Source organism: Myripristis murdjan, chromosome 22, assembly GCF_902150065.1.
Source record: "Myripristis murdjan chromosome 22, fMyrMur1.1, whole genome shotgun sequence".
In the NCBI taxonomy this organism is placed as follows: domain Eukaryota; kingdom Metazoa; phylum Chordata; class Actinopteri; order Holocentriformes; family Holocentridae; genus Myripristis; species Myripristis murdjan.
In genome coordinates this window covers 15,401,401-15,463,547 of record NC_044001.1, presented here as the reverse complement: position 1 = coordinate 15,463,547, position 62,147 = coordinate 15,401,401, and the positions used below count along the sequence as shown (strand labels likewise).

At 40.5% G+C, this 62,147-nt stretch overlaps 6 protein-coding genes across 7 annotated transcripts; 3 read left to right on the top strand and 3 right to left on the bottom strand.

Moving 5' to 3' along the window:
• Positions 1–1,857: 1,857 nt before the first annotated feature.
• On the bottom strand, positions 1,858–10,240 carry LOC115354142 (heterogeneous nuclear ribonucleoprotein Q-like). Of its 2 annotated transcripts, XM_030044337.1 has the most exons (12): positions 8,669–8,825; positions 8,158–8,317; positions 6,976–7,094; positions 6,549–6,656; positions 6,277–6,390; positions 5,725–5,901; positions 5,381–5,516; positions 3,732–3,937; positions 3,189–3,338; positions 2,954–3,075; positions 2,530–2,855; positions 1,858–2,016 (listed from the first exon to the last, which is right to left on the bottom strand). In XM_030044337.1, exons 1-12 carry the CDS (start codon positions 8,690–8,692, stop codon positions 1,988–1,990), a joined length of 1,671 nt encoding a protein of 556 aa, XP_029900197.1. In that variant the 5' UTR covers positions 8,693–8,825; the 3' UTR covers positions 1,858–1,987. The 2 variants fall into 2 exon arrangements, with proteins under 2 accessions (XP_029900197.1, XP_029900198.1); XM_030044338.1 differs by lacking the exons at positions 8,158–8,317; positions 8,669–8,825 and adding an exon at positions 10,078–10,240.
• A 12,740-nt stretch (positions 10,241–22,980) lies between these two features.
• Positions 22,981–24,741, top strand: cga (glycoprotein hormones, alpha polypeptide). Its single transcript, XM_030044903.1, has 4 exons — positions 22,981–23,077; positions 23,207–23,318; positions 23,459–23,643; positions 24,667–24,741. Exons 1-4 carry the CDS (start codon positions 23,012–23,014, stop codon positions 24,739–24,741), a joined length of 438 nt encoding a protein of 145 aa, XP_029900763.1. The 5' UTR covers positions 22,981–23,011.
• A 1,969-nt stretch (positions 24,742–26,710) lies between these two features.
• On the top strand, positions 26,711–39,214 carry znf292a (zinc finger protein 292a). Its single transcript, XM_030044418.1, has 8 exons — positions 26,711–26,860; positions 29,036–29,190; positions 30,578–30,656; positions 31,086–31,221; positions 31,351–31,553; positions 31,878–32,014; positions 32,251–32,392; positions 32,587–39,214. Exons 1-8 carry the CDS (start codon positions 26,711–26,713, stop codon positions 38,776–38,778), a joined length of 7,194 nt encoding a protein of 2,397 aa, XP_029900278.1. The 3' UTR covers positions 38,779–39,214.
• A 1,103-nt stretch (positions 39,215–40,317) lies between these two features.
• Positions 40,318–50,167, top strand: orc3 (origin recognition complex, subunit 3). Its single transcript, XM_030044525.1, has 20 exons — positions 40,318–40,630; positions 40,767–40,821; positions 40,927–41,024; positions 41,281–41,425; positions 42,320–42,424; positions 42,586–42,758; positions 42,964–43,103; positions 44,144–44,303; positions 45,094–45,207; positions 45,322–45,455; positions 45,916–45,979; positions 46,111–46,227; positions 46,343–46,422; positions 47,565–47,698; positions 47,835–47,926; positions 48,032–48,129; positions 48,266–48,407; positions 48,582–48,698; positions 49,344–49,423; positions 49,852–50,167. Exons 1-20 carry the CDS (start codon positions 40,607–40,609, stop codon positions 49,955–49,957), a joined length of 2,178 nt encoding a protein of 725 aa, XP_029900385.1. The 5' UTR covers positions 40,318–40,606; the 3' UTR covers positions 49,958–50,167.
• A 779-nt stretch (positions 50,168–50,946) lies between these two features.
• LOC115354666 (akirin-2-like) lies at positions 50,947–53,394 on the bottom strand. The gene is made up of 6 exons (XM_030045120.1): positions 53,211–53,394; positions 52,702–52,884; positions 52,344–52,484; positions 52,051–52,200; positions 51,716–51,787; positions 50,947–51,574 (listed from the first exon to the last, which is right to left on the bottom strand). Exons 2-6 carry the CDS (start codon positions 52,880–52,882, stop codon positions 51,564–51,566), a joined length of 555 nt encoding a protein of 184 aa, XP_029900980.1. The 5' UTR covers positions 52,883–52,884; positions 53,211–53,394; the 3' UTR covers positions 50,947–51,563.
• A 1,188-nt stretch (positions 53,395–54,582) lies between these two features.
• On the bottom strand, positions 54,583–58,422 carry LOC115354480 (cannabinoid receptor type 1B-like). The gene is made up of 2 exons (XM_030044876.1): positions 58,313–58,422; positions 54,583–56,096 (listed from the first exon to the last, which is right to left on the bottom strand). Exon 2 carries the CDS (start codon positions 56,026–56,028, stop codon positions 54,583–54,585), a length of 1,446 nt encoding a protein of 481 aa, XP_029900736.1. The 5' UTR covers positions 56,029–56,096; positions 58,313–58,422.
• Between the last annotated feature and the right edge of the window lie 3,725 nt (positions 58,423–62,147).

The window sequence follows — 62,147 nt, the reverse complement described above, 5'->3', positions numbered from 1 at the left end:
GGAGAGTGAGACCAGTCAAGCTCATGTATTTTGGGCTGACCTGTAATGCATGGACTATTGCCAAAATATTGTGGACCCCCTCTTAAAGGCCTCGTGGGAGTCCCTGGTTCCCACTGTCACAACACACCATAGACTGTATTATGTAGACATTCATTGCTTATGTGGTTGCAAGAGATTTTTGCCTTTTTGTGGTTTTCCTCCTTAAGACAAATTTCATTTTGGATTTCTTTTTTTTTCTGCACTTGCAGATGTACTTGTTTACCAGTTAGTCAACATCGGAAAAATAGTATCTGTTCTATCACATCTATCAGCATACGTTAAGATGATTCAAAACAAAAGCACATGTAGACTCCAAAATATTCCCTTGCCAGTTTACAAACCTCAGGACAGCTGCCAAATCTGAACCTTCACAGGTATCAAACATCAGCCAGTTAATAGCTCAGTGTTGGCTCCTCAGTAAGATGTCATCCAAACAGTAAGACACAGATAGAAATCAAAAACTTTATTACAAAAATAAGTTACACTCACCTCCATTTTACAGTATAAAACAATTTATTTGCAGGAATGCAAAAAACGTTGTTGGCCACCAACAATAGTTTAAAACTGCTAACATCTTTTTTTCAAAAGGTGGTTGTAATGATTTTATTGAGAGGGAGTTAACTGTATACAAAACCGGGATTGAATAGCACAGTTTTCTTTTTGCTATACCTGGAAATAGAAATCATTCACTGCAGTATCCCTTCTACCACTAAGTTACTATGATCCCTCACCAAATCATAGCAGCTACCAAGAGGCACACATGCTCGCTGGCTGGGCAATATGGCAATTCAGTCATCAATCAAGATACACTTGAAAGATCTACTACACAGTTGCTGTCAAGGGAGCTGGGAAGGGATCATTCGAGATTTTACATAATTAGGAGCATTTAATGGATTGTGATGGATGTTTACATTATTCTGACATTATTCAAAAATGTTCATTGGTATTAATATAAAACATCCACTGGAATACAGTGGCACAAAAGGGACACTGCAGGGCTTTTTTTATTCAAAGGCAGTTGGATGCCCCTGTGATGTTGAAGCCTTTACAAAAGTAACATTTTATCCGAAAAAAACTATACAACCAGTAACTACATACTCTGAAGAAGCAAGGTGGCTAATTCAGTTCAAAATAAGATAAAAGCAGGGCTTGTTCAGACTCATCATATGAGATTGTTTTGCATGCCCAGTTTGACTGTTTGCAGTGTCAGAGCCGCAGCTAAAATGACTATATTACATTAAGTACATCGTTTTTTGCGCTGCTGCTCTTGTGCATATTTTGTATGGAAACAAGCCCTGCTTTCATCAATATAGTTTCCCTATTTACAGTACAGGCCGGGTAGTTTAGTCCTCTGTACTGAGGTAGTCAACCAACCCTTTAAAGACAAGTTCTGAAAAGAACCACTTTCCTGGAATGCCTGACTTATCCATGCCAGGTGGGTACACCCTAAAAACCTGCAAATGTTCTCTTTCAAACATCCAAATCAAACGATTAAGATTAACATGGATATTCCGACAATAAAAATTGCGATTAGCACAAAAATATACAATAGCATCAAGCTCCTTTGAGCCACTTCAAACCTAAGAAACTTAAAAAGTGCAAATTCTTCAATAATTATTTAAAAAATGGCATATTCGGGGACAGGGAAGGGGTAGATTGTTAGGGCAATTCATGTAGCCTGGTATGCAGGGGCGGGGTACAGGGGCTCGGGTCAAGGAGAGGCGGTGGCAAGTATTCAAAATCCTCCGGTCATCTTTTTAAGGTGGCAGCTTGAGTCAAAGAAAATAAAAAAGAAAAAAGAAATAGGGGGTGGGGGTAGGGGAGATGCTTCTTCTGTAAGGCTGGAATATCATTGGACCTTTTTGTCGTGTTTTTTTTTTTTTTTTCTGTCATCCATTGCAGCTTACGGTGTAACCCCACACAGCAAGTCAGTCTCCACTGTGACAGGTCAGGACCGCCCTCGGCCACGTTTCCCTGCTGGACCGATGACAAGACAGATAAAATTAGAACAGAATTTTAAAACTCAGACACTCTTCTCCCACACGTTACCCATCAGTCAAAAGACATACTACTGACAGTTTAATTAAATTGTCTAATATTTAGACTGACACTGGTGCTTCTGTCACTGGGACTCAGCAGAGCTTCTTGAAATGTTTATGTGATCTTTGCTGGCAAATGGAGAAGGTTGACTGGTTGCTCTGAAAGATGACACCCATGAGGGATTAGTCATGAGGCCAATAAGCAGGTGTACCTTTCCACATTTAAAGCAAGGAGTGAATATGTTTGTACGTTGTTGGTTATCATTAGCACGTTATTTTCACTGTATGGTAGGAAATCATCCACAACTTTTAGTTCCCCCAGGCCAAGCTTTTTGCTTGCCAATCACAACATCTACCTAAATGCCTTCTGTCTATGTACTCCCTTAAACTTTAAGATTTATACCTTTTCTGCAAGATGACAGCTGACAAATTCTCCTTTCACTCCATTTACCTCTGCTCGTTCCAGGGCCTCCTCGCTGGGAGAAGCCCGCTCGGCCCCTGGGTGTGACAGCACCGCGGCCTCTGGTCTGGCTGGCGCCACCACGGACTCCTCCCCTGGCTCCTCGTACTCTCCCAGACCCCTGGAAGTCCTCATAGCCATAGTATGGGTCATCGTAGCCGCCCCGGTAGTTGTGGTAATCGTATCCATAGTAATCGTAATAGTCTTCATAGCCGTAATAGTCAGGAGGGTAGGAATAGCCTCCTCGACCGCCCCGTCCTCTGACTCGTGTGGGTGGAGGCATGTGGGGAGGCCCGTAGTAATAGTAATCGTCATACCTGAGAGATGATACAGAAGTGTTACCTCCATCTGTCAACACAGCATCATACTGAATATTAATTAGGACTTAAAGCTTTCAGCTGTGTTTTCCCCCTACATTTGTGTTTTAGCGGCTTGTCTCTGGGCTTTGCGTTCTTTCCGTTTCTGGTCAGGGGGCTTGGCGAAGACAATTTCAATGTGCTCTCCCTCAAGGTCTTTCCCGTTTAGATCAGCCAGCGCCTGTAAAGATGATCAGATAACATTAAGGAATATCACTCAAACTGTCAGAGAAAAGATGTCAGAGGAAGACAAAGTGTCGGGCCAGTGACATGAAAAATAAATGTCCTCCATACCTTCACAGCACCATCTCTTTCCTCAAAGTGAATGAAGGCATAGTCTTTCAATTTCTTCACCCGCTCCAGCTTGCCAAACTGACTAAAGGCCTTTTCAAGTATCTCCTCTGTAACAGTGCTTGCTAGATTCCTCACAAACAGCACCTTCACCTGAAAATGGAAACGCTGCATTAACGATGTTGCATCAAAGGAACTTCAGTCAAAGACAAATGCCAACGACAACTGGCCAAATTCCAAAGTTCCCATCAAGTGAAGTCAGTTTTATTTGTATAGCCCAATATCTCAACCATCACTACTGGTGTTTGTGTATATTTTGTTTTTGTAGATGTGGGAGTAGTCGTAGTTGTGAAACCCAGGCTCACTCTTAGTGTTATCTCAGCATCAGCTTCATTAGGTGTTGCAGTCAAGGAATGAACCTTATTTTGATATTTACATAAAAACATGTAATATGGTGCTGGCAGTGACAACAAAAATCAATGTCAAAAAAAAAAAAACTGACTCTACCAGATAACACACCAGTAGTGACCTCTGGCCATATCTTACCTTGGCCATGACCTCTGGGTCAGGGTCCTCTATGGGATCCGCCCACTCCACGGTGACCACATTTCCCCACACCTTCACCTTGCCGCTCATCAGCCGGCGACGGGCTTGAGCTGCCGTCTTATGGTCTTCATACTCCAAGAAGCAGAAGCCCCTATTCTTCTTCTTGTCATCTGGCTGGTGGTACAATATGACATCAGTTAGGCCCTCTGTGGAAACAGGAAAACGTAGGGGAAAGGGAGAAAAGGCAGCAGGTGGTTAAGTGGATTAATTCTGGATGAATGAATGACAGTTCAGAGGGCCACCTACCATCAACAACAAGTGACATCAAGTGGCTCTGATCCCAGGCAGGGATGCAGCAAAACAGAATCAAAGGTTCTTCCAATTTTCTTAGGCACTTAAAACAGGGATGCTCTGATTTAGCAGTGGTACATTGGAATTAGCCGATATTGGCCTTGTTGACTCCATTTAGCCTATTGGCCAATTAAATGACATTCACCGGTGGCAGAGGCCAATATTTATGCATCTGCAATTTTTGTGGACTTTATTATTAAGCCTGTCAGTTAGAATATGACAAACTGGATCGAATGCACACCTACAATCAGTGTGTTCCACTACTGGGTGCTGACTACAACTGAGCGTCTTCTCTTGCTTTTACTGTTAGTCAACTAAGGGGACAGGCAGTGATTACTGAGGCATGAGACCAGTGAAAAATATGATTCTGAAATGATCCTACAGTACCAACCATTCCCCCAGTCAAGTGAGAAAAACATGCTTCACTATTTAGAGAACAAATAGAGGCACTGTTGCAGATTAAAGTTACACACAAACTGACCACCAACACCAAAAAATTGCATCTTGAGATGCGAGTCAGGCTACAAGTCAGAAATTAGGCTCAACAGAGTTGGAGATGGAACAGGGTCACAATTTCCCAAGACCCAGGTCTCACTGAGCTGTGCCCTTATCCACACTGCTGTGGGCTCCTCATTATCAGAGGTTGCATCGAGTTACATTTTTGTGCTTTATTCAGTAAAAATGAGTGTTGGGCTAAAATAAATAACTATGTTATCGTGATGTGTTCAAACATAAATTTGGCTTGGCTTTTGATTGAATGTATGCACATTCAAAGACAGAATAATGAAGGCCTAAAGACATTAAAGCAGATCAGTTAAAAAAAAAATTGGTTAAAAAAAAAAAAGGACCCTGCCAAACTATTATTTCTTAAACACTGGTATCAGCCCAGAGTTGGTGAATCCCTAACTAGAAAGTTTGATTTTATTTTTAAGAATGTTGATGAAGGGAATGGTAAATTTCTGTAAGTCTAGCAAAATTATATCAAAGTGCAGACTTAAAAGTGAAGTATGTTAAATGTCCAGTCAGATCTTAGCGGTAAGCCATCACTGTGACAAGAAGTCACTCCAGGACAGTCATGCTGTCATCATTTGGACACAGACACAAAGTGTGTCAACACACCTCATTTCACAGTTAATTATTACATGATCATCAAAGCTTCAAAAACTGCACCTTGATATAAGATAAGCAGTTGAGAATTTCTGATCTTGGGTGTAGGATAAATGCAATTCAATCGGGGTGAATTCTAAATTATTTTAAAATACATGATTGAATCTTTAGAAAGGATAAAGGTGACTCACCTGTGACTTTTGCAAATTCTTCAACAATCTGCTCTTTTGTTTTACTCTTAGGGATGGAGCCAACAAACAGTCTATTATTGGCCACAGAGATGCAAACACCAATGTGTTTGCCCGGTCGAATTTCATTGTTGTTGCACTGCGGAAAGGAGGATAGTGTGAGCAAGAAGGAGGGAGTCAAGTAAAAGCAATTAAATATATGCTATCTTGTTGTATGCTTAACTGCAAGCATCTTAAGCACAAGCTATGCTTAATTTGTTCTTTTAGATATCTCTTACTGCTTGCATTTTGTTTTACAATTCAAACAGCCATGTCTCTTTGTGGTCTTTGCTACTGAGCTGACATACCAATTTGACAGCCTCCTGCGCAGCTTCTTTAGTGCAGAAAGTTACAAAGGCATAGCCTCTGTTCAGGCCACTGAGAGGATCCATCATCAGGCGTAGGTCCCAGATGGGACCCGCTTTCTCAAACAGCGGAACCAGCTCATCTTCAAAAAGATCTCTAGGGATTTTGCCTACAAATATCTGCGGGGTTGAGAGGAGAGATTATGGTGGGCGAGCACAAGTCTTGTGATTCAAATGAGAGTGTCTGAGGTAAAGTGGGGATAAGATGCCATTTATATGAGAGGTATCCAGTCAGATCTTAGCGGTAAGCTATCAGTGTAACCAGAGTTACTACAGAATATTAAAAAAGTCATCATTTGGACACCATTTCAAAGCTAAATGCAGTTGGTCCTAGAGTTGCTCATCTCAAGTTGTCTGACTAAGTTAGTAAGTTAAGATTCATTTTAATGCAGATACCAAAGCCCTATACTTTAAAAAAATTTTTTAAAAAAGGACATTGTTGTCTCTCCACAACACTCAATAAATGGTAAGATAAAACAAAGTTAAGCACTGTACCTCTGTACCAATGGTGGGCTGTGCCCCCGAGTGGGCAGACTCTGGCGGGGGACCTCCATACTTCCTCTGGCCTGTTGTCACATCAAGTGTGTAGCCAGTCCTCTCCAGCAGAGCCTGATGATCAGAAAATGTGGTGTTAAAAAGCTACATGGCAGATAATAACATTCACTGATGAGATTATGATCAGTATTTACACTTGAAAGCATTGCGCCATTTTATATTAGCCTACATTCACATTCTGTCATATCTGTAACCACAGCATCAATTCTTACTTTGATTTTGGCCTCATCTGGTCCTTTACTGGAGTCTGACACTTTGGTCCCTTGTTTCTCTCGCTGTCTGTATGTCTTCATAACGCCACAAAGAAAGGCACTTTTGTTCTGGAAAACAAAACAAAATCAACTGAGTACTACTTGAAAAATATTCACACAATGACAACTTCATTAAGACAACTGGGCATTTTTGATTCTATAATAATAAAAAAAAAAATCTGGTCTGTTACATACACACTTGCTACATACTTGTAGATAAAGATCAGTGATTGCCAGGAACCATTATTGCGCAATCACAATCCTGTCACATGTTGCTACAGTACTTTTTTTCCTGGACTGCTTGGACAGCCATGCACATAGTATGAAGACACCAGAAATTTAAGTGCAGAGTTAAACAAGCAATACACTAAACCTGACACATGCACACCTGAACATGTGAGAGGTCGCTGTCCTTGAACTGCAAAAGGACTTGCAGAGCACCTTCCTCGTTGAACTCCTTCAGAGCCTCAATCGCTCGATCATCTAAGTCACTGTGTGACACCAAACCTGGAGGAGGGGGAAGAACACAAAAAATAGAAAAGATGAGCTGCTGACAAAATGAGAAAAACTGCATTTCTCCTTGTGTCATTTAAGCACAGGAGTGTCTATACAATATACAGGATTCAAAGAGAAGACTTGCATGCAAGTCAGCTTGCATAGCAAATTTTTGAAACTGGTGTAATGTGTCACTATAAGCTACAATTAAGAGTGAGGAGATGGATATGCCTTCTCTAATGGAGCTGTATTCAGTAGTCAGGCTTCATTTTATTCTCCAACCAACACGTTTTTGCAGAACTAATCACAACAGATGTGACAGCGTAACTTGATATGCCAGTACCCCTCTATACTGTGGCTGGGAGTTTCTAATGAGCTTGTCTGCATTCTGCTCTATGGAGGGGCCGTCACCTGTCCCAGGCAGCCACACACCAGACAGCTGCTGCCATTGTTTCTGGTTCAGCCCCATCTGGCTGAAAAGGCCAGGCCAGTACTTTTCTAGACCGACCAAACAAGTCCCAAAATGACCCCCAAATTAGCCACCCTAGCTCAGTCCTGTGGACACTTGCAGAGATCTGACCAAAGTGAGTGAGGAGTGTAGGCCTGAGCAAAATGGGGCAGAAATCCACCTGCCATTTTAGCGAGCTGGAGTTAAGCTGGAGCTGATGTTACCGGCACCATGCTTACACCTATCCATCCCGTAGTAATAAGTGAGTGAGATAAGAGGGAAAAAAGTTTTATAGTGATAGGGTGAGTGGACAGACTCATCAAGAGACTCCCTAGAAGATGCTGTACAGCAAAATTTATAAAGATAAAACACTCGCCCTGACACCAGTGTTCGTGCAAGATAATTAGCAATGCAGGCAGCAGTCATTCACTCATGTTCACACCAGTGATGTGTGATTTACTATTCTGTAGCACTGCAGTACCCATTTTGGTAGGAAACCACAAAAAGTTGCTTCAGGATCCCAATTCCCACATTCAAAAAAGTGATATAAATGACAGCACATGCAAAACTTTGGTTAACATAAAAATTTGTGTATATGAATATGCTAGGATATTCACTGTGCCTTACCTGCTATGTAAATTTCATCTAGTTTTTCAGCAACTTTCTGTGGTAAACCAGCTTCTAATAAAGTCTGGAAGTGCTCAGAATGGGTAACTGCAGCGGAGGTGTCCATTGGTTCTTCTGGACCATTTCCATTAATATGTTCTGTGGCCATGTCTCCAGAAATCTGTGTAAATGCAATGAGCCAAATTAATCCTGGGTCAAGGGCAAGACTTGGTGTGTCTTCAGGAGAGTGCAAAGTCTCAGACTGAATGGTTTGATTAATCATACCATGAATGCACAGTTAGGTCAAGGTCACATTATTTAGCACACATGATCAAAGTATAGTCAATGCTACCATATGCAAAAATAAAAAGTTAGATGTTTGAGTGGTCCTTTGCAGTCAGGAGACTTTTCACTGTCCTGACTTCAGACTTGCAGCTCTCAGCTTGCATCAGGCAATCGCTGAGACCTGTCAAATATATGAGCAGTTGACACAAATGTTTGTATATTTTGCAGAAAACCAACACAGACATACCCAACTTGGCACAGAGATCGCCATACAGTGTTACCATAGACAAGTAATTTAACTACACAAATCTGATGTTCATGTGGCGTTATTTTCCAATTCTGGTTTGTTTTGGGGTAAGAAGTTAGCGCACACGGAGCCAAGTTCACTTGCTAGCGTTAGAAGTCAGCCCTCAGCCTGTCCGCCGCTGCAGCAGACGACTGGTCTGCTCCCTAAATTACATGTTAGCTTACCTTCTCACTGCTGACTTCAGCACTGGCTAGATAGCTGATACACGTGTTCCTTCAGCGACTGAGCCCCAGTTTCCGGTGGCTGACCAGTGAGCAAGCATGTATCCTTTAGCACACTAACACTGTGACAGCAAATACTGTAACACCGGCGTAAAATCTCCGCTCTCTGGTACTCATGCCAATTTGCTCAAACAGCTACATTTTGATATATTTGTTAATGGCGATAGGGAAACCGATCCATTGTGCTGAGCAGGATTCCGACTGGTCTCCATTCACATCAATGTATCTGGCACCGCTGGCCTCACCAAAACGTGGAGTTACCTTCTGTTTTGGCCTAACTTAGCTGCACTTAGCTACTATTGGCTAACAAACGACATTTTATCAACAGTTTGCTGATCAAACTGATTTTCTTGCACAGCACATGCTTCGTCTGACGGCTTGGGGCATTTATGCAACGTTTTGAAAGTGAATTAAAAACAACGTGTACATAGCCACGTTAAAATTACTTGATTTTTTCAAATTTCCGGTAGATAAACGGCCGTGATGTTAACGTTGGATTTGGCGAAAGGGGACTGACCCGCACACGTTAAAGCTAGCTGGCTGGCTAGTTTGCACAGCTAACGTTACAGCAAACAAGCAAACTAGTGACTTACATCGGGGCAATAACATGCCTCACTTGTTTGCGTTTTCTGTGAATGCACCTGCTTTTAATATTCCTGAGAGCGATGGATCATGTGCTACAGTAAGTTAGTAAGTTTGGATCGCAAATTCTAGACAAGCTAACTGTCTTTAGCTAGCTAATGTTAGCATACAATGACAATGAGCATGTCAATTCCTTGATCTGTCAAAATAGGCTAGCGCAGGCTAGCATGCTAATTTGAACGGAATTTAAGTGAGGCCATTGTTATAACGTCATTTGTCGGTGTTGACTTAAACAAATGCCAAAGTAGGACTCATAAATTTGATCGAATCTAAAGAGGCCTTGAGAGCTAGAGGTCTAGCTAGCTAGATGCGTGGTTTGTCAACGTGCCGCCACATAGGAAGAGTCCATTTTCAAAAAGCCGGTCTGGAGAACTCGTTCCCAACCACCACCAGTTTCCACATTGTTTGAAACACCACCACACGATTCAGACTTTTAGCAATCAATTAAGCAACAATCACGTGACCAATTAGTAGCATTCGCCATACCTGCCGATGGATCACCAACTTGTATGGTGTTGATTATTTCGGAAGATAAATGTGATAATTAAAAGAGAGAAAAAGTGTAAAACTCCCGGCACTGGTCCGGCTTCAGTCATTCACTCTTGAGGATGTAAAATGGCTGCCACGTTCACGCCGCGAGTTTTGTCTCGTCGATGGGGTTTCTTGGACAGCCCTGCACGGGCTTGCCTTGTATGCATTTTACAGTAGAGCAGCACATCATCCACAGCGCTGCTCCTGCACGGCGCACACACACACACACACACACACACACACACACACACACACACACACACACACACACACACACACACACACACAGAGACACACACAGAGACACACACACATACACAGTGTCAGCTGAGACACCGGGGCGGACAAAGACTCACATGTGTGCAAGTGATGCAAAACTGGGCAAAACTACCTCAACTTGTGTGAGAAGGACTTTAGAGTCTGACATAATTATCCATGGCATAAATTCATAGTAAAAAATTAAAATTGTTAGGGTCTGTAAAAAACAGAATATGCCCTCATTCCTAGGGCATAGTGTATCTGTGAGTTTAGTTTAGTTTTAGTTTAATGTATTCTTATTGCACATAATAATAATTATAAAAAATGCATAATACAAAATGATACAAATTACACATCAAGTAAAGAGATTGGTAAGAAAAAGCAATAAGAAGAAAGAGCCCTTATGATTTTTTTTTTTTTTTTTTCAAAAAAATCATAAGGGCCAGTCCAGTGACCCTCCAAAAATGGAACATACTAAGATAAAAGTTATTCCGAACAAATACATGAAAAATCTAAGGAAAAAACATAATAACTAAGATGTTACAAGTGTCCAGGAAAGGTGACTATATTACAAGTGCAGTGAATATATTAAGACAGGGAGAGTAGTTAGGATTTTGCATTGCTTAATTCCCCCAGAAATAAAAGTATAGTTCGTTTCTTAAATGAATCCAGGCTGGTGGAATGTGATAAGCGGTTCCTTATAACTTTGTCGTACTTAATGCTATTTTTTAGAACACCCATCCCAAAAAATCTCATTGGATAGAGCTCTACATCCTAAAAATGAGGCCTAGTACCTTAGGATTACTATAGCTCTAACTCCTAAGACTTGGAGCACAATTCAGCAGTGACTTTCACACAGGATGTATTGGAAAACATTGCACATATTCATCATCTACTGTACCTTATAGACGCAGTAGGCCTATATTTTCATCAGTCCAGCTGGATAAATGTCTGGGATCATGTATGGGATATTTGGGGGAGAATTATTCCAACTCCAGTCCAGCTTTTTGCACAGGCATCAGGACAGCAGAGCCTACTTTTGGGTAGTTTTAATATTAAAATTTTACAAGTTTTCTGATTATGGAGTGGTCATATCAATATGATTTCATCTGAATTCAGAACAGTGTAAGAAAGTTACAGAATGAGTGTTTTTAAGTAAACTTTTGTCCAGTTTTGTGCCAAATTCTCTGAGAGGTCAAACAAAGTCTTAAATACATGTTAATATCCAAATGTATAGCTGTGTGAGGCCTTGAGAGGAAAATGTTTGGGAGTCCCTATCTGTTCTAACAAAAATGTTTGCAGTGAGCTTGACAGTAAGGTAGGAAGGACAATGCCGCTTTTGACCACACTGTGTCACTCTCCTCTTGGATTTAAGACCAGTCTGCACCATGAACAAAGGAGCTCTGACTGTGTGTAAGAATGTGAATACACGGAGTATTGCAGCTCTGTTTTGATATGATACAGCGGATACAATTTCATCATCCATCAGCAAACAAGAGCAGATTTCATTCACACCTGAATCTCTCGGCTGAACTATCAGTGACCCCCTGCACACTTAATTAGCTTCAACAACTTTGTGCTTTTAACCATCGCGCATTCAAGTCTTTATCTAAAAGTTGGACATCAGAAGTGTTTCCACACAGATTTGGTGCAGGCCCATTTGAGGGATCAGATCCTCAGGGCCAGAATAGAGTCAGTTTCCAAATCAGAGCAGCTTGAGTTGCTCTCAGGGCGACTATGCTACTAGAGGTTTATATATTTGTACTCAGCAAATAAAAGTGCATCACATATTTCATTGACATGCATGGAGTTGTTTGTAAGCAGACAAGATTCCTAACAATAAGATGAGAATGAAAAATATCCTGCTGTTAATTTAAATTTCATGAGCCTACATTTCGCTGCAGTGCATTTCAGAGGGAAATGCTGGACTTTTTACCCATGGTGGCTGTACGTACTAGTTACAGTGATAACCTCTGAAGCAGAATGCATTGTTAGAGTCTGAACAACCTAACAGTATATTGAGTAGTAAGACCTAGTGCCACCTGGAGCACCAAAATACTGCCTACATGTTAATGCATCAATAATTGAAGTCTCTGAAAGGTACAGTTCTTCAAAATGAGTGCTTTGATTTGTGTTTCCCCAATGTGGGCTGGCTGTAGCCTGTGTGTTTACCTTTACTGCTGGCTGTTCCTCTGTCATTTCATATTAATGTTTTCAAGCGAGGCATTGGCTGACTTCATAGAAAAATGTGTTATCTGTTATCTAACTGGAAATAGGAAATGGATAGAATCAGGCTTACTTCATAAGTAGGGATGAACAATGGAATTCTTTCAGTTTCGTTAGATATGGTTTAATAAATATTTCACGGACTTAACAGAAATTCATTATTTTAAATAGACTCTGATCTAATCTAAAGTCAGATTGAAATTCAGAAAAAATATATTAATTGTTTCATTGTTAATCCGAGGTATGTTACCTTTGACATAGACTTTAATTTGGGTTCTTATATTCTAGTTCCCCATATCATTTGTGTCTTGCTCAGAGTATCATAATACATGCTTAAAGTGGGGATATCTTTTATTGGGCTTGTTCAACTCCTGATACTGTTTAAAAATATATAAGTAATTCTCACTGAACTAAACTACATCTTGAGAATAATTTACCTAGACTGTAGCCTGAGACACAGTGAACTTGCACAGGGCAAATTGCAGAATGAATGTGAGCCACTGAGAGCAGAGTATGTTAAACGGTAGAGAGTCACCACATCATACAACACCTCTGTGTCTTCCAGTCTGTCTCTGGCTGTGGTGTCAGTGGGTGTTACTTGTGTCCCTTCCCAGACACTGTAGTTCCTGCCTGCCTCCCACATCCACACACCTGTGTGTGTGTGTGTGTCCATCTGCAGCCTGCTGCTTGTACAAAACATGCCCCACTGTACAACACACACCCATGCCAGTGCAAGAGCAGCCCGCCCCACTGAGGTTAAGGTTAGGGCAGCTGGTGATGGGCGTGTGTCTTGTGTAAGCACTGCAGGCTGCAGCTGGACCCTTCTCCCTGTTTGTCACCTGACCTGCCAGTCACTCTCGTGTCTGTTCCCGCCTCTACCTGCCTGCTGTCCACCTATCAGCTTCTGCCTTTCTCCCGCCCTCCCAGCTGGTCATAAACCTGCATGGCAGTTTGGCATAGAAGCCTGTATTTATATATCGTGTTACTGTCTGCTATTCTTTATAATCATGTCTGGTGTTTTGAATGAGGTTGTTTATGGAATATATATACATTTAGGTCTCTCCTCATGTTTGACAGACAGATCATGGATATTTGTACCAATATCAAGACATGTCCACAGAATAAGATGTAAACTGGTTATGTACTTTTAGCAGGAAAAATATATCGCCAGATTGCATTACTGTATATTGTTAAATAGTGCAAATTGGCATGTGGCAGCAAACAGATTATGGTAGTGTTACAGTATGTGAGGTTACACTTTTGAAATCAAGTTATTGTTTCCCTGCAGTGGCTATTCTTTATTCAGTATCTGCATAGCAGGTTTTGTACACAGTCTTGCTTGTTCTTGGGACCCACAATTCAAATTATGATTGCAGGGAGTGTGAGGCATCCTTAATAATAATACAATAATTAAATATGAAAAATCAGCTTTTTTTTCTCCATAAAATCCTAGAATTTGAACCAGCAACATTCCATTGACTTTCAGGTAAGCAGGTGACTACAGCCACTGCAAGGTAAAGGTGAAGTAGAAATGATGTCTTAAAGTTAAAATGTCATATCCTTAACCTAGATAAAAACCGCCACCACTGCAGAGCGCAGCATCGATCCAAAAATATGCACAAGAGGAAGGGAGGCAGAGAGAAAGACAAGACCTTACATTTTTCCCACAGAGGACATGTGAATTTGTGCAGTGACAGTGTCAGCTGCGACATCACTTCTGAGAAAGCCTCTGGAACAAAGTTGGCATCAGCTTTTTGACAGTTTCATACTTTTTTATCCCTGCTGATGTTCAGGCTTACCTGTCCCATGACCTTCACATCCTCTGATAAAGGGCCTGAGTGGTAAAGCTCCTTGTTCAGTCCGTGATGAATTTCAATAATGGCCATCCATCCTGCCATACCTTTCAGGCCCTGCTGGTAGATCACAAATTAGTCATGATTTCATCAAAATATTAGGCATTTTGCTGATGTGCACACAGTATGACACGCTAAAAGCTTGAAGAGCCTCTGTAATGAAATAAGATCTTGATGCTTTAAGCAAATGTTGCATTCATGAAATGACAGTGATGTACACTTAGTCTTTATTGCATTTGTCTGGATCGGAGGAATTCTCATGCCGGTACAGTACTGCACAATAATGTCATTATGTGCCATAACAAATCAACATTACTTGCTGTTTTTTAACATAAAAATCCAGTCATTCCCTTTGGATTGTTTTAAAAAATGTTATGTCTTTTAGTGAAGTTTATGTGCTGTCAGTGTACATGCAGTATATCTTCCTGTGTAATTAAATTAGTTTTTCTGCTGTGTATGTTACAGGATGTGCCAACAATAGTGCATGAGATCAGATGTTCCTAAAAATCTCAGAATGGGTGACATCCACGTTAAAAACGCTGATCAAGGTGATGGCAAAATTATCAGCGCTGTAGAAAACACCTCATTCTTTGCTTACTGACTGATTGTTAATAGTGAGGCTTAAAGGTCTCTGATTGCCCTTAAACAGTCTATGATACATGTTTAACAAAAAAAAAAAAAAGTAATTTTAATAGTAACTTTATTGATGGCTAAAATTCTTACCTTCCAATAGGATTGTCAGTCTTGTAAAATACAACATTAAGTCTCATCAAGTTTTCTTGTTACCCAAAAACCTGCAGAGCATTTCGGCACTGCTAATTTTATTGGACAGCCCAATGAATTCACAATAAAGTCTCCTGTTTAACTCCATAAAGATCTTAAAAGATTGTTGCAAAATGCAGTTGATTTGATTTGTCACTTCTCATAATAATCTTGCTTGTCTATTTAAAAAATGGTTATGTTTTATTAATTACTATGAAACATAGCTTGATTTAAAAGGGTTTTTGGTTCACCTGTAAGGTAAATGTAGTTGTAGGGTAACATGTATATAGTGCTTCAGGGATTAAACAGAACCATGTTATTGGTATTTCTTCTACAGTTGCATGCATGCACATACAACGACAGAAGCAGAGACAGATACACACATGTTGCCTAGATGTCTAGCAATCATGCATCTCATCCATAATGTGAAATATGTGAGATATTTCTCTTTGAAAATGAATAGAAAGCCTTTAACCATGTGGATTGCAGCTCAGATGACCTGGACAGACACAGATCATGAGAATAAGGATATTATTATCCCTCCTTGCTCATGGGGCCCTGAGGATACACTGATTAATCTGCACAATGATATAGAAGCATGCTGTTCAGACCCATTGGGGGACAGCTCACATCTCACTGCAAGTGACTATATTCAACTCTGCAGAAGGATATTTACTGAGGTGACTCCAATTAAGTTCATCAGGTGCCATCTGGGACTGGACCTTTCTAACAACCCCTTTAATCAGTGACTCAAGAGGAATGTGTTTTTTTTTTTTTTTTTTTTTAAATAACTCTCATTATTGTGGCAAAAAGGACTCAAGTCCATCATAGTGATATTACCAGCAGGAAAAATCCAACAGGAGCAACTGGCAAAGAGAGCACATCCTTTATTCTTTCTTTTGTGAGATCCCAAGAGTCTCCAGTCCAAAAGACTTACAAGTCTTTGGAGCACATTTTTAGTGCTTACACGTTGTTGGCACTTTTCCCAATATAAGAAAACACAAAGAGCAGAGATATTTCCGGTAATAACAATGAGGAGATGTCGTGAATGATGAAAGAAAGCCTGCAACATGACTCAAGCTACTGCCGCAGGAAAGAACTTGTCCAATACAGTGCAAATATGATTTGTGACTGTTCATGTAGATACTGAACTGGATGAAGTGTCCTCAAAATATTCCATGGTTGTCTATAGTTCTCCCTCACTGCACTTGACTTAGGCTGGATTTGGATACAACTAAGCACTTGCCTTTCTCAGCCTTCACTCTCTCTCTCTCTCTCGCTCTCTCTCTGTCTCTCTTGCTTGCTCGCTCAACCCAATACATACAGACATGCCTATGATCTGAAACTAATAACTTGGGGATTACAGAGGTGGAGCTGATGCACAGACTCAAACCTGGCACGATCATTTAACACACAGAGATGCTTGATTAATTGGAGGGATCCATTACAGCATCCAGGTATGTTTTACTTTATATGCTTGTAAATTTTAGATGTAAATTTAAATGGAAGCACCATTCAGTTCACACATTCATATCAGGTACAGTCTATATACATTTCTTTGGTTGTGGCTTTGGGAAAGAGAAAGTTTATGTTCTTTCTTTGGATTGCCCTAAATCAAAATGACTACTGTTCCCCATCAATCTGCCAGTTACTGTTTCATAGTAACATTTTTCTTTATTGTACTGTCATGATATTTTCTCATAATATAAACTGGGCAATGGTAATGTTTCATTTGTTTGTTATATCAAATCTTGTCCACTTTCGTATAAAGTAGCAACATAACTGCTTTCAGATTTGATAGTATTATTATGACATATTTATACATATGTAGAACCATAAATGCCACAACATGGTTTTGATAATAGCTCTGCAATTAATTAGTCAATAATTCTGTGAAAGTTGTTACATTTAAAGAGGAGTGGGAGGTACATTGTTTTCATTAGTTTATCAGGTAGATTAACATACACAGGGGCGTGAGAGAAGATAAGACCTACTGTATGTACGTGTGAAAGGTGGCCTGACCGGAAGAATGCAGGGTTAATTCTGCCTGTGTTAGATGATGATTTAATCAGTCCAGCATGCACGTAAACTCAAAAAAGGCACTGGTCTGTTGATGCTTTCATGTAGCCAGAATGCAGGATAGAGCCACACATTCAGGCTCAGAGCATGACCTTTTGGACAGGAGTTTTGAGCCTGGCTTGGGGCTGAAAAAGCATAACATTAATTTTGAATTGACACCAGCAAATCCCCAACCTTTACAGATACAGGGCATTTAAATCGTTGCGACAATTGGTGGGAAATTTTTAGGAAAAGATTATCCAGAATTTTAGGAATATTTCCAGCACATGTTGGCAAATTTGAAAGGGATCTTTTCTGATTCAATCAATCAATCAGCGAACCAATTTATTAGTCTATCAGTTCATTTCTGTTAATCAAATGTGTTTGTTTTGGACACTGAGACCACAAGCAGATTACTGTTCATTTATCTGACGGCTCTGCAGGGAACATACCTGAAACTCAGATATTCAAGTTAAAAACCATGAATTGGTTTTAAAATGGATTATATGATCAGTTTAAAGGTCAAGATTTTAAAGCACATATTCTATAAACTTTCAGGACTTAGCTGGAACTAGCTGCATAATTTGTGATTCTGAATTGTTGCTACCATAAACAAACCCTCTTTCACCATTAACACTCTAATGATAATTGTCTTTGCCTCTGGAGCAAGTCAGCTTCCACAGACTAAAATAATTGCAAAAGGGGAATCTATGGTTGCTTTTGTCCGTAAGAACAAAATAGACAGTGGTCCAGGAGGCCTTTGGCAAAATCATATTTGCATAGATAAAGATCACCAAGCCTTTCAGAGACACCCAGGGTTTTTATTTACATTAATTGTCATAATTGCTCTAGAATTATGATTATAAGGCCAGGCAGAGGAGTTGAGAGTATAGTTGAATATGGGATCATCTTGGATCCTGGCTATCTAACCTGACAGTGTGTTCAAAACTGTGTCCATGCTCAAGTAAAGTAAGTGCAGTGTTGTTAAATGACTTCCACAACCCATATGAAATACAAGAAATATCATAGCTTTATATTTACCCCGTTTTAGGTTTGTGTCTGACACGCCCCTCCTCTTCATTTGTGATTGTACACCATGTTGTGAAACCACAACCCCAACTGCGGCCTCTGATGACCAGCAGAGGTGTAAACTCATTCAGCCTGTAGCACGAAGCCATGAATACGCCCACTGAGCCAAAGGCTGTGAACTCCATTGACTTGTCCCTAAATCATAGACCTCTTATGCCACCGTGTGGAGAGACTGACTCTGTATGCTCTCATCAGTGGTAGCAAAATGCTTTGGCTGCTTAAAATCCATGCATAGCTTTTGTTTTCACTTTCACTTAATATTTTCCTCATCATTCAATTTTATTCCCTGTCTGATATGTCTAATATAACGGTGGTGGCAGAATTGTACCGGCAAAATATTAGCTCAATGAAATGGTTACAGTTGTTTCTGTCCAAATAAATTTGTACTTTAATTTTGAGAAACTAAGAAACAACTAAACTAAAAATGTCTTTTAACAGGCGCTGCAAAAAGGATTTTGTAACATGAGACCATAAATGAAGTTCACTGGACCTGGACTAAAACTGTGGAGGAGGAGTGGAGGAGTACTGGTGTTGATTTAAACCATAAAAAAGTCAAAAGAAGACCTCAATGTGGGGAGAGATATTGTTATTTTCCTCAGCATTATCACTCTCTTCCCTGCTAGTGTTCCTCACCATAATAAAACTTGGTGATGCCACTCTGACAGACTCACCACAGAGCAGTGGCTTCTGAGTTTTATATGGTGTAGACATGACCTGCTGCACCTGTTCCATTCTGCGTCTGTGTGCCATCTCCCTGGAAAGGCACTGGGCCATCACCAGTGCCGTGGTATATTCACACAACAGGACAGTACAGTGGAGAGTCATCATTATTACAGTCATCTGGACAATCCCCGTCCTGGAAGCTTGTCCTCTGCACTGAAAGTGACAGTGTTGACGCTCTAGTTCCTGAAAATATATCCTACCAGTGTTTCATCAGGGAAGACCATGCAGGCTACATCCCTATGGCCCTCATCCTAATCCTCTACTACAGAACGTTTATAGCAGCCAGAGCGATGTACCATAAAAGAAGAGAGCCTGAAGCATTATGGAATAAGAAAACACCGCACAGAAGCAATAAATGCAGAACAAATTCCACTAAGCATGAGTCTGAGCTTGCTGCTTTGCCATCTAACACAGAACTTAAACTCAGCACTCCTGGTTTTGTAGACCAGAAGGAGAAAGGAACAGAGAGTTCAGATCTGTGCATCAGACAGAGGAAACCTGCACGTGTCCTAGGACTAATCCTGGGTGATTTCATCATCTGCTTGTTGCCTTTTTTTGTCCATGAACTACTGCTGGGCTTTAACATGCTGCAGCCCTCCTCTCAGGTGTCAGTTTGCTCAGAGATCCTCACCTGGCCGGGATATGCCAACTCACTCATCAGTCGGCTTCTTTACACTGTTTTTAATGAAGGTTTCAAGAAGTGTTGCTCATTGCTCAGCTGCAGAAACTGCAATTAAGCGTGAGCTCATCTCAGAGGCCCAGAGGGGAAAAAATAGTATATAATATAGTATATAACAATAAATATATATATATCTTTCATTTGACATGAGCAGACATAAATTTACTCAAAATATTACTTGTACATATTCCTTATTTCAGTTGATCTCATAAGAAGTTTTGATGCTTAAAATTATTCCCTAATAAAGATGAATTTGCAGTCAAATAACATTACTGTGTGTACATTATAGAGGATTGACAAGTGAGTTCTGAATTTCAGTAAAAGTATATTTGTAGTATGAATACAACCATATCTCTTCTCTTCACAGCTTTCATTCAGAATGATTATTATTAACAAATAGAAACTGTAACAACTGTAACATTATTCTAAAATTTGATATTTAATTTACCAAATAGTCTAAAGCCCTATGCTGAACTGTGAAAAGAAAATGGCACAAATATTATCGTGCAAGCCAGAGAGCTTTTAAATCTCAGAGGTTTAATATCTCATCCTCCATGCTTATTGACTTAGAGTCTTGTGCCATGGCTTAATCACCAACACAACCAAGGACACAAGACAGGGGCACTTCAGTAAACAGAAAGATGAAATAGAAAAGAAATTCATATTCATCCCTGACATTTTGAATGTTGGAGGTGGACAGATGGAGACACTTGGACAATGATCAAATATCTGTCCATTTATTCATAAATTCATCCATCTGTCCATCCAGCAAGTTTTTAGGAGCAATGCCACTGAAAGAATATGAGTTTTGTGTCAGATTTTGAGTGTATTTGTTGCTTAATTTAATAAATTCTTTACTTTTAAAATTAACATGCCAAACAAGTAAAGGGATGCTGTTATGAAGCTCAAAACACAGCAACAATGATAATTTTGCTCATTAAGCTAATAATGTAATTGCATGAATATGTAGCATGTTTAGATGAAATTTCTAGACTGATGAAAAATTATTGAAATTTATTCTTTCATTTTGTCCTTGGTGACACAGTGAATATCTATTCATTAACTCAAGGTAGGACTGCATCAGAAGCCGATGGTGTCTCAGGAATTCCAGGCATCCCTTTCTTTTGAAGATTAGTTAAAATCATAAATGACTTTTTCCATCAGACTGATAGTAAAAGGTCAAATTTGCAACCAAATTACATTTGTAGTATTTGCTTCACACTGACGTAAAGAGCATCTAATTTGTGGTGAATGTACGTAATTGACTGGGGTGGATCAAAAAGGGCTACAGGATTCTGCAAGATTCAGCACTTCATATCTGTGAGGCAGTGTGTAAGAAAGATTAGGCTGTTATATATAACTGTGTGTCATTGACATATCAGTGAAAACTCTTTTGTTGCACAAGTGGAAGTATGTAATAGGCATAGGGCATGCATTATGATATCGGCACATCATCGGTATCGATCAATATTGGCTTTAAAATTTAAGAATTGTATTGGTCTGAAATTAAAAATTTTGCCAATATGACATGCCCATATGTGAAATGGGACAAATTTGTCCTGGTTGTGGCTGTTGTCAGGATTGTCTCCAGGAGAGCATCATCCAACCCTGTTTAAGTAAGATGAATCTTAAAGTTTTGTTTGAAAGAACATGTTATATAAAAATAAATATGGCATGTTGTACGTAACCTAAGTTGAACTAGTGTGCTTATTTTGCCCCGTGAATGTGCACACATGTGTAAAGCATTATATTTCATGTCTGTGTCTGCCAGTGGGCCATCATGATAAGAGTAGGCATAAGAGTTGGAAAATATTGGCCTGTCAGATACCTGCAAAAAATCCAACATCATGCATCCCTAAAATGGCAAATAAGATAGGGCCCGAAAGTGAACCCTGCGGGACTCCACAAAGAATAACTTCTGAGGATAAGTTTCCCGTGGTGCCTGAAAACACTGTACTGGAACCAGTGAAGTGGCATGTCCCTGAGACCAATCCAGTTTCTCAAATGAGCAAATACATTTTATGGTAGTGGCACCCAACTATGGAGGACCAAGAGTAAGCAGGTTTTCTTTTAAGTCAGTCGCTCCAGCTCTGTTTGAAGATGTGTTAAAGAATGAAATCTGCTGATATAGTGTTGATTGGAAGAAAAAATCAGAAAAAAGCAATGGCAGAAAGTCTTGCAACATTTCACAGCATCTGCCACTAAAGCAATTTCAGGTGAGGTGCTCCAAAAACATTTTCAAATATAGAATTTTGAGTCATGGAACACATGAGGTTTGATTTATAACAGCTTTCTGTAAAACATTTAATCAAAAGGGCAGTTTGAAGTTGGACGAGCAGTAAGCTGTACAGAAGGAAAGGATCTGTGTATGTTTGAAAATGGAAAGAAAATACTAGTGGCCGAAGAGCTGATAAAAATAAAATGCTTGCACTGACTAAGCTGAATACCTTTTGAAGATGGGGACAACATCAAGGGGACATGTGGTGTGAGAAACAGTTTTTTTTTTTTTTTAGTTTACCTTTTGAAAGTGAATGTCAAACAGTCTCTTCTTAACCATTTGCAACAGCAGAGTTTCCATCACTGACCCTGGGCAACATGTTAAATCTTACATCCTCTGCTTATTGAATATTAAAGAGCATTAAGACCATTAAAAAAAATCATCACAATTTTCTGGAGAGGCCTCACTACAGACATTAAAGAACTGCTCACAACTGAGTCAACAAGACTGAAAAGGACAGTACAATTATGACAATTCTTTGAAATATGGTCAAAGAAATAAGCCTTTGACCATATTTCTCTTGTATTCCTCTGCTATTTCAGTCAGGTATTTAATAATCTTGGTAATTTTCATAATTCAGAATTATGATTATAACACATCATTGCAAGCACACATGATCTGACTTCATGGAAACAAAAGATCACCACCTAGTGACCGTCCTACAATCCCGGCACCCACTGTCCCCTTGCCATGACGTGGTAAATAATAATAACAGTCCTCAGTTACCAAGTAACAACAACCCAGGGATTAAAAGCAGCATTCATAGTCAGGGAGGAAGGATGATGGGAGTGTGTTTTGACTTTCCATGTGCATCTTTTTTTCTCTCTCTCCCTCTTTCTCTCAAATGATTATGAGAGAGGTAGCTAAGTGGCCAATGAGTCAGTGAGATTACTGATAAGGTTGATGGGTTTTTATCTAATCCAGGCAGCATGTATTGACTGAGGGACACTGGTATAAAATGGCATGGATTCAAGCAGTTGGGTCTTCAATAAAAAGGCTTCCTGCACAGCACAGAGGCACAAAGACGGGGTAACTATCTTTCAGCATGGTATGAACTGTATCTATGTTTTGTTCCTGTACAAAGTTATGATTGCAGATTTTTTTTTCATGTTAGTAACCATTTTGATCACTTGTTTTCTTCTCTCTTTATATTGTTAGGTAATCCCTACAACCATGACGGGCTCAGTAAAATCAACTGTTCTGCCTCTTCTTCTGTTGTCCTTTCTTCTTTACATTGCTGATTCTTACCCCAACAGCGATATGTCAAACAGTAAGATATGTTTCTACATCAGATTTTAGTGTGGTTGATTCGCAAATATTTACTGCTAGCACTGTTGCACTAAATGTCCATGTTCTTGAGGAGTTCCAGATTCTGTTTTTTTAAACTTCTGCCCTTAATTTGCTCTCCAGTGGGCTGTGAGGAATGCACACTGAGAAAGAACAGCCTTTTCTCAATGGAGCGTCCAGTCTACCAGTGCATGGGCTGCTGCTTCTCCAGAGCCTACCCTACACCTCTCAAGTCCAAGAAGACAATGACAATCCCAAAGAACATCACCTCAGAGGCCACGTGCTGTGTTGCAAAGCACAGCTATGAGGTACAGTCACACTCAAACACACAGCAGCGCTCTCTTTACATATTGTGTCTATATAGGTTACATGGAGATTAAAATAAGCCTTCAAAATATCTTGGGGAAAATGGCATTTGAAGCTATGGGCTTTATTGTGAGGCTAAAGCCTTTCCCGTTTCCCTTCATTCAAGGCAGACAAAGAAAGGTACATTAGTCTGAAACAAAATACTCTAGCTGGTTAATAGTGCGGGACAGGGTTGCTATCTTGTGGCATTTTCATTAGTTTTTATTTTTGTATTTCCAAGTTATATTTCAAATTCCCACAAGAAGAAACAAGAATCAAGCAACAGGTGTTGTTCAATGTAAAAAAAAAAAAAATCACGACTTAATTTTCAGTTTACGAACATTTTTCAATTTCCAATCAGTGAAAATAGTCAAAACTTTTAATTTCATTTCTTATCCTGTACATAAAAAGGTTAAAAAAATGTTCCTCATATATTTTAGTTTACGTAAGTTACTTTTGCAGACAATTAAGATAGTTATATTTCAGTTTTGGCTTTTACGCAGTCTCATTTTCATTGGTTTATGAAAGTGTGTTTTTTTTTTAATTATTTGATCTTTTTTTAATTTTTATTTCACCATCTTGTTTCATCTTAGTTTCCGATAACCTTGATAGGGAAAAAAGAGATAATTTTGCAGGGTACTGTAGTGCAATAGCCTACAAAAATAAAGTTTTTAGTTACAAGAAAAAATATTTTGCAGCGTAATAATGTGATTTTGTAATGTAATGATGCTACCTGATGAAAAAATGTAAACCATAACGCCACATTTTCTTAGTTTTTTGCTTTTTTGTTGTTATTCAGTAGCACTATAGAGATGATACCATATCTTTTCTTTTCTCGTACTATTGGATATGTCAATTGTTTTGTTTTGTTTTTTTTGTTTGTTTTTTTGCTTTTGGCCTTTTTAAACCATATTTTTTTTTTGTTTGTTTGTTCATTTTTTTTAACCTTCACTTTTTTCCCTCCTCTCCATCCTTTCCTCTTTCAGATGGAAGTTGCGGGCATAAAGGTCAGGAACCACACAGACTGCCACTGCAGCACCTGTTACTTTCACAAGCAATAAACGCTGGGAACTGAAGAGCCATCCTGTGACACTCTCCTAGAAGAAAGCTTGGCAACAAATAGTGTTTGTTACACTGTGCACAAGCTCTTGTCTGTTTTACATATTTATCTCCTCGTGCTGCCAAAACTTCCTGAAATATGTATTTTATTTTATTTTTTTTTGGTAGTGGCCATATGTTTGTAAAGATGTGTAACTGCTGTGTTGATAGATGCATGGGCTCCTTTGTAGATTGAAAACACATTAAAACGTGCACACACATTCTGCGTTTTCATTTGTCTTACATCAGCGTGTGTGTGTGTGTGTGTGTGTGTCTTTTGTTTGGTGCTAGTGCGTGGGTGTGTGAGGGTGTTTGTGTGGGTGTTTTATAACATGAAGCAAGAATTACCAAGATTTTACCAGGTCACAAGGTTGTACAGGCTTACATCATCATTTATTTCCCAGTCATAATTACCAGCCTGTATCTGTTTCAAGTAGCCTAGGCTACTAGAAATGAATCCGTCAGTGAATATGGACATGTCATATTGCAGAGATAAGATGCATAAGATTTCCCATCTCACAAAAAGTCAACAAACATATATAATATATTCTATGAAAGAAGGAAAATTACTCCCAAAACTTTGCAGGACAACATTTTTATAGGTACTGATTTGCAGAGCGTATGGCCATTACCATATGAATTCTATATTTCCAATAAAATTATAGAAGTACACATAAAAAATGTTACACAATATATATATATATATATATATATATATATATATATATCCAACAAATCTATATTTCTCCATTTGTTTTTTTTAGATATTGAAAATATATGTAATTTCTGCAATGATGAACCAGAATTTTTAATTATTTTACTACTGAAATACTACAATATATATTGTGCACAACTGGTCATAACATTAAAGTTTTGTTTATAAGTGTCATTACTAATTTTGACCACGATAAATGTAACACTTAATTCATTGGAAACTTATTGATCTTACACGGTGAATGTCATGTACATACTGTAAATGCTCAGTAACAAAAAGTTACACCCAATTTCACTGTTTTTAATGTGAATTAAAGAAGAGTTAAAAAATATATAAAGACTATCGAACTTAAAATAAATACTAAAAAGAACTAATAAAGCTGTCGAACTGTACAATGCAGTCTTTAAAGGGGAATAACTGATGTGTTTTTTTCTTCAGGATTTGATTTCAATATAGTCTTCTCATCATAATATGTGTTTATTTATTTTAATGAATCCTCATGTCTCTTTGCATACCATTATGTTGAGCACATGTCTGCACTCTGTGTATTTGTTTTTCAGTAAAGTTTCCTCGGCCAGGTATAACTTGTTAAGTTAGATGTGAGTAGTGTTGCAGAGCAGCAGTTTCGTCTAGTGGTTAAATGTTTGCCTGTCTCAGGTCCAAGCCCTGTCAGCACACATCTGCACTGCTTAAGTGTCCTTGAGCAAGAACTAAAGCAGGGGTGTTGTCCTGTTGCTGAGCCTGCACAGGTATCACCTGCCTGAAGGAGGGCAAGGAAAACAGAGTTTCCCCACAGATACACCATATGGAGCTCCTGTGAAAAATATTATTTGTTTTGTTTATACTTTGTTGTTTATACTGGTTGTTGTTTTTTTCTCCTCTACAGACTAGAGGTCGTTGCCCACCTTTTCAGCCACCACAGGGCTGCATAACCAGGCCTGTGTCTTGACCTGCCTGATTCTCCAGCCACAACCATAAGAGTTTGTTGAGGTGATGCTCCTACAGGACAGCAGCCTGACTCTGGATGCTGATTAGCAGGGCACGTCTCGCCTGTGCAGAGTGTGATCTTGTGTCATTGTAAGGTCATGGATGCTTTGTTGACATCAGGGTATGTGGAGCACACAGTGTGCTCTCCCCTCCCCCCCTCCTGCGTGTCCGTGCGTGTGCGAGTCTGGCAGCGTAACATCTGTGCGTACGCGGTCGTGATTGTTGTGAAGATGGCGGAGGGGGAGACAGAGAGGGAATATGACACACGGAAAGCTATCGAGGTGCTCCGGGAGCGGTTTCAGGGTTTGACCACAGCGCTGAAAGAGAGCTCGCTATCTCCGTCGGAAGCCTCTCTGCATTTCTGCCAGGAGTTTTGCCAGGTTAGCCTGTTCGCCTGCTGCTCATCCCGGGCAGCCTGCAGCCCCTCTGGCTTCCTGGCCGAGGATGCGCGTCTACGTTTGCTACAACAATGTAGCTAAGGAGCTAGCAGGCTAACTAGCTGCCTAGCCTTTCAAGATGGGGAAAAAACCTCCCCCGTGATTTTCAGCCATTCTCTCATTGATGTGTGTCAGCGATGTGTGTTTATTTGCAAACTCTGGCTATTGTTGGTGGCAGAAGTCACCCCGATGTGTGCGCGCCGTGCATGTATTACTCGTATTTTCCAGGCCAGATAGCTAGTATCTGATGAATGCTGCTAGCTGGTATGCAGGGTCCCCCTGTCCTGTGCAGTGGTCATGCTGTGCAAAAAAAGGATAGCTAGCGAGATTTTAGTGGATGATTGCATTGATATGCATTGATTTATAGTGGGGGATTTGCATTAGAAAATGTCATTCAAACATTATAACGTTGCACCTCGACTCTTGTTGAGATTTTTGCTTGGTGAATAAAAGGGGTTACTTTTGTTGAGCTGCTTTATTGTACGGCAAGATCAATGATCTTTTCAAGGTGCTAGCCAAGGCCTTATGCACTAATTAATCCAGCTAACCACATCACCGGAAATATTGCAGTTGGTCATATAGCCTGCAAAAAATGTTAATCGGGCACCAATCTGGCCGATGTGTCTGCAGCTCGCTGAGAGAGAGAGGTTGGAGAGGGAAAGTGTAGCATATTGGTCACTGACTCCATTACACATTCTTTTCATTTATTTGCCCTGACCACGTATATATTATGCAAGGTCTATACTCCGCACAAGTTACCCCCGTGATACCGTAAAGACCGCTAGGATTTGACCAGATTTGTCGGAGATTATATCACATTTCCCGCAGTTTGCATTGGCATTAATTGTCAACTTAACTTGGAACTAATTCCAGGAAAAAGCCGACCATTTTTTTTTTCATACATCGGACTTGATGCTATAGCTAGTTTGGTGCTGTGTTGCCGTGGTGGAGAGTTGTTTTATGCGAATGCAAATGCAGTAATTATAAGGTCATTCATCACGAACTGGATCAGTACGAAATAAGTGGCCGAGGAAGAGCCGGGAGACTTTTATTGAATGGAGGTCAGGGCTGACTTTAGATCAGTGATTGAAAAATTAGAGAGGAGGGAACGGAGAGGGGTTTTTTTTCTCTCTCCCTCAGTACCACATATAAGCGTTTGGTTCCTGCTGATTTGCTGTTTTCAGTATTTAGTAAAATATTCTAATGCACAGTCATGTTCAAGATCACAGACATCACTTCTGCACAAACAGAATTTAATCTGCAGTTTTTATAAACTGGAAAGGATTGTTGGTGATAGCATGGTGTGATTTCAGATGATCCAAGTTCCAATACCCCAAATTCCACTGCAGCTCTAAAAATGCATTTTTTAAAATAAGTGTGTTGTGGAATTAAAGCACATCTGAGGACGTGAAGAAAGACTGATTTTTTTCCCCGAAGAATCAAATCAGTTGGCTCCCTCCAAACTTCCAACAAAAAGTGTACTACTTAAGCTAGTATTTGAGTTTTTGCTTGTTTGTCTCTTTGTTTTAATTAATGTTTGATGCCTTAAAATTGTCATCCATACTATTCTTTGTTAGTGTCAGTTGCCCTTTACAAAAATCCTACTTTTTATGTTGTCTCTAGTTGTGGGACTGTGCAAAGCGTGATATGTTTGATGTGTAATTACATTATACAACTGCTTTGGTACAGTGAGCAATATTTAGTAGAAATAGGCTGCATACAGGAAAGGACAAAACATTGCTAAACTGCAAACTTTTTCATCTCCAGTGGTAACTTTCCTATACACCATATTGTAAAAGGGTTTTGTGACTCAGGATTTTTTTTTTTTTTTTTTTTTTTTTTTTTTTGTGACTCAGGATTTCAGCACATTGTGTTTATTTTAACAGAATTATTTTTATTTCTTCTTAGCAGTTTCAGCCATCCAAAGCTTAATAATATGTGCAGAATCAGCAGCTGGCGTCGGCTACACTTTTTCTGTCGCTGTTAGTAAGGACTAAGTGTGATTAACAATTACACACATTTCTGGGTGGATTTTTATTGGCGCGGTGCAGCTAATGATATAAACGATCACTGATGGGCTTGGCTTAAGTCTGCTATTTTAATGTTTGTTTTTCTTAGGTCCTTGTGGAACATGCTGGACGTTGGAAAACGGATGAGGATCCACTGCCTTTGCTGGAGGTGTACACTGTGGCCATACTCAGCTTTGCTAAGGCCGCCTCCTGTCTCTCCTCCGAATGTGAAAACGTGCCACTCCTACTTGAAAAGTTAGCACTGTGAGTAGAAGCTATAAGATGGTTGGAGCGAGTCAGTGGAAATAAAGTTTCCGACAGGCCTATTAAATTTGGCCTTGTGTATGAGAAAACCATATAGGATATATTACACTCACATACAGCTGGGGAAGCTGGGAATTTGAACATGGGCTGCTTTGAGTTTGTCATATCACATGTTCTTAGCTGGAATGTTTCCATGTGTATTTAGGCATGATCCATAACATCATGGTGACTGATTTCCATATAAACTTTGCAAACAGAGCCCTTTTTATCAATAATAGAAGTTGTGGACAACTTTCCTGTCCATGAAACACAAATTTTCTTTATTTAAAAGCTTTCTTGTGACATTTGATGCTTCTTCTGTGTCTGAGATAAATCCATGGAGCAGAAAAAAGGAAGAAACAGCAGAGGAACCTCTTTTTTATTTCATTCAACATCTTTCTCATGAGCTTGACTTGTAATGTGTGTTTATACTTTAATGACAAAAACGTAATGCTGAAGTTGTGCCTTTGAGCAGCTCTCATTCCTATATGACAAAGAGTAGTCAAAGGTTTAAGATGTATTCAGCGGGTTTGACGAAAACTTTGGGTAATGCCATGCGAGAATTTTCTTGAATTTGTTATGCATGTTTTCTGAGATAAAAATCTGTGTATGCATGAAACCCTCAGTGCCTGCCTTTATTCTTTTTGCAAGTCCATAGGTATAGTTTTTATTCTTTGAATAGATCCTCATTAGTTGTTGCCAAGACACACACATCTCTGTTGGGATCACATGAAAGATGCACATTATATGAGAAACAAACACAGAGCGTGACAAAACAAAACAAAAAAAAGAAAAGAAAATTTAGATCAAGTATATAAAGTTAAGAAAGACTATGCCAACAGTCTGCAGGAGCTGTGTGGCTCTTCACATTGTGTGCTGTTGGAGGAGTTATAACCAAAGTCCTTCAGGCTGTAATACAGAATAGAAATGTAGGCTACCTCTTGGGGAGCTTAGACATATTTGGGATGGGCTTCAGAGCATACTTTGCACATAGAATTGCAGCATGTACATGAAATCAAGGGCATCCAAGGCATATGCTTATTGTGAATATAATATCAAGGGTGCATTTTACTTTAATTATTGATTACCTTTACTGACCAGTCGTCTCTGACCATGTCAACACTGGCATCTGGAAAAGCAGCACTGACTGTATTACTGGAGCATCTCAGTATAGCAGATTTAGGAGCAGTCGCACTCCATTGTTCATCTCCATTATGTGCTAAAGGGCAAAACTGACTTTACATCAGCACACTTACTCTGTGAATTCTTATTGTTGCTCAATTTGTGAATTATTCTGCACATCCTTGACCTAAATCTTGCTTAACAAATGGTTGTATTAAATTCACAGGAGCTGTGTGGAGCTGCTGCTCTTACTGCCCCAGCATGTCCCTGGTGCCTTATGGGAGGAGTTTCAGTCCTCCATGAAGGTCAGTATCCCCAGGGCTGTTCGTAGGCTACTTTTTTTTTTTGGCTTATCTTTGCAGAGATAAGCAATGAAAAATTGTTTGGTGAGAATGTATTCGGTGTAGCTCAGCATTGAAAAGCAATAGAAATTTTGATCCAGGACTGGAATGTACTTGCCCTAACAGCTTTGCATAGTACGTAATAAAAACATATGGGTTTAAGAATTTGTCAGACAGGGGACCGTGGTCTTTGTCTCTATGTGAATGAAAATGTAAAAAAAAAAAAAAAAAAAAAATCAGTTCTATTCAGACTGCATTGTTTAGTCTTGAATGTTGTAACAAGTCTTTCAGACTTTATGCTAAGTCTACGCACACATAACACTTCTGAGTATGACACTTTAGTTGTTGTTTTTTTTTTTTTTCAACTACATGGTTATTTATCTTCCTTTACAGTTGGCACACAGCCTTTTGCAAGAGAGTGGGAGCACACAGCTTTGCATGCTTTCAGTTCTGGCACAGCAGGAGGGTGTTTGGTCCAACACCACTCTGAGCAGCATCCTGTCCAATGAAACGCCTCAGACTGAGCAAGGTTAGCTCTTACATGCTCACATGTATTTTCAGTTGGTGCTATTTCAGACTGTACCTTGTGCAGCAAGTGCGGTAATTGTTTCTTTGCACTGATTTTGCCTATTTCCTCTGCTATTTCTCTGATTCTTAGTTCATGAATTTTTGGAATTGGAAGGTCCCACACTCCTTAACATGCGAATAAAGCACCTTATCAAAACGGACAGTGTTGAGAAAGCCGCTGTCCTTGCAAAGATGTGCTCAGAGTATCCGGGATATGAAGGAAAAGGGAACTTCAAACAAACCTACTTGGTTTGCATCTGCATGACAAAAAGTCACGAGCAGCTAATGGAAGAGGTAAGAAATATCACACACAGATGCAGCACAGACAAAATAATTCAAGTAATTCAACAAGTGTGCAAGTGCTATATTGTTGAAGGAAGTAATCGATAATCGTTTGTCATTGTGAGTGTGAGCGCGCCAAACTGCAAACTTGAATTGAAGGCACTTGTTTGTAAGCTGCATTCCAGTAACATGAGGGGCATGAACTTAGAAGCTTACTGTCAACACTTTTGATTTGAAATAATAAAACAGGCAGGGTGCTTCTAAATGTCGTAGATATCCATTTTTATGTTTCTGACTGTTTCTTTGCACGTCTCTCCCTTTCTTTCTCACTGACAGATTACGCCAGTGGACTGTAAAGATGCTCTTGAGATGATCTGTAACCTGGAGTCGGAGGGAGATGAGAAAGGAGCTTTTTGTTTATGTTCTGCCTTCCTCAAGCGACAGCTTCTCCAAGGAGATGTTTATTGTGCCTGGTAAGCGTTTCTGACCATTTGTTTTGACCACATTCTCACAGTTGCCATTGAGTGATATCAAGTTGATTGTACCAGTTAAGCTCCCACTCAGTCATTTCTCTAATGAAAAAAACAAGCACTACAGTCATGACTACGCATAGTTGTGAATACTTCTCAGAGGATTGTGGTTATGTGTGATATAAATCCAATTTTTTTCTACTATATAATATTCATAGTTGTTTTCTGACCTTTTCCAGGGAACTTACACTGTTCTGGAGTAAGCTACTGATGCGTTTGGAGGCATCAGCCGATGCATTTCTTGACCAGAGCAAAAAGATGGCTCTTTTGTGCAGGAGTGTCTGTCACATTCTCTTTCTCATCAAAGTTATTCAAAATGAGGTACATAATGCTACTACTACTACTACTACTAATTGTAATAATGATAATAATTATCCATCCTCAGTTAAAACAAGAACAATTATGTATTGCAAAACACACCAACACTGTCGTGTAGTAGGATGCCAGTAGGATGGATCTGTTTTTTTGTCATCTTGAAAATGGGTAAATTTCATCAATGATTTTCTTTTCCTCAGGTTGGAGAGGTGGGGCTTCCGGTGTGCGTTGAAATGTGCATTCAAGCTCTGAAAATGACCTCCAGTGAACATAAGGACACCAAGTCAACCATCTGCAAAACTATTTACTGCCTCTTGCCAACTGATCTAGAGGTTAAGCGTGCATGCCAACTGACTGAGTTCCTCCTTCAGCCTACCGTTGACTCTTACTACGCGGTGGAGTCGCTCTACAATGAACCTGACCAAAAGCCTGAGGAGGAGGGGAGTCTACCTGTGCCCAATTCTTTACGCTGTGAGTTACTGCTGGCCTTGAAGACACAGTGGCCTTTTGATCCAGAGTTCTGGGACTGGAAAACACTGAAGCGCAACTGCTTGGCATTGATGGGCGAGGAGGCAGCTATTGTGTCATCTATTGACACACTCAATGACACAGATGAACAGGAGGTGGAAAGCGTACTGGGAAAGGTCCCCGAATACAAAGACCTTGAGGACTTTCTGTTAAACACTACAAATGAACTGAATGAAATCACAGATGAAAGAGAAAAAAACAGAGAGGCTAAAAAACTTAGGGAGCAAGGCTTTGTGTCTGCTCGATTCAGAAATTGGCGAGCATATATGCAGTATTGTGTGTTGTGTGACAAGGAGTTCTTAGGTCATAGAATTGTTCGCCATGCTCAGAAGCATTTTAAAGATGGAGTGTATCTTTGTCCGATTTGTGCTGATAGTTTTGAAAGTAGGGAGATTTTAGAGCCACATGTAGCGTCACATGTAAAGCAATCTTGCAAAGAGCGACTTGCTGCAATGAAAGCTGCTAGGAAGGTGAGCAAACCACTTCAATCCCCCAAAAGTCCATCCAGAAGTTTAAAGGTTGCAGCCAAGACAAACATCACCCCTGTTAAAATTGAGCCTTCATTTGGCAATCACACTAGTGCTGAAGCATCAGTGAATCCTGTTAAAGTAGAGCATGCTACATCAGAGCCGCAAATAAGTCAAGACTGTTTCTGTCCTGTCAGAAACTGTTCAAAGGCTTTCAAGTTTTTCCGTAATCTCATGGCTCATGTAAGATGTCACAAGGATGACGAAGAAGCAACACGGTTTTTAGAGATACAAAAGCAAAAAGTGGTTTGCCAGTATTGCAGACGTCAGTTTGTTAACGTCAGGCATCTCAATGATCATTTGCAAATGCACTGTGGCACCAGACCTTACATCTGCATACAATTGGATTGCAAAGCCAACTTTAATTCCAATTCTGAACTTCTCATGCATAGAAAGACACATACAGAATTTAAGGCACAGTGCATGTTCCCTAATTGTGGCAAGATTTTCAGTGAGGCGTACCTGTTGTATGATCATGAGGCTCAGCATTACCTAACCTATACCTGCCAAATGGAAAACTGTGGGAAGATTTTCTACTCCCAGTCTGTATTCTTGTCTCACCAGGAGAATCATGGTACAAATAACACAGTGAACAATTTACCCACCTCAAATGAAAACCCTCCTGTCCCCTCAAAAGCGGATCCCCCGCTCCAGAGCAGCCCTAACAAAGATGATAAGGGTTCTGCTTTTGTTTGCCTTGAACGTATTGATACAGAGGCATATATGAAGGATGCAGCGAAGGCAAGCACATCACCATCGAGGTCACAACAGGTTGCTAAAGAACCTGCTCCTGTAAGGGTGAAACACTCAATCGAAAGCATGCTGAATTCAGTGGCAGATCCTGAAACAAAAGAACCAGAGAAGTGTTATACTCCACTGACAAATCCCACCCCGGCACCAGTAGATATGAAACCAGCACCCGAGGTTCCAAATGCACACCAAAACATGGACGGACAAGGTGAGATTCCTCCAGTGTATCCCGTACCCTGTGCAACGAATCCTGTAGCAGGTCAACAGAGAGAAGGTCATGATAATGGACAAGCTCATGAACTTCAGAATGAGTTGCCGCAGATCATGTCTCCACCTCAGATAAAGACTGAAAACCCTTGTTCACTACAAGGGTATCCTACCAGCATGCATGCTGCACCTGGCAATGAAGAGAACATGCATTGCTGCCCCTATAAGGACTGTACACGTGCATACAGCACAAACAAAAGTCTGTCCAGGCATGTGAAGAAACAACACCCTGAAATATTTGAAGACTGGAAACTGGCTAAAAAATATAACAAAGTGGCCAAAATTACAGCAAGAAAGACAAGTATTGGACATGAATCACCTAGTCAGTCACAGAACCAAAGGAACAGACCGTCAAATCAGCTTGCACCACTATGCAACAAAACCGGGATGCAGCAGATGGATTACCCAATGGGATGTTCGAGCTCACCTGCCCCTTGTTATCCTGGCTCAATGGATCCAGTGCCTATCACTCCAATGGTGAATCCCACACTATACCCATCATGGGGAAGCCCAGCCAGTACAGGTGGACTAATGCAGTCAGATTTATCCCAAGCATGGTCTTCACCCCCCATGAATAACTGCTATCCAGATGTCTTCAACATGAATGAGTACCCCTCCCGGAGCTACCCTCAGTGGCAGACAGACCCTTATCAAACCACAACCTCTCTCCCATCAGAAAGAGACCCTTCGCTGGCAGCTATACACAGTGTCACTGTGTCACATGTTACTTCAGATTCGAGTTTGATGTCGCAGTATGTATCCAGCTCTCTTATGCTTGACAATGGAGGGCAAATGCATAATGGAGGACATCAGTATGGCCTAATGCAGCCAGAGGTCAGTGGAGATGGTGTCGATGTGAGAAAAAGCAATGCCAATATGACAGGCCAGTTGGGTAATGGAAACAGTATCTCAACAGTCGACAGCCTTCCTGGAGGAAGTTATCACACTCCGTATGCTCAAAATGCAACTTCTAGTAACACTCAAAGATTGATGGCCGATATTCCAATGAAATGTCTGAGCCCTGAGGCTCAAGTGGCACTAAAAGCTACAACTGAAATCATTAAAACGGAGAATATCACAACTCCTATTTATGAACAGATGGACAACTCTGTGGATGGCATGCTTAGTCCTCACAGTGTCATTCAGACAGATTTCCCTTATGAGGAGGACTGTAGTAATGTCGAGTGTGAGGCCAACCCGTCAGATGAAAAGAATGCTGACCATGAGACACAAAAAGGAAAACGCAACAGATTAAGCAAGCGAACCAAATGGCCAGCCATCATAAAGGATGGCAAAGTCATTTGCAGGAGATGTTTCAGAGAGTTCACAAGCACCAAGTCTCTTGGAGGTCATCTATCGAAACGCTCACAGTGCAAACCATTGGATGAAATTGACCTGACAGCTGATCTGCCAACCTCGTTTCTTGATTTTCTCAATGACCCTCACGTCCCTGATACCAACGGAGCAATATACAACATGTCAAATGGTGATTTCTCACAGGATACTTGTAGCTTGACCACTTTAACTTCACCTTTGGCAATGAAACAGGAACCCCAAAATGCAAATATAATGGAATCTTATTCATCAAACACTTTCTCCTCTGAAGATCAGCTTACAAATTGCAATCGGGCAGAGAAGGCGATAGAGTTGGCTAATCAAGGCCTAGCTGTACCTTATCAAGAGGATCACTTGATGGAAATTTCAAAGGCCTTTCAAAGGCTGGATTTGATTGAGGCTGCGCAAGAGAAAATGCTGGGAAATCTTTCCTTGGAGCAAAATGTCACTCAAAGTGATCCAAACTCTGACAGTGAGAAAAGTAAGCTGTTACAAACGAAAGACAGACAGGATGACAAGCCTTGGGAAAAGGTACCTAAACCTTTTAAATGTGATCAGGATGATTGTGAGTATTCATTCATGACAAAAGAGGCATTATTCAAACACCTGAGTAAAATGCATGATTTCTCCAATGAGATGATAGAAGAGTTAAAAAGAACTCCAGTCAAATTATCCCCATATCCCTGTCAAATTTGCCCTAAAACATTTACCAGAACTACAGGCTTGAGAATTCACTATGAAAAAGTCCACCGTTTGTCAAAACCAGAAATGCAGAGACTAAAGATCAGTGCTCGAAATAGGCGTGCATTCAGACTTAACAAAGACACACTTAGCAGCCGCACAACCACAGAGGTCAGTACCAGTCGTTCGACAAGATCCACAGTTACATTACCTACCATAAAACAAGAGCCACTTGACATTGCAATTGAACCTCAACCAGATAATAAGGGTAATTCTAACATTTGTGAAGTCACTACAGCAGGAGAGGCAGCCAAAGACAGCCTCACGCATGAAGTATCAACTGTTACGCGACTGCCATCACCTCAAAACTATTTGAGTGACAGGCCATTTCCTGAGCTGGCAGGATCAATTCCTGAAAAAGCCCCAGAGCAGCCTAAAGAGGCTGACGTAAACAAGACTCCAGATTTGAAAGAGAAATCCAGTCTGGTTGGCACGACACGGGAGCAGCGAGGAAAATCAGATAAATCATTTTTGAGCAAAGTAAAAGAACCAGCATCCAGCCTGCCTGTTGCATCTGTTTCATCCTCCCCAGAGAAACCCAGCAGCTCAAAAAACACGCCAACGAAGGATGAACCCCACAGGAAGGAGAAACCTCAGAAGAAGGTGGGGCTCAAAATGTGTGACACAGACAATGCCTTCAGTCCATATAGACCATATCGCTGTGTTCATGAAGGATGCACTGCTGCTTTCACCATTCAGCAAAATCTGATCCTGCATTACAGGGCCATGCATCAGGCATCCCTGCCCGCCAGCAAAAGTGAAATTGAGTCTGAAAAGACCACTGATAGGAATGGACAAGAGAGCATAAGCAAAGATAATGAGGTCAGGTGTCAAGTGAAAGACTGTTCGAGGGTGTTTATGGGAATTACAAGGTTAGTGCAGCATTACCTTTTACTTCATAAGTTCACCCGTGACAAAGCCACTGCCATGATGGCGAGCATGAACGTAGGGACTTTCAACTGTGACCGGCCAGAGTGCTCTCTCCCTTTTGACTCTGTGGAAAAGTATATTGAGCACATTAAGAATTACCACAAAGAAATTGCCATCTCCGAGAGTGGGACAGTGGATATGACTTTCAAGTGTGAGTATGAGGGATGTGACCGCGTTTACACTACAAAATCAAACCTCCTTCGTCACCTCATAAAGAAGCATGATTATGTGTATGATCCCAAAAGCAGCGATGGCAGAAGGTCTAAATCAGTGGGGCTGTTCTGCAGCGTCAACAATGGGAAGGAGAATGTTGAGAATAAATTCAAAGTGAAGAAGAAAAACACAAAGAAAAAAGATGGGAAGACCATTGAACATTGGACAAGTTTTGGAAAGCCCACGCTGAAATCTCACGATGAAGCATCAGCTATGTGCACCAAGAAATCTTCTTTGCAGTACCCATGCATGATAATAGGTTGTGATGCAGTCGAACGGGCTGAAAGGAACATTTTTAAACATTACACCACTCATGGCCTGACCGAGCGATACATTGAAGACCACAGGAGCCAGTTCATATTCTGCAAAAAGTACTCGCGCTCCAGGTTCAAAGATGCAAACAAATCAGAGGGCATGTCATCAAGTTCATCCTCTGAGGAGACGGAGCCAGATGAGAGTGGAACAACCAGTTCAAAGTCTAGCGATCAGAAGACAGAGGAGCTTGTGGATAGAATAGCCCAAGAAGACAGCAAGTTGTCCAACGATGAAAGTGCAGAGTCCCAAGCGTCCACTGGGACAGAAGGGGGAAACAAAAGGGGCCGGCCCAGAAAACCTTCACATCCAACACCAGCTTGTCCAGAGAGGATTCAGACCCTAAGGAATCGCTCGACTGTTAACAGTTCAAGAGAGAACTCAAATCCTGGGACCCCTGCGTCTCAAGAGGAGCAGCGTGATCAGGGGGTCATGCCAGGGTCTTTCAAGCCTTTAGGACTCGAGGATTCTTTCCTTAAATTCTTGGAAAGCTCGGAGTCAACCCACCCTGCCAAACGGAAATTGACCGACAGATCTAGCTCTGAGTTGCCGTCCAAAAGACAACTAACTCATAAACAAAAATCCACTACTAAAAGTAAAATACCTGATGAATTCAGTGACTGTGAAAATCTCATTGACTTCAGAAACCCCCTCAATCTCAAATCAGTGAGCAATGTTAAGATTGTCATAGATAAAACCTTTTCAGACGGTGCTGACCTTTTACTAAAACAGCTACAAGATATGAGGCCCATAGTTATAATAAAAAAGTGGCTTTACAGTGGATCATAGCCTGATGTTTTATGTTCAACTTGTTCTCACTCAGGATTTGAGAGGTCTCATGCTGCAGAATGGTTTGTTAGTGCATCAAATTTCAAACTGTTAACAGTAATGGTCACAGTTAAAGAAGAAATGGCCTATTTTGTACTTATGAAATATGTCTTGGATGATTTTAAGTATGTATGTTAGTTATAATAACCAGGTAATCTATAGGGCATAGATTTTAGACATGTTTGTATTTATGATGCTTAGTACTGAAGATGTTTTTTTTTTTTCTTTTGCTAAATGGAGACTTTTAAAGAAAAAAATGTTTTTTATATATCCCTATGGGATTTCAAGTTCTGTTTGTATTTATTTCATCCTTTTTTCAACACTAGTAGGCCTATCTGTAATATTTACATGTCTTCCACAAAGTGTTCAATAAAATGTAACTGGTTCCTTTTGTAAACTGTGGTCTGCATATCTTTTATGTTGCACACAACTGTGATGATTTCAGTTCAGTCAGGAAGCGTTTGATACTGATTACTGAAGACAGCGAGTGTCATTTCTGATGGTTAGATCATACAAAGCTTGCAGGACTCAGTAAAAGTATATAACATAACTTTTTTACATCAAGTGTATTTCTACCCAGCAACAATACCCAGGGCGAGTTTTAACTAGGTAGGAAAGCAGCTTGCTGGCTATTGTCTGACACACCACTGTGCACCGCTTGAACTATGCATACTGTAAACCAAGAAGTATTTATTAAGCCCTGGTTGAAGGTGACACCATTTGCATTAGTAGAAATTTCCACTGTATTAATAGCAATAGGCTCATAATAACTTGGGCTATTTTACATTAACAAGACCTTTGTTAAATTACAGCATGAAATTGAGAATTTCAGCTCTCAAAGCAGATTCAGATTCAGCTGTTGAAATGCTAAATAAAGCATCGTGTAAACTGTATCACTATTGCTGGTGAGCTTAGTCATCATCAGGCTTGTTCTGTTACACTTGGCTATACAATTGCATAATAATGAACCTAACCTCATGCACTTTGGCCTAATATGCAGTGTGGACACCGTACAATATTAAAGTAAATAATAATATGCTTGAAAAAAGATAGTGGAGACTATGCACAGAAATACCTTTTTTGCTCCTCCTCTTATACATACAGAAGTCATGTGTGCTATAGGCAAAACTAACATTACCATGGTTTTGCACGAGTTAATTGTAATGTGTATACCATTAGAGAGCATGGACACATCAAACATAATGTGACTTTGCCTTGCGGGCCAGCTTCAGTTGCATAGTGAAATTAAGTGAAGATAAATATTGTTTTCATTAAGAAATCTGTTTGCTTTTGTTATAAGGTTCCCTGATAATGACGTGGGCTATACATATGCTTCTGACATGGGATTTTTTTTTTTTTTTTTTTTCCGTCTAAACTTGATAATGAGTCAAGGACACATGGAGGAAGCCGGCGTCCGGGGTGTTCAAGAGCCAGTGCTGTCAAACCACCGCTGAACACAAAAACAACGAGGAACAGCGTCCAGGTTGCATTCAGCGCCTGTACAATCATATTTTCGTTTTAATCTCATTATGACAACACAGGTTTGGTTTTCTCGTCGTCTCTCGGTCAAACTTTTAGCAACATGACCGTAAAGTGGCAAACACATGGAGGTTTGAACACAACTTTTTCCGTACACGTCACACTGGCGCGAAATATGCAGCCGGAAGTGACCCCCCGACAGTTCAAGCTCTCAGATGTGATTTTGTAATATTTTGTTATTGTCCAGCCGCAGCACAAGATATCGATTTAACACAAGGAAAAGAAAATTTAAGTAACGTTTAACGCTGTCATGTCTACTTCGTCTGTGTCAAAGGTGAGTAATGCTGTTGCAACTTCACGCTTTTACTGCATGATCAACATTTATGCTAGCATTCACATTGAAAATCTAGCGTTTTTATTTTACTGCTAAGCTTTTTACTTATACACAAGTGGGTTTTATTTCATGGCAGGGCTGCTTTGTGTTCAAGCCCAGCGCGAAAAAGAAAAAGAGGACTCTTGATGTGGGTGAGTCAAGTTCATGACAAGAAACGTCGCTGTTTTTAGTTTGTTTTTTCAGCAAACACATGTCAAATTAAACCGATATTCACTCTGTTTATCCTTGCTCGGCAGGGGATTATTTCATCGACGGCTGTGAGGGCTCAGGAAACAGTGAGCTGCGATTCAAACTTTGTCAGAGTTTGTGGGATAAAATGAAAACAGAGACAGAGGTGAGAGCCAGTGTTTACATGCAGGTCACAACAGTGAGCCATGCAGTCTCTTAAGGTGACTAATATCCATTCAGCAGGTTTCACAGAGATGGTAAAGGCCAAACATCAGTGAATGAGATCAACATGACATTATCCCACATTAGGTGCTCATCTGCTGCCACCACCACTGCAGTGACTGTTTGTTTGGCACAGGCACAGGTGAACAGAGATGTGATGGGACATGTGGTGAAGCAGAGTTTTCTGTGTTGCCCGTCAGGTTTTACAGGATGAACTCAACAGGAAGATACTGGACAGGTTGCTGGAGTTCGCCGGGAGGCCCTCCTCCACTTTCCAGCACGGTGCAGATGACTGGGCAGCCCGGATGAGGGCCAGCGAGATCCCCACGGCGGCTCTTGTGCTTGGTATGCCTGCAATACAGCAACAGAAATTTGACATTTGTACCTCATAATACAGGCTGTTTCCCCCCTAGAATAATTTAACTCTCCCAACACGGGGGTGTAAGAAAATATTGATAAAATCGAGTATTGTGATGTTATGTTTTGTGAAACCGCAGCAATTCTAAAAATATTGATTTTGAAGTTAATAGTTCATATTAGGGCTGCTCGATATGGACAAAACTTCATACCTCGACAATTTTTTTTAGTTTAGTTTCCTTGGAGATCAATAAAGTATTTATGGTTCTGATTCTGATGCTAGATATCTCAATACCAATATGATATATAATATGACTGTGGGTTCACACGTACTTGATAATTTAAGTGTAGCAACTGTGAAAATGAAGTATTCTTCTAAAAACAGCATAATAATACCAAATGGATGTAGAAAATGCAGTTACTTCACAAAGTATCTTATTGATCAGAGCAGACCAATCACTGTCTTAGGGTAACCCTAAACGTGATATCATCCATATCATTGTCTTTTGAGATATTAATGACGCACATTTTCACATCTAGAGAATGATATAGCGTTCAGTCATAGTTTACATACAAAGATTTGCGGCAGACTGCGGTATTATTTGTGTTTTAACCCCTGACGGCTATAACCAGTGTTGTAATCTCTTTGTCCGTTTCGCTCTTTCACTCCAACGTAACAACATGAGTAAGCTCATCAGTTTTCTTAAAATTAGATTATAAAATTACAATATTTATATTGCCTTGCTTGCAGTGTCACTTTAGACCACAATATACTGAGTTGTAACCTCTGTATCATGGTATGTATCATGGTCTGTGCGCTGTATGCCTTTGAGGGCTTCTTTTAACTTACCTGCTTGTCTTTTGTTTTGATACTCTCCACAGGGGTGAATGTTCCTGACCATGACATGACCTTCCAGAGTCTGTCTGACCTCCTCCGGCAGTCTGTGACTCCTCATGTGGCTTCGGTGCAGGCCAAAGAGTGCGGAGGTGAGGGTTTGTAAAAGTAACGTGAATGCCTTTTTTTTTTTTCCTGAGATGGAGGTTTTTTCTGTTTTACAGCAGTCACTTTGGTTGAGCATTTATTCTCCTCTGTTTGCCGCCATGACATTTTGTGCTTTCAACTGCATCTCGGCGTTTTATCTTCTCAGCTTTGAAGCATCTCATGCAGAGGGTTCTGGAGAGGCTGATGGGCACTGTTGTGTCTGTGGACGAGGAGGAGGAGGGCGACGAAGAGGCCGAGCACGCCAGCACCCAGCTCCACAATAAGAGAGTGCACTGCTCCCTCGGGACACTGTGTGACTGGTACAAGAGCAAAACAAAGGTAGGAGGCAAGGACACAGCTAATGCACATGCTTTTGTTATGTGAGATTAGTTGATATCTGATAATAGAATGATAAATTTAGCATTAAAAAGCTGATGAATTTAATTAATCTTGAACAGTTGAAAGCCCATTACAAATCCTGCTCTGTAGGATGATATAATTTTTGATGTGGTCTTTTTTTTTTTTTTTTTTTTTTTTTTTTCAGAGATCCAACAATGGTACTCCAAATAAAAAGCGTAGTTCTCATGTCAGAGACGAGCAGCCTCAGCCGCCGGTTGTCATTATCTTCAAAGACTTGGAGGCCTTCAACCCCAGAGTGCTCCAGGACTTCATTCTCATCTGCAGGTAACCGGCACCTCTGGGCTGAACTGTTTGGCCCATTTTTGCACATCCGCCTCTGCTCATTTACAGAAAAATGGTTTCAGAAAAAAAGAAAATAAAGGCCATCCTGTTCCAAAGCTCTGAAAGAAGTCTGCTTTACTGGACACGTTTTTTGAAACATAAAACACTGTTAAAAGACTTGACCTGCTGTAGATATCTTGTTGAGAAAGCAAACACAGGATTGTGCAGTATTATAAGATTTTAGGTTTCAAAATAAATTGTATTTCCTCTATATTTCTTTAGCAGTGCTGCTCCACCACTGCAAGAGAAAATGTCATGTTAATATTAAGTAGCATGGTAACTTAGTCTCATTATCATCTGGAACGCAAATAAGTGCAGTTAAAATGTTTGAGAGGCAATAATTGTGTAATTAGAAGAAAAAAAAATAGCACTACAACCTCAACTTGAAATACGACTTAGACCCCAACAGTGACAGATTTGGGCCAAAACTAGAATTATTCCCCCAAGGACTGCAGCTGCATGAAATTACAAAGGAAACAAAAACAAAAAACAATGAAATAAATTTTGATCACGAGGTAAAAGGAATCACTAAATGAAACTCCACTGTAGAAATTGTCATTCTCATCAAGATCTTCTGGACTGTTCTCATCCTCTCAAAATCTGTAGTTCATATCAGACACAAACGAAATTATAGCTTTGAAGCTTTTCTGTTAAGTGAGCATAGCACAATTTAGTTGCTGAAGTAACACATCCAAAGTCTATCCATATGTGGCACTTCTCTAAAAACTTAAAACCTGAACAATAGCACATGTAGTGGAATTTTAACATTGAAATAGTTTAAATAGTTTCTGAGTCACAGACTTCTCATTTTGTCTGCTTTAACAGGAACCCCAAGAGACAGTGTGTGTTATGACTGGGTCGGTTTTGTTTGCTGTCGTTTTCAGACTGAGGCATAACAAGATAGGAAACCTGATTGTTTCCTCTGTGGCTGGCCAGATGAGAAAATGTGGTCACTGATTTGCATAATGTTTTCTTTTTCACAGCCGCTACGTCGAACACCTTCCCCTGATGTTCATCTTTGGCATTGCCACATCGCCCAGCACCATCCAGCACATTCTGCCCCACTCTGTGTCTTCCCTGCTTTGTATCGAGCTCTTCCAGTCCCTGTCCTGCACGCAGCACCTGTCCACCGTTATAGACAAGGTAAATATCACTCTGACATAAAGTGCATACAGAAGAAACTCCTCAGACAGGTGTTAGATTCAGATATTTGTCGTAGAAAAGCAGTCCTCTCCCATTTTTTGTATTTTCAATCCTAGTAGGCTTTTTTTAAGCTATTCAGATGAATGGTGCCAAACCGCCAAGTTCAGAATTATGCACCTTTTCTTGAAACTGTTCGATATTCTGGTTGATGTCACTGAAAACTTCAGCTTGTGTTTGACAATACTTCCTCCATAAAACTAGCACTGAATGGGTTGCAATGATTGTGCAACCCAGGAAGGAAGCAACATCATGGTCAGGCATAGTAGAAAGGATGAATTGTGTGTTGTTCCAGTGTATTTTATATACTATAGGAATAAGCCAGTCTGATACTGATAAGAGATTGGCTGTCATAATGGTTTCTGCAAATTATAATAATTGTTTTTCTGGTGTTGGGAATGGTCAAGGGTCCTCAGTTCTGTGTCATTTTTCTGTATTTTTATTGTTCTGAATTTTGTCTTTGGGGTGGAATAATTTGCTAGTTTTGCTTTGCTGTTGCTTGTCAGCCTTCTTGTACTGAAAGGCTGTAATGAAAGGGCACATATTATCATTAAATTACACTGAGCTTTTAAGTAGCTTGATTAAAATGGCTTTCAAACGACACAGCTCAGTGAAAAAGGTCATACGGTTACAAAAAAAGCTAATCACGACTTCATGTATGGAACTTACAGGAGGTTAGGCGAATGAAATCCCAGGATGTAAACTGTGCTTTTTGTGTTTCCTGTGTCTCCAGTTGATCCTGACGCCTCAGTTCCCTTTCAAGCTCAGTGGGAAGGTACTGCAGGTGCTGGTCGGCATCTTCCTGTACCACGACTTCTCAGTCAGGAACTTCATCAAGGGCCTGCAGGTAGAGGGTAGCTTCACATTGTCTGTTCTACATCATCTGTCTTATCAGCGCGTCGTCCCTCTTCTCATTGATTTGCATTTGGCTGAGGTTAATTTGACTTCTTTTGGTGTACAGTTGTCGCTGTTGGAGCACTTCCACTCCCAGCCTCTCAGCGTGCTGTGCTGTAGGAAGAAGGAGGCGCTGGCTAACGTCCTGCAGCTCAGTCACCAGGACCTGGAGAGCGTCAGGCAGCTGCCCTCATTCAGGAGGTGCACATACATCTTAGTCTCTATCAACGTGCCATGATTTACGCTCCCATCTCTCAAGGAGGGTTAGTCAGTTGGCAGGCAGAAGATGCTTTTAGACACCTTTGACATATCCGCAGTCAGACAGAGAGTTTTGCCACAATGTGGTAGCTTTTCAGTCGCTCACAGTGTGGCTTGTGGTTTAGCAGTTTTTGTCATGTCAGGTTTGAAAGACCGAGGGGGTTTCCACAAAGCAGCACTAGGTTGGCCAAACAAAGACTACACTGGTGATAGTGATTTGATTTTGTAAAACAAAAGTTCATTGTTAGTTTAGGAATGTGAGCCAACCATGTTGATGATTCTGACTATTAACCAAAATGTCATAAAATCATGTGTTTAATTAAAAAAAAAAAAAAAGTTTTAAAATTGTCTAACTTGTGAATACCCCCTAAAGCTTTAACTGCAATCTAATCTTTTTTCCCAGGTATGTAGAGAGGCAGGAACCTCAGGAGCAGGTGAATCTGTTGACTGACGACACCCATATCAAGGTACAGCCTTTGTCTAAACACAGTTGCTCATCCCTTCTCATCTCCAGCTGTTGATGAGCTCACATTTCCTGACAGGACTTAGATTTCAGCTTTATTTACATAACTTCTTGAACTGCTTTTATTCATCTCAGGGAGTCTGCCAGAAGCTGATCAAAGGCCTTCGCAAATACCACAAGAACTTTTACCCCATCCTAAGGTGTCTCCACACTCTGACCTCATCATTACCCAAGTACCCCCTTGGGAAACAGGCAAGGAAATATTGCTCTATGTTGAAAGAGTCTAAAAAATTGAAACAAGTCTTCAAAAACTTGTTGACTCCTCACACTGCCAGAAGTTTTGATGTGGTGGTGACTTGGTTTACAGATCAGGGAGCTGTATATATTATGCCTGGAGAAGAATGTATGGGAGAATGAGGAGTATCAATCAGCCATGCAGCTTCTCAGGTAGGACTGCATAATCCAGTTATATTCATCACCAACAAACTGATGATGTGCAAATGGTAGTCAATATTTTAGATAGTCATCAGTAATGACTAAAATGTTGACAGGCATTAACTGAGGAAAGAATATGCAGAAAGTCGACATGCATGTAATTTGGTGTGTTTATGACCGTGTAATGCCACAAAATGCCAGCTTGAGTCGCATGCTGTGTAAAAGTGGCTGCTTTCACTCTTCAGCTGCAGGTTTTAGTTTCAGGACGCACGTAAAAAACAAATTTGTGTAATACCAGTCGTCCACCAAGCGATGGCACTCTGCTCACATTAAAAAGCCAATGAATACAATGAAGAGCCACGTGAGTGCTCATTGAGATTCACATTGCTGCTTCCCAATATCTTGTGACTCTCTCTCACACTCTCTCATACACACACACACACACACACACACACGCACAGAGAGAGACTCAATGACTGGCAAAATCTAGATGGGCTGGATCACTTTTTGGCCACAAAGGAGCTGTTCTTTCGTATGCCTGTGCACATGCAATGCAAGAGTCATCTTAAGTGAAAGCACAGAATTCCCACCAACACAGGGAATACTTAGAGGTTATGAGAAAAGTATGATAACCTATTTATTTATTTGTTTATGTATTTACTCTTTAATAAACACTCGGTGCTAGGGACCCCAAATGAAATGGCCCATCCAGATGTGTCCATTTGCCATTTGTCCTCTTATATAAGCCAAATCAAGTTAACTGTATTCATACCTTGTATTAGCTGTATGTTTTTATGTACTCTACTTCTAATGTATTAGAATTAAACTTTACCATCTTAAGTGCATGAGGACCTACAGTCTGTTTTCCATTGAGCTAGTGTAGTTAAATGCAACTTGTCAACATTGCAGCTACCAGGAGGCAGAATGATGCCTCCTGGTGGCCAAATGCATAATAGCAGTTGCTTGAGATTTTTGTTGTTTTGTTGTTTTGTTTGTTTTCTCTTGTATTTAGGGATAGCTTTAGACCAACCCACATTCCGGAAGAAAAACAGTCATTAGTCCAGCAACAGCCCAGTGAAAAGTCGGCCACTTTCAGTGTTCAGATCTGTCGGTGCCGCCTCTCAGTTTGCACACATTCTGTGATTTGCCACCAGGATGCTGGCGAGAGATGAGCTGGTAGCCTCGCTGCAGACGTGTGCTGAGATCCTGAAGCCTGTCAAGGCCAAAAAGATGAGGAATGTTCTTGACCAACTGGAGGATCTGCTTGCAAAATTTAAACAGCTGGACAGTAAGTTGTGATGACAAAAATGATTACAGACATGACATTACAGGTTCTAGTTACTCCTTGTATGTTTACCGGTGATAGAAGCAATGGGAGTGATACAGTGATACATTTCCTTATTCATATGCCTTATCCTTAACAGAGGTGTCTGGTGAAACTGCTGCCAATGGGGAAGAAATCACTTCTCCTGAGAAAGGCCTCCAGAAGAAAACAGATCTGTTCCAGTTGCAGAAGGTAGCTAACAAACAGAAAAAGGAGCATGTTGTCACTGCATGTGTGATGCACTGTAATACTCTGATATACAATATAAACTGACTTGATTGATCTCATGTATTCTAGACTCTGCTGGAAATGAAAGAATCACGGAGATCCAAGAAAATGAGTCCATTTGAGATTCTGCGAAATGAAGCTGTTGACTTTATTGACAGTTTAGTAAGGTGAAACAGATTGTTTTCTGGCTCTCTAGTGTGTGACAACACTAATAATATGATGAAATAATAAAAAAATAAAACACAATAAAATAACAGAAATATTGTAGGAATCCTTATATAGTTTAACTCGTGTCCTACCCAGGTGTTACCTGGCGCCCCCGGAGTCTCAGCCCCTGAACGAGGTGTGCTACTACAGCTCTTCTGCTGTGGTGAGACGCCACCTCAACGCCACACCTCGCACCTCCATTCAGACTGCACTCAGCAACCCCTACCACTATCTTCAGGTACTACAAGTTTGATTACAAGCTGCCGCCTGTAGCACATGCTGTGCTACAGGCGGCAGTGCTGATTTCTCCAGGATCACCCTGACAAAAAATATGCGACTATGAAAATGTGTACAAAAGCGTAAACATGATAGCCACAATCATTAATGAGTCTTTTTTTGTCCGCTTTTTTAGAATGACACCCTGAGGTCTGAGGATGGGACAGTCTCTAATGCTGCTCCTGATATCTGCATTGTGCACAAACTCCATCTGGAATGTGGCCGGCTCATCAACCTGTACGACTGGCTGGAGGTGAGTTGCTCCAAAGTAATCTGATGTTAGGGCGGGCATCTTGAAATTGAATATGTGCAAACAACCTGTGCAAGGAAAATGCCGGATGATGATAATGCTGTTTTTATAGCATCCTAATAACACCAATTTTCAGCTTTGCGTTAAATGGTTCCATGGATGCATTTTATATTTCAAATTCATTAAAATAGTATCCAAGTTAAGGGCTAATTTTCACCCTTGTCATGATTTGGTGTGAACCGCAGTTTTTGGGTCACAACTTGGTTTGTATCACTGTCGGGCTTGAAAACATTTTGAGACATTTTGTTAGACACCTAAAGACGTAACTTGTAGAAGTCATGAGACATTTTCACACATCAGTCAGAATGTCTCCGGACTGTCAAGAGGACATGTCTTATCGACAGTTTGAATTATATGTTACCTACATTTCTCAGCTATACTTTATCTGTTCTGTACAACTATATTAAAGTTATGTAAAAATGTAAAAAACTTACCTGCTGTTGTTTCACCCCCCAAAAAATGTTTTTCCCTCCAGCTATATTGTAAGTTATTTTGTTAGGCATGCATACTGTAATGACTCAACTCAGAGCAACAGCAGATAACGGTGCTCTGTGTCGTGAAAATCTGTGGACTTGTGTGTTTTTCCAGGCCTATGCCACCGTGGTTTCCGCTGCTGAGGGAACACATCCAGACTCGGATGAATTCGGGAAAGTGGATGAACTGAAGCAGTATCCTTCTGTCACCTCACAGACATGTTTTCCATTGGGATTTTCTGTCATCTTTGCATATTATTGTACAAAATGTGTTAATTACCACACAGAAAGGGCAGCTAATAGCAGAACAACAGCTTAGACACAACTAACATCTACACTGGAGAGTCTTGAGAGATGTTTGGAAGCAGCTGCAGTTTTTTTCATTCTGATGTATTGTTAAATATTTAGAAAGATAATAAAATTGTCAAGCTTTTCACTCTATGAGGGACATGTAGCAGGATGTGACACGTAAACTTTTTTTTTTTTTTTAATAAGGTTGAATACATTTTGAAAAAGGTTTCATTATGCTTGTAGTGGTTGGGGTACTGACTTCCAATAAATTACAAACACATTGATGCATGGTGATGCCGTGATCAAGATGTTTCTCCTTAACCGCTGTCCAGTGCTCGTTTCATCCAGGCCGTGTCCGAGCTTGAATTTCTGGGTTTCATCAAGTCCACCAAGCAGAAGACTGACCACGTGGCTCGACTCACCTGGGGAGGCTGCTGATTTAAGTCTCCATGAATCCTTGTAGTCTTGTATTTATGTGTCCTTTGTCCCTTCATTTCAGTTACATGTAGAAAACTAAAGCACATTATTCACCAAAGCATGGTGCAAATGCAATAAGAGGAGACAGTGTGTAAAGGTGGACTTAAGATTGACATTTTGTACTGTACTTTTTTTTCTAATAAAATATACCTGGTTGGTGTCTCAACAAGCTATTTTGTCTGTATATTATGCACAATGACACACTCCAACATCGAGAGCTTCATTAACATCATGTTCCACCAGATGCTGCAAGAAACTGATATACAGTTGTGGTGGCAGTGATAAGAAAAAGTAATCGGAGCTTAATTTTATCAGCCACTAGGACACTACACTGAAGGCATGGCATGAACATGTAGTGAAGGTTTATTTAATCCATTATAAGGAGGAAAAAAAATCTGTTCTCTTCTTGAGTGGGCATTTGGGAGAAGTGTTAAAACAGCTCATTTGCAGGAGTTGCAGAAAAGCTCAGGTCATTTTGTCATTTTTGGTAGTAATTCACCAGTTTCCTCTCCCTCTGGGGGAAAAAAGAACACAATAGCTGTTTGACTCAATTTCTCTAATAGTTTATCCCATTGTCTTTGCTTCAATGAGAAAGTAGGCAGATTTTTTTGAGTAATTTCCTCCATCACCAAAACAAAGCTGAAACAAGGTTTTTACAGCAATTAGACCATTGTTTTGTCAACCTGAGGTTCAAACCTCCTCTGCATTCTCAGCACAATTTTTCTGTCAACTTTTCTTCCTGATGTCTACAATTTTGGTTAAATGCTGCTAGTTTTGAGGCTGCTCTTACCACATTAAACAAGCAGAGAGGAAATAATTCTTTGGGAACAAGTTGCCACAAGACATTGCTTCATTTTAAAGGGTCACAAGCCAAAAAAAAGATGAGCAGCTCTGCATTAGAGACATACCTGCACCACAGTAATGTCTAACACCAATCAAAACAAGTCAAAAACTCTTAAAACATTTTATTGTTTGTTTTTCCACTAAGTACATTGGTTTAAAAGTAATACCAGGAAAACAAATGTCAAAATAAATAAAACATTGATAGGGAAAGGGGAAAAAATCTAAATAGCCCACTTTATGCTCAGTTCCAAAGCAATTAACTGGGGGCAAACTGCAAACGCTTTCTCTCAGTTAAACTAACTTGTTTCTTCCACTTGCTTACAGATTGACCAGCAAACCTTATGTAAAATTCTACATTGCTTTATCATATATACATGTAACATAAAGAAATCAATGAATAACAAAGCCTGGAATGCCGGGAATCATTACAAAAGTGAGATAACTGTAGATACACGTACAGCAGGAGAAACATAGGCCACTGGTAAAGATAGGGTCCATAAATTTACATTAGGAAGCACCTAGTTGCTTACAACAGAGTGGAAACCACTGACAACGGCTTCATATAAACCTTTGCCCAAAGACAGAAATATGGCACAGTAAGAAAAGTTTCATTTAAACTAGCTAAACTGAATCTCTTGCATTGATGGGCTTCTTTCTCTCTCGAAATGTCACTTGATAGCTTGCAGCAAGAGAAAGTTGTCTCGCAAAGATTTCTGTGCCACACTCAGGAAACATCTGGAGGAGAGGAGATACGAGAAAACAGGCCTGTTCACATGAACTTCACAAGGGGAATACAAACCTAATTCAATGCCTTTACAACACATCAGTGAAACTGAAACATGGCAACAGTTGAAAATGAAAAATGAATAAACTCACAGCTTGCAGGTTGCTCCCCAAATCGCCGCATCAACTGATCATGTGTGAATTTCACAAAGGTGTCATATTGTTCTGTAATTTACAGGATGGGACACAGGATACAACACTGCATTAATGTTATATCACCACTGTTTTACTATAAAATAGTAAGCTTCATCGGCAATCTGTTATCGATAAATCTTATGCCTTGTAAAAACACTGATATTCATTCTAATACAGAAATCTTCAATCAGTGTCAGTCTATTTAACTATAACTTCTTAACAAGAAAGCTTAGACTGAGTTATTAATTTGATAAAGTCTGCACTGAATTCTTTCACTACCTCATATTACCTACCTGCCAATTTTGAAGTCATTGTCTCCTCATATTCCTCCCGCACTTTCTCTTCCCTTTCTTTCAGCAGGCGTTCACAGATCATCCCAACTTGTCTGAGGGTGAATAATGGTTGTTCTTTCCTAGTTGGAGAAACACCTCCAGAGGATGTCCCTGCAGAGGTCGGTGCATAAATAAATAAATACATACATAAATGTTACCGTATGATGTTTAGGCACCATGACGACTGTCACTCTGATCACCTGAGTGTATTGTCACATTGTGGCAGTCTTTACACAGAGGGTTACTTCACCAACCTGGCATGCTGGAGCCACTCATAATAGACGACTGGGAGGGGGATTCAGGAGAATAGCAGCACTCTGACTGTTGGTAGCCATCTAGATGCTTCCTCTTTTGTATACGTTTGTACTCCTGCTTGATGTTGCTGAGGATTTGTTCTAATGGGACAAACGGGGGGGAAAAAGTCAGGACAAGGGTCTTTCAACCAGAGGCCTTTAAACACTGCGTGCCGACACCCGTCATATCTAACCATGCAGATCTGACACCTTCAAGAACTTATCTTGTTCACACAGACTGTTGTTACACTGCGTATCACCTGGCTCAACATGTTGCTAGTCCCTCGAAAGCAACCAGGCCAACTTGGCTAACCCTTACCTGCAGTAAGTCTTGACGACGATTCCCCAAATGGCGAGGGCTCCATGCGAAGGTACTTCCTGGGGGATGACGAGGATGAGGAGGATGGGGACACGGGGATGCACCTTCGTCTCTTCGGGGACGTGGGACTCATCAATGGATCGAAATCCATGGTCCTCTTCAGGGTGGCTCCACACGCCATGACTTGAGTGTGTTGGGGAGGGGGTGATATGTCGGAACAAGACGATTATGAGACGATAACATCAACGTGTTACCAGCAGCCAGCTTCAGTTAGCGTTTATTTGATGTTTTCCGAGCGAAATGCCCAGATTAAAACAGTTTTCTCCGCGAAAAAACACACAAGCAAAGCACAACAACGTAACGAAGGCTTTGAATATTCGCTAGCAAGCTAACGTTAGCCGGGTCGGCTATTCAACACTCAGTCCAAACGAAAACAATGCTAACGTTAGCTTTCGTCCCCACTGGCAGGACAGTAACCTTATGCTCAGCTGTAGAAAGCTAGCTCTTACCTTTTCTGGGAGGAAGTCGCCCTCTCCAATTGACCCTCCGCGGCTTGTGTTGCTCTAGAAGTTGCTTGCTAAAAGTTGTGGTGAGGATGGGGCCAGCTGCGGGCCAACTGTCTCCCGTTAGATCGGGCAGCTAGCTAACGCAACTTAGCTGCTTGTTTTTGATATGAGGCAGTCGGCTTCTCCTGTAGGTGACGTCACACATGCTCATGACTGCCTGCGCCGCAATGCATTGTGGGTCTTGTAGTCCATTTAGGGCATTAAACTACAAAGGATGCGAAAGTAATTTGGGTTAAAATTGTCTTACCTTGCCACGCATCAGGATTTTTTAAATTATTTTTCTTGGTAAAATTCTAACATTTTTATAGTGTTTGATAATTTACAATATTGCCACTTAATTTATATGTAACTACTTGTCATTGTCCAATAATATATCACATCCCGTCGTTCGTCAACTGTCCACACGAGGGCGCTATCGTACAGCAAAATATATGATGAACGGTGACTTATCACTGTGCTTAGTGTAATTTATTCTCTCCCCTTTTTAAAATTGATTTATTTATAATTATATTGTCTTGAAATATGCAGAACATACTCTTACTCCATGTTCATAAATTCACCACAAATACTGAATTTTATTTATTGAACATTTATAATGTGCTGGTTTGCTTGTATTTCATGTTTTTATTGAAAAAAAGATTACCATGAATTTTGACAAAAATTACGATAAAAATAGACAAAGTCCACAATTATATCACTCATGTGCTCTGCTGATACACACATTTCATAGGACATAATGGCACCATTGATTGTTCACAGGAACATGGCAGTATAGCTTCTCACAATATGCCGGAACTATTTCATAAGCACAAGTCATACAGAAGATTTCACCTATTCAGACTAAACTGTTATGCTTTTATGTACCCAAAAGCCAAAGTATTATTCACTATTTTTCTCCATTGAGAATATGTCATAGAACAAAAACAGACCAAAGATTTGCATGACACTGAAAAATGACCAGGTGGCATGATATCTTGATTTTACAAAATCATCATCATTTGACTTCATATCACAAAGAGATGCTAGTTTCAATTACAAGCAGTATACCATCAGTCAAAAGCGTTATGGTAAACACAGTTTCACCTTGCATTACTGTCACAATATTGCTATGACTGGAACAAACCTGAAGGAATAACAGGGAAAGCCACAATGTTTTTTTAAAATATCTTCAAGCAACAAAAGCTTTCTTTTTCAGGTGTGTATCTAAGTCATTTTGGCACATTTCACAGTCACAGAGAGGTGCATTATTAAGGTAGGGACTATTCTACAATATCTTCACAGTTCACAGTTGTACCGTAGCATCATGGCTGGCCTTTCAGACCGGCTCTGCAGTCGACGTCTCAGTCACTCCAGACAAAGTAACCTGAGCTACTTTAACTCTGTCAGTCCTCACAGATCCAGCTCCATCTCCATCTTTTGCTGCCGCGCCTGCCGTGACTCTGACACTCCTGCTGTTCCAGTCACTTTCACCGCTGTTGTCCAGAGGCTGAGTTGTACCCCGACACACCTGGCAAATGTTGAGGAAGGCCCTGCGCAGGTCCTTGCTCCTCATGGCGTAGATCACAGGGTTCACTGTGGAGTTGAGCAGGCAAAGCATGCTGCAGAAGGCGAACACAGTCTTGATGAAGTCATTCACCTTCCAGAAGAGGTCATACACCATGATGGCTAAAACGGGGCCCCAGCAGATGATGAGGGCCACCAGTATCAGAACGAGGGTCTTGGCCAGGCGGAGGTCCATGCGGGCCTGCTCAGGCCGCACTGTCTGAACTTTAGTCCCGTCTGCAGTGTAGACAGTGACACTCCTCTGGGAGCTGCGGCTCAGCATGCGGACAGCATGATGGTGGGCTTTCCACAGGATGAACATGTAGGCGTAGATGATGAACAGAACCAAGATGCTGGTTATTCCAATCCAGAACATCAGGTACTTCTGGTCAATTAGAGGGAAAATGTCTGAGCAGACGGAGTTGAGGCGCTTGCAGTTCCAGCCGAGCAGAGGGAGAAAAGAGATGATGATGGAGATGGACCACATCATACTGAACGCGATGATCGCCTTGGTCTTTGTAACGATGCGCTTGTATGCCATGGGCCTGTGGATGGAGATGTAGCGGTCTATCGCAGTGAGGAACAGACTGCCCACGGAGGCTGTGAAGGAGGCAATTACCCCAGCTAACTTGAAGAGGAAAATATCAGGGCTGTCCTTCCTGTGGAGAACATGGAAGTCCAGAAAGCTGTAGACAAATATGATGCTGCCAATCAGATCAGCCACAGCCAGACTGCCTATGAAGTGGTAGGAAGGCCGAGAGCGCAGCGTCTGTGACTGTAAGATCACATACAACACCATGAGGTTCTCTAGCACTGTGAATGTGCCCAGGGTGAGAGCCAAGACGGCTACTGCAAGCTGCTGGCTGGGAGTCAGAATCATAAAACACTCCATGTTGTCTACAAAGTTCTCCCCGCACTGTGTCATGCCTCCACTCTCCACTGAGGTGCCATTACCCAGCAGAATGTCTGAAATGTTAGTTGGGTAAATAGGAGGGAAGCCATTATAAATTACCTCCTTATTTCCAGACACAAGTCCAAGTGCAGGGAAGGAACTACCCATTGAGGCAGAATGGGTTTTCTCATAGTGGAATCCACTCTTGATCAGGCTGGAGTCGAGGGAGGGGTCATCATAGCTGGCATCATTGGAGCCAAGATACTGTACACCCGTTGCTACTGTACTCATGGTGGTGCCTGCTATCCTGTGCAGAGCCAGCTTCATGGCTGTTCAGTGGCTGCAGAGCTGGAGAGCAGGGTGTTGTAACAGTGTTAGACTCATACACAGGGGATCTGAGAGAGAGAGAAAAAAAACAGTTTTACACATAACTGATGAAATGATTGTGACTGTACATCAATACATTTAGATAGAAAGGTATTTCAAAATGAATAGAAGTGAATAAATAAGAACCGTGTGTGTATTATGTAGTGAGCCTCTATGGATATTGTGGGTATAATTTGTTGCTGGGTGATAATAAGGGAATCTCTATCAGCCAGCTGACTCTACAGCAGATGTATCCTAGACAATAGTGGGAAACTGAACAGTTGATGACAAACCTGTGCTGCCTCAGGGGAAATCACTGCATTAAGTATGTAGGCCAGTCAGCTTGCTTATTAATTAAAGGAGGTCATTAAGCATTAGGGGATTCTTTTTTAAATAATCATCGGATTAATTAGGCATTAACCCTCCTATTCTGTTCATTTTGGGCTAACACTCATGGGGTTCCCGGTCACATGTGACCGGTAACATTGTATTTGATTATAAATCCACTATGATACATATTATCACCTAATGTTGTGTTAGATCTTTTTATTAACTTCTGCTCTTGTGAAAATGACAAGTTTTGAACTTCTATTTGCTATGTATGTGCTGTAGGCCTAATTTACCTGAGATCATACCATTCGTTTTTTAGGGAAAAAAACATTATATAGATATTATTTTGACTATAACAAATACTCAGATGAAACATATTGTAGTATTTATCACAGAGTACTTCATTTCAATGTTTTCCAAGGACACTGTTTTGAAACCATTTCAATTTTCTAAATAGTGGCAAAAAAAATAGCATCTTTTGTGTTCCCGTCAGCATTGACCACTATGATTTAGTTAGTCATCCTCATGACATTTTCACATGGAAGGTGACCTGTAAAGCCTCTGCCTCCTGTAAAGCCTGTACTGGCTCCTCCCCTGCTGGTCACTGTTAGGTCAAAGATGTAATCCAGAGCCTCACAGTATTTATCCTATAGCGCCACCTGACAGGTGTTGGCAGTTCCCGTGGTAGGTTCCCGTGGGGGTTGCCATGGAAGCCAAAAAGGGGCAAAGTTGTGAGTATCTGTGTGTGTCTGTGTCCATGTGTGTGTGTGTGTCTGTGTGTGTGTGTGCCTGCGCAAAGACACCTACATGTTGGGGTGTGGGAAAGAAGTGTGAGAGATACTTTCCCCTGGGTGTTGCCATGGAAGCCAGAAAGGGGTATAAGGTGTGTGCGTGTGTGTGTGTGTGTGTGTGTGTGTGTGTGTGCCTGCTCAAAGACACCTACATGTTGGGGTGTGGGAAAGAAGTGTGAGAGATACTTTCCCCTGGGGGTTGCCATGGAAGCCAGAAAGGGGTATAAGGTGTGTGTGCATGTGTGTGTGTGTGTGTGTGTGTGTGTGTGTGTGTGTGTGTGCCTGCTCAAAGACACCTACATGTTGGGGTGTGGGAAAGAAGTGTGAGAGATACTTTCCCCTGGGTGCTGCCATGGAAGCCAGAAAGGGGTATAAGGTGTGTGTGCGTGTGTGTGTGTGCGTGTGTGTGTGTGTGTGTGTGTGTGTGTTCACACACATCTGTGTCTGCTCAAAGACACCTGCATGTTGGGGTGTGGGAAAGGAGTGTTTAACTCTATTTTATACACTAATTGTAGTCTTACCCATTCATTTCTAATGACCGGTCATTTGTGACCGGGAACACGATGGGTGTTTCCAAGTTAAATAAAACATTCAAAAATTTATAAAAATTCTCCAAATTTATTTTATGTGTTCAGATGGCATGTGTGAACAAAGTCATGGAACCTCAAGACAAACAGATGAAATTAACTGCATTTTTTGGAGTGAAAACTTGTCCTCCGGTCAGATTTGACCGCGAACACGACAGGAGGGTTAAGGGAAAACAGGACAGAGAGTGCACATATCTGTCGAACTTATTAGGTTTGCTGTCAGCGGTATCTTATGATGATATTATTTAGCAATTTTTAAGTCCACATGAAGGGAGTAAAATGAAACAATAGTGTATGACCTAAAAGAAGACACTGAGAACTAATTAAATGTTGCTGATTAAATAGCCTCTAATATTCCTGAGATTCCAAAAATCTCATTTTACATCTTACATGCACTATGGAGCCTTATATTCTTAAAGACAAAGTAAGTAACATAATTGAAATTAGCCTTAAACAAGAAAATAATGAAATAAAACTTAACAAAATGTTGCAAATAACAAGTAAACACAACAAATAAGAAGTAAAAACAGACCATACCTTTATTTTCTCAGCATAAAGAACTGCGTCGGTCCATGACGTAAAAAATAATTCAACTAATATAGGAGAAGGCAAATTGCATTGTCTTTTCTTTTCTTCCCTTCAGCAACTGTTACAGTAACTCCCCCACCCCCTCAAAAATAACTGGCCGACAGTTTTAAATAGGGTTAGTTGTTTCTGATGCTTTTCCGGGGGTATTTGCGTGTGTCTGCTGCCCTGTCACTGTCAGTATCAGATACAGTAAGGCAAGGCGGGCGCTGGTGTGTCTCGTACAGGAGCGGGCGCTTATAAGGCTCCGCTTTGTGCGCCTGGTCACGTGGTCTGAGGTGTTGGAGCGCCGGAGGAAGTGCAGTAGGTTCAAACCTCAGAGCATCCCTGAGATTTACAGCTAACTGTTGAGGAAACACAATAAATCATTGCCAAAGTGCCTCAGTTTTAGGCAATTACTGAAGTAGCCTGAGTGTGTATTAAGTTCAGTGGAATGGACCTGTTATTGGCTAAATAGTGTTACTTATATTATTGTTACATATTACAGCCACATCACAACAGTGATAAATATTATACTGTTGGATCATGACAGTGATTCCACTCAAATAATAAAAATTGGAAAAAAGCATGAAAAATATGATCAAGTATGAGGGGTTGTTTTAATCTATAAATCAACTTTTAAATGCATTTGCTTATTTATTCAAACAAATTGGATTCAGGGTCAAGTGCACACAATACACAGTGGCAGGAGTCTTCCTGTGCTGTGCAGCTGCACAATTATTTCCACCATGCACTCCAAACACAGCTATCTCCTAAATTACATATATCTCGTTGCAGAAATTACATGCCATATGGCGATGTGAAATTGTTAAATAAATAAATAAGTAGAACAGCCTACACTTGATGCCCTAGTGCCACTAGCTTCAGCAGAACAGAAAAGGCTGAGAAGTCACTCAGCCAGGCTGTGTGGTTATTTGCTGTTCTGTGCCTGAAGACATTTCAATCAAGAAATGATCACATTTGCGGCAAAGCAATAAATCAAATTCGTGTCCTTCCTTTGGAAATAGCTCACAACTGAATCATCTAATTAACGGCCAGTGGTCTTGTACATTAAAAATGATTTCACAAAGATGTGTAATGAATACTATGATTCTGTTCTTAGCACGTATTGGTGTTTTCATTTTGAACATGATGACTGATGTAAAGTTTTGATATGATTTGGGCTGGAAAGAGCCATCTATCATCTCTCAATGTAGGGAGCAAAGTGTTGCAGTCCACATCCATCAAAATAATTATCATCATCATTTCAGTGTCATTCTCTCCAAAGGATCACATCAGTGAGAAGGAGAACAAAGAGCTGTCTGCGGTGACAAAGGATCTTTATGACTGTCATAGCAACCACAAGAGTTCAATTTCTCTAAATCCCCCTCCACCAATAGCACATTCTGTGGACCATTTCAAGCAGATATGGGAGGCAGCTTTGGGATAATAACAACTATTATTGTTCGGTGTTTGTCTGTCTTTGACGAGTCCTTGTGGAGAGCGCCACAATGCACCTCAATCAATATTGATCTCTATCCATTCACTGCCAATTGTTATTTGAGTGGTGCATACTAATATCAATACTTTCAGTCAGGCTCAACTGTTAGTGCAGATATTACAAACAGGGCCGGTTCTGCCTGTTTGTATTTTAAGTGACTGCAGTGGGTGTCCCTAACCACCAGGGGGGCCCCATGGAGTGTTTTGTTTTTGTTTTGTTTTGTTTTGTTTTGTTTTGTTTTGTTTTGTTTTGTTTTGTTTTGTTTTGTTTTGTTTTGTTTTGTTTTGTTTTGTTTTGTTTTGTTTTGTTTTGTTTTGTTTTTCACAGACGGGGCCCCCCTAACTTTCTGGAATCTAAAATCGGCCAGCGATATTGAAAGGCGTGTTTTCTTTTAAAAATCGCCAAAATTAGGCTACAGCACTTATCATGGCCAGAATCTAGAAAAAAAAAAATGTCATGAGATTTTCAATTCAAATTTCCGGCGGTCATTTAGCGCATCATGTGTGACGAACGGAATCGTGATATTTAATCAAGATCACTTTATTCTACATGTCTCATTTAAAATTTCACCAAAAAATAAACTGTTTGCACTAGCCAGATTATGTTAAAAAAAAAAAAAAAAAAAAAAAAAAGATTAAATTCTGCGCTGTTCAGCGCAACAAGGGAGCCTTGAATGACTGAGGCCAGTCATGTGACTTAATTTCAGTGTTTGAGTCTGTGTGTACACAGGGCAGAGTGAGCGGGAAGAGACACATCAAATACACTTTTAGTAATAAAATAAATGTAGAAAAAGCATAAAATCACCATGTTTTCTGAGGAAACATGGATGTGGTCCTATATTTAAAGAAGACCTATTTTAATTGCAGAAAGTGTGTTGTGTTTTGCAGAAACTGTGTTGTGAGCATGACTCTGGTGCTTCTGTAAAATGGGTTTTTAGAGTGGAAGTGCACAAAAACCTTTAAATAGTATGAAATGCCTAGTTTGAACAGGTTGTAAAACTAGCGGTAAATAGTGTAAATAGTTCTATATGTACAACATGTAGAGCTTTATTTCTAATAGATTTATTATAAAGCATCCCTGATCTCAAAGCAGGCTTCATACATTTTTCTAAACATGGACAAGAAATGATGAATCACTGCATTTGTATACAGCCACATACGTATATCATTTTATCAAATTTCTTGTTTTTTGCTTCCTCCAAAATTAAGTTAATACATAACCAGAGGACATTCTGGGTGATTTCCTCCTGTTTCCATGCAATCACTGGTTTTCTTTTGGAGGGAGGGGCCTCTGAGAAAGCTGTAACACAGTGGGTTCACAGACGGCTTGTCACCAGATGAGACTCTCGAGGAGGCTGGCTGTCCCTGATATGTTTGTGCCGAAGGGTTGCAGGATGGGAGAGTCAAGGGAGGGAGGGAGGGAGGGTATGGAGGAAAAGATGCATAAATAGAAAAGGGGAGGAGGAAGAGGGTGCGGCCTAACACTGACACTTCTTAATCCGGTTTATTTTGCTCCAAAGAGGTAGCCTACTCCCTGCAGTGATTACTACTGCCCCTCTTCACATTCAACCCTCACTGGCCCAGTCTGAGGTACTTCACATTTACACTTTAGTGCCTTGCAGCTGTTCCTGAATTATTATGTTGCAGCTACAATGGGACAACAAAATTAATATCAGTTCAGAGTAAGGAAACCCCCCAAATCCAGTTTATGACACAAATACTCAACACGTTTGACTTGTTTCCTGCACAGTCAAAGGAAAGCACCAACACCCAGCAGCGGACATCAGCTGTTGACATTCTCATTATTCACTCCATCAGACAATTACATGCATCAATGTGGCCTCATTAGGGAAATCAAAGGTATTTGCTGATTTGTAACTCACTTTCCAAAGACCTTTGATTGAACCAACAGCTCCACAGCCGGGAAACATCTTTGACAAATTAAAAGGGAGATGTAAAGCGGAAGGCATTCTTGCTCCTCATCCTTTGTCTGTCCTGCAATTCACGGATTTTCCAGACAGATTGTCATTAAAAAGGTGTGATTTCAACACCACTACCAACAACAATAATGGTGTTCCAGTGAGAGGAAGAGAGAGAGAGAGAAATAAATTAGATGAGACAAAAACACAGGTTTAGGTTTGAACTCCACTGTTCCTACAGGTGGGTTTATTTTTGCTCCATGGCAAAATTTTGGTCCAACCCACAAAACTTTATTTTAAATTCTAGTGGAGATCTCGAGGTTTGCAAATATACCAAATATGTGCTGCAGAATCACATGGAAATGTGTATAAAGTGACGCACAGGATAT

Bases quoted from the DNA above. Each gene is read 5' to 3' on its own strand.
- LOC115354142 (XM_030044337.1), bottom strand. From the start codon at position 8,692: ATGGCGATCTCTGTGCCAAGTTGG. The intron at 3,938-5,380 runs GTGAGTCACCTT...CTGTTTCCACAG, and splicing joins AGAATTTGCAAAAGTCACAG to AGGGCCTAACTGATGTCATA. The intron at 3,339-3,731 runs GTAAGATATGGC...TTCCATTTTCAG, and splicing joins ACCCAGAGGTCATGGCCAAG to GTGAAGGTGCTGTTTGTGAG.
- cga (XM_030044903.1), top strand. From the start codon at position 23,012: ATGGATTCAAGCAGTTGGGTCTTCAATAAAAAGGCTTCCTGCACAGCA. The intron at 23,078-23,206 runs GTAACTATCTTT...TTATATTGTTAG, and splicing joins CACAGAGGCACAAAGACGGG to GTAATCCCTACAACCATGAC. The intron at 23,319-23,458 runs GTAAGATATGTT...TTTGCTCTCCAG, and splicing joins CAACAGCGATATGTCAAACA to TGGGCTGTGAGGAATGCACA.
- znf292a (XM_030044418.1), top strand. From the start codon at position 26,711: ATGGCGGAGGGGGAGACAGAGAGGGAATATGACACACGGAAAGCTATC. The intron at 31,554-31,877 runs GTAAGAAATATC...TCTCACTGACAG, and splicing joins ACGAGCAGCTAATGGAAGAG to ATTACGCCAGTGGACTGTAA. The intron at 32,015-32,250 runs GTAAGCGTTTCT...GACCTTTTCCAG, and splicing joins GGAGATGTTTATTGTGCCTG to GGAACTTACACTGTTCTGGA.
- orc3 (XM_030044525.1), top strand. From the start codon at position 40,607: ATGTCTACTTCGTCTGTGTCAAAG. The intron at 42,425-42,585 runs GTGAGGGTTTGT...TTATCTTCTCAG, and splicing joins GCAGGCCAAAGAGTGCGGAG to CTTTGAAGCATCTCATGCAG. The intron at 42,759-42,963 runs GTAGGAGGCAAG...TTTTTTTTTCAG, and splicing joins GGTACAAGAGCAAAACAAAG to AGATCCAACAATGGTACTCC.
- LOC115354666 (XM_030045120.1), bottom strand. From the start codon at position 52,882: ATGGCGTGTGGAGCCACCCTGAAGAGGACCATGGATTTCGATCCATTG. The intron at 52,201-52,343 runs GTTGGTGAAGTA...CGACCTCTGCAG, and splicing joins GAGTGGCTCCAGCATGCCAG to GGACATCCTCTGGAGGTGTT. The intron at 51,788-52,050 runs GTAGGTAATATG...TGTAAATTACAG, and splicing joins AATGACTTCAAAATTGGCAG to AACAATATGACACCTTTGTG.
- LOC115354480 (XM_030044876.1), bottom strand. From the start codon at position 56,028: ATGAAGCTGGCTCTGCACAGGATAGCAGGCACCACCATGAGTACAGTA.